Below are 72,089 nucleotides of genomic sequence, written 5' to 3'. Positions count from 1 at the left end.
TGGGAGCTTGGCAGTGGCGTCGGACACTGCCGGCCTATAGAGTCGGAGGTGGAGATTGTGGTGTTTGTCGAAAGCACAGTCTTTCCAGATGACGGAGCCATCGTCGTGGACAGGAATGTTGAAGGGTAGGGTAGCGGACCGGAGAGTGGAGCCATCACTGTAGACTTGGAGGACACCTTGGAAGTCTTCTACTACATAGGGAATGGACCCCATTTCAAACATACACTCCCTCCTGGTGAATTATGTGTATGATGGATTGGAAAGCCGGACGAAATGAGGTGTATATATAGAGGGAAAAAGAGAAAAGCATTTGAGATGTTACAGGTAGTTTTGTAATCTTGTGAAGGTGTTATGGAATTTTTTCTTTTTTCTTTTTATCAAATGTGTGGGTTACTGTTTGTTTTGAGTCATCGTACTAATCTAAATCAAGGTTCAAAATAAAATAAATTATACAAGAAACCTTTTTCAAGGTATAAATTAAATTTAAAAGTCAATACAAGTCAATCCCCAAATAGGCCACTGATGAAAAGTATAAACAAATTTGAAATTGATTTAGAGTATGTTTGACAATAATTTTAAAAAATATTTCTAATCCTTTTAATATTTAAAATTTTTTGTCTTAATATAAAATATTAAAAATATTATGAACATTTTTTAGAATTACCGACAAATGCATTCTTATAAACAAATAGAAAAATATCATCTTTCATTGGGTTTGTGATGCCATAGAATAAAAGGAATTGGAATGTAATAATATCAATTCATACAAATATAGAAAAAAAGTGCAGACTCCATGGCAGTAATGCAATTTTAGTCAAAACCAACTCAAGACCAAGCTCCCTTTTTTTTTTTCTTTAAAACATAAATGGCTCATTCTTCTTCCATGGAAAATGGAGAGGGGCTTACTAGAGATGCCTAGAGTTTTGTTGCATTGTGGTTGTGGCAGCTGGGTGACTAAAAAGATATTAATCAATAGGAAGTGACTGCAGTGGGAGAAAGGAGAAGTGAATGTGATATCAAAAAGATCCTTTGTCCTTATCCTCATAGGCCTCTCGAGTGAACTCGAATTATGCTCCTGTCACCTAAGTGCGGTATCAGTGCGCATGATATATTTTTAGTGAAAGTATTTTCTCTGAAAGTATTTTTAAGAGAATCATCTATATTTTTTCATAAAATATTATAATTGATATTTTAATATTTCAAATAAATTTTTAATATTATAAGTAATTTTTTTATTTTTAAAAAATATTTTCTAAATTTAATTAAATACCTAATTTTCTTTTAGGTTAAAACCCCTTATTGCTTATTGTCAACCCTCTTAATTAAAGATCCACATTTTCGGAGGGAAAGTGGGAATTTCTTAAAAGTTCCATCTCCAACATTGACTTCTATTTTGTCCTCCTTTACCTTCTTCTCTTGCTTGTTGACATGTCTATATGTGTATACACATCCTGATTTCACATCCTGATTTCTTGGTGAGAGGGTGGGTTACTTGCAAGTGGTAGGAGTGGCCCTTCCCACCCAATTGTTTGTGGGTTAGCTTGGATTTTGGTTGGATGAACATGCATGCACACAAATGCACCCACATGCACACACATTGTATGTTTCCTCTTTTATCTTTACATGTTGATTAGATGTGACAATGAATGATGACGTTAGAAGCTTTTCAATGATCGAACCAGAATCTCTTATGTTAAGCATGAAGAATAATGCAACCTTAATGATTATAGGTTGAAATTTTCAATTATCTTCATCAATATGATCCTTATCAAGATCTCTAACCACAAGCTATACGCTATATATCAATTAACCTATCTCACAACTTAATTTTTAATCCATTTTTAGCCTCACAATTTTCAATCATACCATTGTTAATGCAAGCTTATGGGTTGATATTCAGAATCACTTCGAAATTCACCACAATATGAAGAACATGGATTATCTGAGATGATGTCCTCCCAACCAAACACAATGCGCATGGATTGATCTGTTACATCAAATTTTCACTTAATCTTAAGATTGGATTTTCAAGAACCTCAAAAACAAAGAAGAGAATGTACGTACATGTTTTTTGCCCGGTAATTAGTAGCTCAAAGTTCATGGTCTGGAAGAACACCTTATGTTGCCTATTGGGCTGGGAGTGCATTTAAGCCAGCACTAGTAGCACAAGGCTAGTCAAAACCCTTCTCCTTTGTCTACCAATGCATGGGTAGTACACCTAATACTTGGCTAGTAGCCCAGGTCCTACAAGAGACTAAAGTATTTTTTCAACACTTTTGACTTGATCAAACATCAACCCAAACATGATCTCCCATGCTTAAGCTGTTAGAACATAGTGGTTGAAAATTATCCTTGAACTAAGGTACCCTACTAAACACGCAGACAAGAAGACAAGAATAAGAATGTAGGAAACGAAGAAGTAAACTTATTGGGTTCAGGCTGATGCGTTAATCATTGCCTTAGAGAAGATCCCAGCCCCACTAAGATATCATCTTAGTGTAACAGGATCCATCATAAAGCTTTGCCTCCAGGGTACTACAGTCTACTACCTGTGATGATGCACTTCAACTACAAGCAACTACTACAGTCTTCTAGTACGTTTTCAACGATACCCGCTCTAGTTTTTTTTTCTTTTTTTCTTTTTTTTTTTTCTTTTTTTGGGAGAGGGCTTTTCTTTCTCTTTTTTTTATTTCCTATGAAAATGAGTTCTCCTTTGGTTCTAAGAGTTTAAAAAATATTTATTTCATTTTATTTTTTAATATGAAGGAACATTTCCACTTTATGTAGAAACAAATATTGATGCTTGGAATTGTATCCGTGACAAACGAGAGCTCGAAATTTCCTTCTACCTTTTTTTCTTATCGCACTTCCAATATGGGGTACCGACTCAAGTAATTTTACTTCAATCTCCCGTGGATTGCATGAATTAACTAATGCAAAAAAGAAGCATAACAAAAAGAAGAATGCGAAAATTCAATGCATCAAGTTCCTTTGGGCTATGAACAAGTCATAGGATAAGTTGTGAATGTGAAAATGATATTTTTATGAACCAAATATATTTATTGTTGATTAGGAAACCACTTTTCAGACTATTTTCTCTACTCATAGCTATGTAATCAAAACGGTGTGAATAGGATATGCTCAAAGCCTTGACTTACTCTATTCTCCGATCTTGGATCTCGTAAGATGCATGCATACCATTTTTAAGGCAATTTAGATCTAATGCACAACAAAAAGGTATCATTCAAAAACCATAATAGAAGTAGGTCAAGAGATTTTGAGTTATATATATATATATGATGTAAATGTTCTCAAATCAAATCCAATTTGAAGAAGAGAGTCTGTAAGCGTTGTAGATCTTGTAGATCCAATGATCTGTCACCCACTATCACTCCTTCCATGAATCTTGAGACAATATAATGGTGGTCTTCTCTCTCTCTAAACAGTTGGCTAAGGTTTCCTTTCTAGAGATTGGAAAACAATGGCAAAACTTGAAGCCCTAAACCCCGAAAAAAGTTTATATAAGTTTTCCTATAAGCTTAAGTGACTTGAGCCCAATTTGGGCTTAAGTTAGTTCATACAACTCACTTGGATCCTAATTAATTAATTAGCCCTTTTGGGATCCAATTAATTAATTAACTTAATCTAGAAAGATCATTCACAAAATCTAGCATAACCTTGCATTTTAACCAAAATGCCCTTATGCACACCTATAAATTATAAACCTAAACTACCCTTAAATAAATGTGTCATAATGAATTAGGAGCTTGAACAAGGATCATTGAGGCTTATAAGAAATATTGACTCCAATCCAATCCTGAATTTGACTCAATACTCAACTAAAAAGAGTCAACTACACTTTATATCTTATGATATAACAACAAGGCAAAGCTCAAGTTCGTGACCTCCTATCCACTATATGTAGACTAACTATGAATTGACGTTTGTAATCTAATGAGACATATACTATTAACCTCTCAAGATTACCTCTCAAATTATTGAGTTATATATCTTCCTATTATGTGATCAATTGACATACTCTAATTCACAAAGAGTATATGTCAAATTTCAATTAAGGAATGACTATATATGATGACCATAGTTTTCTTAATTACATGCCCTTAGGATTACTTAAGGTAACACACTATCTCATTCTTATAAGATATCATAGTACCTCTATTGAGAATACGTATTGCCACTAACCTCCATCAATAGTGACCAAATTCATAAGGAATATATGATTACCTTATAATCTCACTCATAGGTTAAAACTTCCTATTAACTTTAGCACAAACTCAATATCCTCTTAATATTGAAAGTCAATGAAGTATAGTAGTTTGATGAATCATGACTATCTAATAACTAATGTCATGATTCATCGTAGGTAATTATATAGACTATTGCACTCACAATGAGAAAATCATCTTGATGGCCAAGACAAGTCATCCCTCCAATTAATAGGTAGTGTATTACAATCTCTACTAGATTGCCTTAATCAATGAATTGATTGTGAACAATTGATCATTTTGCAAGGAACTCATGATTTATATATTTCATATAACTTTTAATGTACCTAATTCATGTGCAATGCAAGTGATAGGAACCATAATCAAAAGTAAATAAATTTATTAATGAACTTAAATTTGTTACATCATGTGATATGTTCCAAATCTCTATCCTAACAGGATATTCATGAGAGCTTAGAGAACCTATGAAATTTCTCATGGGAACTTTCACTTTAATATAGGTGAATCCGTTAAGCGTATCTTCGATTCTAGGTATAAAAAGATAAGATAATTGAACTAGTATTTTTTATCTATTTATATTTCATCTCAAATGCTAAAGAAAAGCATCCTACTTGAAAATATCCTATGTAATAATATTTAAGGGTCACTATGGTAAGACATGAACCACATTAAATTATAAAAATAACATAAGGGATTTAAAAAAAAAAATCAAAGGATTTCGAAAAGTTAAAAACAAAATAAATAAATAAATAAAAAAATGAGGCATCAATGCCTTCCTTTTTCAACCTAAGTTACACATTACCCCTAATGTGTATAACAAGTAAAAAGGATAAGGTGAAAGTGTTACCTCACCATCATTGATTCAAACTTGTAAATCAAAGAATCAGTTCTTCCACAAAAAATTACATTAGTAGCAAAAATATGCATATACATAGTTGTCAAAATGTGTATCATAACGTGTACCATTTTGTTAAAAAAGTTTATCTTGTATCATGACATATCGTGTGTCGTATGATACATTGCAAATTATAATATATATATCTATATATATATATTACACGTGTATATGCAATGTTCCAAAAAAAAAATACTATATTTCTTTCTTTATTATTATATAAATATATAAGATAACCAAAAGAAAGACACATTCTTTGAATCGTTCCATAGAGCCCCATTTTGATCTCATAATCCACATTAAATTTAGGAGAATAATGAAATCTACATTTTAAATAAAAATTTATTTATTAAAGGTCAAAGCCTAAAACAACTATAGAAGAGACAAATAATTGAGAATGCAAATAATATTTAATGTTTACCTTAGATTAAGATAATATGCAATTGCATGTAAAGGCCTGTGCAATTGCATACCCCATCTTCTATCAACAATATCCCAAAGAGATTGATCATATTTTTTTCACTCCATGAAATTTTTATTATATTTGTTCATTTGCCTTATCCATTGCTCCATAGATATATATATCCCATATCAAGTTTCACATCCCCATCCACAAGTCTTAACACTTTCACCGATGGTAGTACACACTTCAAGTAATATTTAGTGGATGGCCAAAATGTTTAATCAGTTAGAATAATATTCCTAACTTTTATGTCATTTACCTTCCTATAATATTGACTCATTTGCCACTCTTTAAAAGCAAACATTACCCTTAGCACAATTTTAGTCTCATAAAAGTGCCTCAAAGTCAAATATGATGTTGCAAATCTTGTGACACCTTGTAGACCCTCAATTTTATCCTTCAACACTTGCATTTATCTTATGGGTGTCACATGCACCCAATATCTTCGTATGGCATTGCCATGACCCCTCTTTTGGGCTTGATCAATTTTTGAGCCTTGTGTAGGTTCATCTGCGGTCCAATGTAGTACGAGTGTGTAGTTCATTTTGGAGTGCTATCATGACCAACTCCTTAGTTGTTCACATCATGCTAAAGGAAGAAAGTGAGGTCTCTCCCAAAACTTCAGTTCAGTTGGAGTTCGTAGGAGCATGTTCGAATACGAAGCACCTGGGCTTGTTTTGATCATATCTCCCTTATTCAAACTCAGAATCGCACACCGTTTTTTTTGTTGGATTCCTTATTCTTCAACGAAGATTTTATCAAAATTTCAGAATTTTTCTCAACCGTTCATCCGGATGGTGGACCAGTTCGGAAAATTTTTTTTGAGGTGGTCGACTGGTTCATCGGGGCTGTTGGTAAATGGCACTATTTTTTGCTCTTTTGATGCCCTATTTCTGGTTGGTTTGAGCCCGAGTGCTCCAGATAGGCTTGGGGAATAGTTTTAGGTCCAATTTGGGCCATTTTGTGGAGAGATTATAACCCATGTTGAACCCATATGGATTCTTGGTGAGTAAGGCATGTTAAAGTTATGAGGGGCAACTGCCCACCTTGGAAAAAAGAGAACTAAATGTGTTGGGGGGGTTCCAAAGATGAAGTGGTGGATTTTCAGAGCTGAAGGGGGAGGAAAATGTGGTGGTGCAGAGGTTGAAAAAGGAAGTTTGAGAGGTTTTTTACCTGGAGAAAAAAAAAAGGGGGTGGGAAAAAAAAGAAGGATCCTAAGAAGAGAGACTATAGAAGGGGAACTAAGAAAAACGTGGGAGGGAAAATTCATAAGAGTTTATGAGGGTCTAGGTGACCTGGAGGAAAAGAGGAAGAAGGGAAAAAGAGAGGTGTGAGAGAAAAATTGGAAAGGTTTTTTAAAGAAACACATAGATAACGAGAAATGAAAGAAAGAAAGATCTTGAGAAAAAAGAGAAGAGAGGAATTTTTGTCTGCTTTAGAAATGAGGAAAGGAAATCACGATCATCGGTCTTGAGCGGATTATGCAGAAGAAGAATCAATCTCACTTGGAGTTAAAGGAGCACTTCTCAAAGGCTGGTTCTTCAGGTACGTTTCTGGTTCCTCATAGAATTCTTGCTTGCATTCGGTTCCTCTTTCTGGTCGTTCCAGAATGCTTAGTGCTTTATTGATTGGTGTGGACAAAAAGGGCCACAAATTGTTATGTTGAAATTGGTTCTTTGTGTGTTTGCCATGATCTTCATTCAGTTGATGCCATTGATCCCATTTGATTTTGTTCATGTTAAAAATCTATTTTGAATCATTCTCCCATTTTATAAATACGTTGCGTTTTTTCGGCCGGTTCTCCCTCATCCAGGCTCGGAATTAAGTGCCGTTTATTTTGTTGGATTCCTTATTCTTTGAGAAATCTTTTGCTAAAATTTAAGAATTTTTCTCAACCGGTTGGACCAGTTGGGAACCGGTTCAACCGGTCTTGCATGACCAGCCCCGTTTTATAAACATGTTGCCTTGTTTTGGCCGGTTTTCCCTCATACGGCCTCAGAATTGAGTGTCGTTTCTTTTTTTGGATTCCTTATTCTTTAAGGAATTTTTTGTTAAAATTTCAGAATTTTTCTCAACCAGTTGAATTGATTGGGAATCGATTCAACAGGTCCTGCATGTCCAGCCTTGTTTTATAAACATGTTGCCTTATTTCGGTCGGTTCTCCCTCATCCAGGCTCGGAATTGAGCATCGTTTCTTTTTTTGGGTTATTTATTCTCTGGGGAATCTTTTTTTAAAATTTTAGAATTTTTATCAACCAGTTGTATCAGTTGGGAACCATTTCAACCGGTTCTGCATGACCAGCCCTGTTTTATAAACACATTGCATTGTTTCAGCCGGTTCTCCCTCATCTGAGCTCGGAATTGGGTGCCATTTTTTTTTTTTTGGATTCTTTATTCTTTGGGCAATCTGATGTTAAAATTTCATAATTTTTCTCAACCAGTTGAACTAGTTGGGAACCAGTTTAACAGCCCCTGCATGACTAGTCCCGTTTTAGCATGTTTTGACCCCTATTTTTGTTATGGCTTGAGCCCTTAAGCTCCAAGGCACTTGTGGGACTCCTTTAGAGTTTTAAATGGGCTTTGAACTGAATTAGAATAGACCCACTTCAGAGCTAAAGGCATTGGGGGTCAGGTAAGTTTGGTTTGATTTGATGTTGGAGATTGGTGAATTGTTGTTTGAGGGAATGTGTAAGGAATAAAATAATTGGGTGCCGTCATTTCCATTCACTTCCTCTTTAAGCGTGAACTTTGATGCTTGATCATGAATGACTACTACATGCTTGTGTTTGTTGCCTCATCTTTTCCTTGCAACGCATGGCTGGGGACCACAAGTATGCACTCTGATTTTGGCTTGTTGAGTGTATATGCATGCCTAATACTAGCTAGGATTGTATGATTAATGTCAGTTGTTTAGCCCAAGGTTTGTTTGCTTTGACCCATATGCTCCCATATACCCAGTTCATTAGTAGAGATCGAGTTCCGGGCCTAGAGGGGTGCTACCTCGCATAAGGTACCTTCCCGATAGGTAACCTGATCCCCGAACCCAAAATCTAGTTTTCGCAGACCGCTTTTTCCTTATTGAAGTCATGTTGGGGTTTTTGTTCTTACTTAAGTTTTCCCCATTTAAAAATAAAAATAAAAATTAAGTGGCGACTCCAAACAAAAACCGTTCCTTTCTGGGATGAATTTTTTTAAAACTCGAAAATCAGTTTTCCTTTTTACTTTTTTAAAATAGTGAGTCGCGCCGGTCGGTGGATTGGGTGAGGGTCCACACACCTGTTCTCACTAATTCCTCTTTCTTTGTGTGCTTCCTCATAAGATTTAGTACCCAAGAATGATTATAGATATAGATTGTAATTTTTCTTGCCTTAGACATTATATCATTATCAATGGGAAGATCTCCGATATCTGTTAAAATAAGGTCCAAGCAATGGGTAGCACATGGAGTCCAAAACAATTGTTTTCTCTTTGTCATTAATATCTCTCCGACTTTCACATATGCTGAAGCACTATCAGTTACTACTTGGACAACATTTTCTTCACCAATCTTATTTACCATTATGTCTAAGAGTTCAAATAAATTGTTAGCATTTTCTTAGATATTTGAAATATCAACACCTTTAAGAAAAATAGTCATTCTTTGACTATTTACCAAAAAGATGGTAATAGATCGATTCTTCCTATTAGTCCATCCATCAAACATTAGAGTGCAACCAATTTTTTTCTATTCTATCTTGTAACTTTCTAACAAATCCCTATTTATTATTTCTCTTTTTTTTATAAAAAAAATGTGACTCTTACCTCATGATATGAAGGGGGTTGTAATGCCTTGCCAAATGAAGCAATAGATTCCAACATTACTTTAAAATATGAATCCTTCACCAAATTGAAAAGGAGAACATTTGCATGAAGACATCTACAAATATCTAGATATAGATCTTCCTGGTCTTTTTTCTTTAACATGTCATTAATGGTATTATGAGATGCTACAATTTGTCCCTTCTAGTTCCAACAACTTGTATGTCATTATTGTCATCTACATGAACATCTATTTTAGTCTCCCTATCACTTAGTAAATTTTTGAAAAATTTATTGACCTCCTTGCTACACTAAGTAAAATGAGCAACATCTTTATAATTTCTTGCCAAATAATTTTTCATCTTAGAAATACCAACCCAATAAGAGTTTAAACAATGTAAACATTTCAATTTTAAGCTCCTATTTTTTCCTTCATCCATTCCAAGTTGGATCATTAGCTTTTACTTTAGAATTGTCTTCCATATCAAGCTTCAATAAATAGAAAAAAAAAAGAATTAAAAAAAGTATTAGTGTAATTAAAAGTAATATTAATAGAAAGGAAAAATCGAAAAAAGACCTAAGAATCTAAGATAATTAAATAATTTTAAAAACATGTTTTAATAGCCCACATTTAATTCTAACTTGAAAGAAAAACATAAAATAATGAATTTAATAATGTACATGAGATTTGGAAGTAGTGGGTTTGGTAATAAAAGCTAATAAAAATAGTATTGTGGTGTAAACCTCTTAAAAATAACTTTTTAAAGTGTAAACCTTCTTAGCACATTGCACCAAAATCAAATAATAAAGTAATAAAATAACTATTTTTAAGATTGATAACACTATACTATAGTCTCAATTTAATTTATACTAGTAGAACAACAACACTAACACACTTTCCCATGGCTCAACCTCTTCAAAAACCCATATTGCTATGAGTATAATAAAAATTAGATTTAAAAAAAAATTAAAAGCAGTTGTTGCAGCATTAAGACTGCACTTACACACTTCCCATGACCCACTATCTTCAAAGACCAACATTGTATATGAGTTTCCCTAATAAAAATAATTTTTTTAAAACCTAAAAGCAAATAAAAATAATTTTTTTAAAGGAAGATAGTAGCAGCTACAATACTAAGGTTGATAACTACAATTGTGAGATCTATACTCTTAATTGTGAGGTCCATACTCCTATAGTTTAACCTAATAGAGACTTAACACAGCTACCCAAAAACCCTTCCCTCTAAAACAATTGATTCTTTTGTGGGAAAACTATAAACCCTTTTTTTAAGTAAAACAAAGTCTCTCTCATAGAAAAAATAAGAGAAAATCATAGGTGCGAAAATGAACCGAAAATGAGGATAAAAAGGGAACTAGATGATGAAAGAGAAAGGAAAAGGAAAATGAGAAAAAAAAAAACCAAAGAATGGAGCACTTGGAGAACTTATCTCACGATAATGTCGTCAATGTTTTTCTCTTTCCATTCTATTCTTCCCTTGCTTTCACCTTATGTCGAGAGTTGAAGAATCGTGATGCATGTGCCGAATGTAGAAACCAAAAAAACCTAAAATATTCTTCTCTTGAAATTTGAAAGAATTCTGTTTCAAAACGTTATTCTGTTTTTAGATTAAATAATGTCGTTTTTTGGCTTATATATTTTAATGTAGTGTATTAGGATGACATAGTTGGTGTCTCAAACAATACAGTATATTTTTTGATACACTATATGATACATATTAATTCCACTCCAAGACAAAATGTAATGCACAATAAGCATCATGCATCGTACGATACTAACAAGCATGTACAAATATATGAGATTAAAAAAACCAAGAAAACAAAATCCAAAAGGAAATAATGCTAGAGGGTATAAGTAAGCATTACCTTTATCAGAAGCTATCAGAAAAATTACAAAAGAAAACAAATTCACAAAGACCATAAAGCATAGAAAATAAAAAAAATTAATAAATAAAAACTAAATTAATGGGAAAAATATCTCCTATCCCGTTAGAGCTTGTGACAAGGTTTAAATGTTAGCTTAGAAACTCGAACCTGTAAGTTTCAAAACCAACCATGCACCACTAGGCAAACATGCCTTTAGCTAATAATATGACCTATATTTTATATATTTTATGTTCATATTTAAATTTTATATATATTTTTAAAAAATAAAATACTAAAATAAAGTTTTAATAAATATATTAATTTCAATTGTTTATTTTTAAATTTCATTTAATTTATAATTGAAAGCACAAAAATCATGGATTAAATACAAATATAATGATTATACATATATTATGAAGTAGACAAATTATCATTTTAGTATCATTTTAGTATTTTCTATATATATATATCTGGGTTAATTTTATTTACCTCCCATGAGGTTTCCGCTAAATATATCTAATTCCCATAGGTTCTCCCTTATCTTTTTCATTTTTTATTTTCACTCACCTTCCCTCTTACTTAAAATAAGGGAAGTGCATGATCAAATTTCAAACCTATGGAGGCTAGATGTACTCAAAACCTTAAGGGAGGTGAATGAAATTAACCATATATTATTATTATTATTATTATTATTATTATTATTATTATTTCTTATATCATTTTTAGAAGTTTTCCAACATTTTCATCAATTTAGATAAATTTTTGCTTCATTGATATTTTGTGTTAAAATATTCATCGATATTTCTTGATATATTTACAAAATCAAGTTACCAATATATCTGTTAAATCGATATTTTCATCCTTAGTGTGTAGGAGGATGCAGGTTACCTTAAAAATGTGGTTCATCTCATGCAAGAAGCATCATACCACAACAATGATCAAAGATTGGGATGTATGGAAAATCAAGCCATCAAAGGATAGGTAAAACATAATTCTAGCCCCTAAGCATGAATATCATGTAAGGATATGTTCAAATGAAAATTTAAGGCTATAAGGCATGTTAGAGCACGTCATTAAGTAAAACAAAGAATCTAAGTTTTCCTATAGCATGTGAAATTGATAATAAGCAATGTTGAGGCACAACTCTTTGAAAAAACATGGTTCTTTGAATACCATCGTGTATCAACAAACCCAAGAATTAATTTTAAGAAAACATCGATTTTCAAAAATCCTACTTTTCAAATGAATCTCAAAATAACAAATAGTGAAAAACGAAGACAAATTAAACCATGGAAATCCTCTAAATGTGCTAAACAAACCCAAAGTGATTAATTGCATTTATGTGGCTTAAGGAGGCCAATTTTCAATGATATATAATGATTTCAAAATTTTTGAAATGGGCGTATATTTATTTCAAAAATTTACAAATGGTGTATATTGATTTAAAAAATGTAGAAATGTGTAAGATAATTTTGAAAATTTAGAAATGGTTTGATTTCAAAAGTGATTTTATATTCAAAATTAGTAACTGTCAGCAACTACCTATTTCTAATTTACCACTTATCATTTCAAAATTCTCCAAAATTTCATAATCAAAATCCTCCAAAATTTCAAAATCAAAATCTATCAATTGTGTTTGTCATTTCAAAATCAAAATTCAATCCAAATTTTAACTTATTATTTCAAATCTTTTTGAAATTAGTCACTTTATATAGAATTTCCATTTTCAAATAGAACTTACTACTTCAATTTTTTACCCGAATTCAAAGTTAGGATTTGCTAATGCATAAGCCATTTGGAATTTCATCTTGCCATTCAAATTTAAGTGAATTTTTGAATTCAACTTTTGTACTTCAAATTTTCATTTCAAAGTTTTATTTTCCATTTAAAAATTAGGTTGGAGTTAAAAATCAAATACTAAACCTTCATTTTCCATTTCAGTTTGTCTAACTTTGGATTCCAAAATCATGCCAAATTTTGAATTCACCTACTAGAAAGACACTTCAATTTTTAAAACTCAAATTTACCATTTCAAAACTTTTCCAATTTTCAAAAATGACCCTCATGGCTTCTAAAATTCAAAGTGATGCATGATCCTTCAAGATTTTAAAACTTAATGGTGTTGAAGAGTAAAAAACAATTCAATACATTTTACTTTGAAAATTTTCAGGTCAAGTACTTTTATTCTACCATGAAATAATATACTTTTAGGAGCTTTATCGTATCTTAAAAATGTGAGAGTTATATCAAGGGTAATCTATATGCAGGAAATCCTTGATTACTCCATTCCTAACCATGGATCTCAAAGGTGCATGCAAGATCTATCTAAGGGACTCTTTATCTATACATATCGAAAGCATAATACATATTAAAATAATTTGCTCATGTTGAGTTCCTTGAGCCCATCTTGGGCTTATATAACTTAAACTAGCTCATTGGGTCCTAATTAATTAATTAGTTCAATCCAGAAAGACCATTTATATGATCTTTTATAATATTACATATTTACTAGAATGTCCTTATGCACACATATGAATAAAAAAACCGAAATATCTATCAAAAAATAATGTGTCATTGAGGAGTATGAGCTCAAGCATAAACCAAATAGAACTAATAAAAAAAGGTTCCCTTGGAATCTACTTCTAAAGTTGATTCAACATCATATTACAAAGAGTCAATTGTACTCCAATATCTAATTTTCCTTCTAAAGAAAAAAAATCAAATTATGGAAGAGGATACATGTCAACTTTGGCATGTTCTAAGGAATTTCAATTATCTTAGTTACCTCACTATCCAACGCTCCATATTCAGTCCAGTGGTCAACATCCATAACTACTATGTAAGTTTCTCTTACTTACCCCCTTCTCCTAAAAAAGGAACTGACAATGTTGTTAAAAGTCAATGAGAGCCTTAACCAACTTGCCACTTGGTTGTTTCCTTTCAAACACTAACTAAGGCCTTACATTAGTTATAGAAACCTAATGGTTGAACACTAACCACAGATGAAGCTAGCTAAGTTGGCTAATGTGGGGCCTTGTTTCTTTTATGTTGACATGTGAGCATGCAAGAGAAAAATACATGGCAAAATGCTATTAGCAAAAAACTGAGAAGATGAATGTAGAGAACATTAGAATTAGGAAAATGTCAACTAATTTGAAAATCATCGGAGATTTGGTTTTGGATACTTGGAAAAAATTTTGATTTATAGTTTGTTTTACAACTAATAATTGACTCTTTATCCATTGTGTTAAGAAAAGCCTTTAAAAGAAAGACATGATGTAACAAAATTAAAGTTGAGCTTCCACTTATTTATCAATTGTACGAATTGATATTGATTTGAGCATTTAAGCCTATTTCCGTGATTCAGGTGCCTTAGGACTTGCATAAAGATACAAGTCATATGTTCCTTGGAAAATGATAAGTAGTTCACAATCGACTCATGGATTTAGGTAATCCAACATAGACTGTAGTGCACTACCTTCTAATTGAAGGGATGATTTGTCTTGGCCATCAAGATGAGTTTTCCATGGTGAGTGCACTAGTATGTATAGTCACACATTGAACAAAACCTATGGTGAATAATGAAATAAGGCTATTAGATTATCATAATTCACCAACTAATATATTTTGTGGACTCTCAATATGAAGAGGATATTGAGCATGTATTGAAATCAACAAAAGGCTTTGACTTCCTAAAGTGGTCATATATTCCCTACAAATTAGGTCACTAATGATACAAGTTGATGGCAATAAGTATTCTTAATAGAGGTATTATGATATCTCAAATGATTGAGATAGAGTGTTCCCTTGGGAAATCCAAAGGACATGTGATCATGAAAGTTATGGCTATAGTAATTCCTTAAGTAAAATTTTACCTATGCTCTTCATGAGTTAGATTATGCAGTTAATCACATAACAAGAAGATCTGCAACTTAAGGATTAGAAAGATAATCTTGATAGGTTGATAGATTGCTTTGTTAGATTACAGACACTAGTTCATAGGAAGTTTGCATGCAATAAATAGTAAGTCATAGACCTAAGCTTTGTCTCATTGTAATTTTATGAAATACCAAAGTGTAATTAACTCTCTTTAGTGGAATGTTGAGTCAACTTTAGAATTAGATTATAAGGGATTCAATACTAGTCCTCTCTTAAGCTCCTAGTTTATGGTGGCACATTATGTTTGAGGGATTTATGTTTATAGTTTGTGAGTATGCATAAGGATGTTTTGGTAAAAAGGTAAGGTTACACTAGATCTTATGAACGGTCTTTCAAGATTGGTGGCTTGGGCTAGTTAATTAATTAGAGTCCATTAAGGGCTACTTAATTAATCAAGACCCAAGTGGGTTCGATTAGATGATTCAAGCCTAATTTGGGTTTAAGTCACTTAAGCCCATAAGGAACCCTATATAAACTACCTTAGAGGTTTAGTTCAAGCTTTTTGCATTTTGTCCATCATCTTCCAAAGAAAGATTGAGAGAAATCCTAGCTACCCTCAAGAAAGAAAGAGAAACCCTATATAAATCAAAATTGTTGTATTTTTTTTTTTTTTTAAATCACACCATTGAACCCCACTAATGCAATATTGACGTTGAAGATACAGCATGCAGTCATTGTTTGTGGGGATTTGGTTCCAACCTCCATTATGTAGGACAATGCATGCTTGAAACAGGTGGAGTTTGTGCGTGGGACCACCACACTACTCGGCATATCTATATATGTAAAGCTAAGAACAAATTTCATAATTATTCATCTAATATGCAAAATATTCCCAAGTTATTATTATTATCATTATATCCTTTGTCCTTTCACATTTAAAACTCAATACAGTGTTCCTTAAGAACGATCTTTTACCCGAAACCCTTTATAAGATTTTTTTTTTTTTTTTTTTTTTTTTTTTTTTTTTACTCTGATTCAAATGCTACTTCAAATTGAGGTAAAATTAACTTTGAACTTATAACCTTGAAGTGAAATTTTTTAAATATGACAGTTGTTAGTCTTGATTTTTTATTTTAAAAAAACTTTCGTATAATTATTCATAATTTTTACATATAACTGTGAAATATGACAACTTCGAATTTGGTTTTTTCTAATGTATTATTATCTAATTAACAAATTTAAAAAGTAAAGTATTGGTTTTAAATATAAGAAGACAAAGTGTCAACGAAAGGCATAAAGTAGATTTAATTTCTATTATCATTATCATGGAAGAAGTCTATTTTTTCACCATCATCACTTTTCTGGCCTCTTATCAGTAACAATGTGATGTAAAGTGTAAAGTGTAAAGTTTTTGAACGCAAATCGAAGCATTGTTGGCAAATACATAGGAGGGAGGGAAGAGAGATACTGCCAAGAGTTTTGTTGTGTCGGGATATCTTGCAAATGGAAATGACTGCACTAAGAGAAGGATTAAACCTCAACATCCACTTTTTGTCCTACTATCTCTCTTTTTATCCTCATTTATTAGTGATTTGTAAGTGCTTGAGTGGCACTTCTCACATCATTATTTTCTACATATGCTCCCATTTTACTAGTCATCTTTTATTTCTATATGTGACAATGAAAGGTATCTTATAATGTGATGATGTGGTATTAATTTTTTATTTGGAGATATTCATATATGGGAAAAAGTTTGATTGAGACCTCATATTATATATATAAAAAATTTAAATATGAAAATATTGAAAATTAATGAAATACTAATGAGCCAATTTTATGAAAATTTAACAAAATATCATAAATATTGAATAAAAGTTTAAAAAAAATACATTAATGGTATGCTTGTGTCGTGTTTATGTCGACACGTACACCCATTTACTAAGGGTTATATATATAAGCAATATTTTTCATATAGCTTCTAACTTTTAACATTTATTTTACGTAGTTTCAGACAATGAATAATTAAAATTTAGGTAATAAAATAATGCAAGACAATGCATAATTATAATGATGAGATATATAAAACTTTGTGTTACGATATACATTCTCGTAATATTTGATGTAAAAGTCTTTAAAAAAAATAAAAATTGAATGATGTTTCAAATTGTTGGTTAAAGTTTTAAGCTGATGCCTTGTAAAATAAAAGAATTAGAAAAATGAACGAGAAAAGAATAAATGATAATGCTCAGAGAAAATTATCATTTCATTTCATTAACAAATCTTCTGCTTTTATATAAAGTCAAGAAGAAATCTATATCAATATGGATGATCATCTACAAGTATTTAAAATTCAATATATTCTCATATTATAAAAATAAATAAATGATAATGTTAAGAAAAAAAATAGAATATTATTTCATTAGTTGGTCTCCTTTTATAAAAAATAAAAGAAGAAATTGACCTCAATATAGATGATAATCACAAGTTCTTACAATTTGATAAATTCTCATATTTTATAATAAATCGAACATTTTATAAAATTTATTTAATATTCATATTATACATATTTTTATTTTTAAATTTCATCTAATCTTTTTTTTTTCTTTTTTTTTTTGCCTAAAGCCATGGGCAATTTTTTACCCAACTTATAAATATTATTCCAAAATGATATAAAATTAAGGGATTGGGTTTGAGGCTCATGCTTGTGTCATGTTTATGTCAATTTGTATACCCATTTACTAAATGACCCAAAAAAAATTACTAGATGATAATGTTTATATCTATGAACGCAATGGTATCCCACCAATGCAATTGATATTGAAGAGACACCGTGCATTCATAGTTTTGTGGGGATTTTGATTTCAAGCCTCACATTGAAAACGGTGGAGCTTGTGTGTGGGACCACCACACTACTACATCTATATATGTAACGCTAAAATTAAATTTGATTAGTCATCAAATCAAAATTTTTCTTAGATACTATTATTATTGTACGATATTGGCCTTAAAGTCATCTTTTTCCACCATCACTTGTCAGACTTAGACTCATCCCTTGGTTTCAAATTTAAGAAGGTTTCACTTGAAACTCGATATTTTTAGCATCTTACAGATGAATACCATTACATAATCAATGTATGAATTGCTCTTTATGTGAGGTTGGATTATGCAAATGATGATCTTATTTCTAAGCAATGGTCGTATTCTATGAGCAATGATCGTCTGCTAAACATGACCTATCATTTTTTTTCTGATGTGTGATGATTGTAGCAATTTTACCATATTTGTGTGGCGGTTGATATATGAAGATGGTGTACCACTTCTTTTTTTTTTTCTTTTTTTCTTTTTTTATCACGTGACAAAAAGTATCAAATATTTTCTTAGATACTATTATTATCTTGGAAGATTGGCTTTAAGGTAATCTTTTTGCACCATCCCTTGTCACACCTTGTTATTGGTAAGAATGTGGTGTAAAGTGTAAAGCTATTGAAGGGAACTAGAAGCAGCCATAAATAAAGACGGATATTCGTTTCCCCCTCAAGAGAGATATTGCCTAGAGCTTTTGTTGTGAGTGTGGTAGGGTCATAAAAAACGGCTGTGACACAAATGGCAATGACTGCATCCACTAAGAAGGAATCTTGGGTCGACTTGTCCTCATCCTCACAAATGGAATCAAACTTAGATACCTTAACTCGCCCTCGTACTAAACAATGTCAATATGCATATCATATCATCTATTTTCGATATATCCCCATCTGATATTCTCGAGATATATCATAACATGCATGGCCCCGTCGGATATGAAATCCGATGCCATTTTTTTTGTAGACATCATGTATCGCCGTCGACCCATATGAGTCACGAGTCATGACATGGGATGGAGCTATACTGGCTAACCGATTTTTCACAAATTTTCGTGATTTTTTTACCCATTTTATCGTCTTAATCGCGTCAACTTAAGAGTTTTCTGAATAATCATTTTCGAGATATTTCGGGAAATATTTCGAATATCGGGCATATCTCAATCTTTCCAGATTTCGGATTTGACTCTTTTTTTCGCCAATAAATCGGGGATTATTTTGCTGCCACATCATAGAAACTTTCCTAACCTACACTATCAAAATCCCCCTCATCCTCTTCTTAATTACAAAAATATATAAGTATAATATTTTCTAATTACATTCTTTCATAGATCCTTATATTGAAATTAAATCAAAAACCAGTTCTTCCCGTAGATATATTCTTAATTTTTAACAAATAAACCGAAAGCAAGTTTCACAAAATTGATTGAAAAAAAAAAAAAAAACAAGGAAAAGCCTTTTTTGGTAAAATCGAAAAATTCATTCCTTTACATTATATTTAGTTCTCGAAAAATCTGAGAGAAAATGTAAGAGAAATAAAATACAAACAAAAAGTAGAAGTAAATAAAAAATGAAAAAAAAATTAAAAATCATAAATTATTTATATTTGTTACTTCAAAACTCATTTTATTTATTTTAACTCATTGATATAAAGATTAAATAATTTAAACATACATCAAATTTTAATTATATTTGATTTTTTTTTTATATTTTTTAATGAAAACTAAAGATGAAAAAATAATTTTCCTTTATATTTTTTTTCTTTCCTTAGTATTTTTAAGAACCAAACACAGCCACAGACAAGCCGCATATGGGCCCATACAGTGCACCTAATTTATACAACTTATAAGCTCTGTGATGTTCCGATGTGGGATGTGGTTATAAAGAAAAGGAAATTCTGCCTGGTGCATGGAGAGGATTTGAAAACAATTGTCACGACGTCATTTTTGTCACTGTTTTTTGTTTTTGGCTTCTGTTTTATAGCTCTGTTTGATAATTGTTTTCTCAAACAATTTTTAAAAACAAAATTTCATTTTTGTTTAATCTCAATGCTTATTCATATGAAGCTGCATTCTTACAGTCAATAATATGCAGAAATATCCCACAATATTATTACTTCAGTAAATACTAAAGAATTCTCAGTTATCAACCATGAACGCAACTAAACTCCTCAAAATCAATATCCTTATCAGAGATTGCCAAATTAGAGAAAGTCCAGGCCTCTGTTACTTCATGCATTTGGGAATGAAATTGAAACTACCAGTCTTGCTCATCTCTCAACTCGGCACAGTCCAGATTTTCGATTATTCTGCAACTACATTTCGAAACCGCATTGGGTGTGCAGAGAGCTCTTAAAAGCAAACATGAGGAGGGATGAGCTTTCCTGGGTTCATGATATTGTTGGGATCCAAAACTGTTTTTATTCTTTTCATCGTCTGCAAAGCCTCAATTCCAAGTTCTTCTTCAAGGTACTGAAAAGATAAAAGTGCATATTCAATCAGACTGATCATTATTTTCTGAACCAAGGGCTAGAAACAAAAAACCAAGACATTAGAACCCGAGAAGTAAATCAGATAAGCTAAGCTTGCGTGAAAAAACAGCCTAGGGCAGAAGTTCTTCAACTATAGTTAGTTTCTACACCTCAAGATGTGATTTTATCCCTAGAAAACGATGGGCCAATGCGCATTGCATCTATACTAAAACTTTACTTCCTAGTCTAAGCATTTCCCGATAGGACTTGTTGGATGATTTTTACACTTTAATCTGTGCTTTCCAAGCAAACACCTCAATAGGCCAGACTCAAAGCATGGAAAAAAAATGGTGTTCAATAGAATCAATACTAGATTATGGGTGGTGATAATGAACTTTTTTGGGCAACACATCAAGGAACGGTCTTCTGGATAAGAAACAGAAAAAGGGTACCAATGCACAATATAAGAAATATAAGAGTGGCCTACCTTCATTTTCCCTGTGCCAACACCATGTTCTCCAGTACATGTCCCTGCTTGGTCAAAATTACAAAAATCAAAATTACATTGTAGTAGACAAATAAAATCCTCACAAAAGGAAAGCTTTCAACCGTCTTCAAGAATTCTACACTATAATACTATATACCCATGTTTTGCAGAATCTTCCATTCAGAAAACAATTTATGATAAACCAATCAAGAATACAACATTTTTTTAATCACCAATGTCCTGAACTTATGCTGCGAACTAATAAATCAGTTGATTTCTTAAATTTTATTCCTGGTTGGGTGCATGAGATAGGCACTTTGGTATTGCAAAGCACGGTTTTGTGTGTTTGTTGGCTTCAATTTCCAATAAATAAATAATACTAGTAGCAAAATTTGAAAAACCATCAAAAGTCTAGTTGCTTATTTATACTTTTAGAGACAAACATCATAGGAATCCTTGTGAAAATTATGATGATGATGATGATGATGATGAGGAGGAAGAAGAAGAAGAAAAGGAAGAAAAGATGCTTGTGATAACTTTAAGTTCAGGCTGGCCTTGATCTATTCACAACACAGTTTAAGACTTTAAAGGATCCCAGACTTCCCCACAAACTATCTTTTAATGCTTTTAGGGCTAATTTTATCAAATGGAACAAACTTTACCAAAGTGCTGCAATATTTCCTAAATTGCAGAGCAGCCAGTCATATATGTCCAATGGAAGTTGTAATAAAAACATTAAGAAAAAAAGGGGGGGCCTCTGATGACTAATCTGACCTGAAAGTGCACACCGAGATCTAATGCTATATTACAACAAAATATCAGCCACTATATCATCAGATAAGTAATGGAAAATGACATTTTCCACTATAAATCCAATTAATTCTTTTAAATTTTTCATTGCCATTTAGCTTGGTCCTTGCTTAGTTTATGCTAGAATGTTCTAGTCCATTTCCGAGTAATTCTGATTCCAACTCTAGTTAACTAGTTTCTTTCTTGCATTTATCGTAGGTTTTCCTTGCAAATGTAAATCTTAAATAATAAGATTTACAAACTGATTGTCCATACACAAAGAATTGATATGATCTATAAAATCAGATTAGAAGGTTCATATTCAGATTCTCTAACTCCTAGTTCCATAATCCAATTCCAAGTTCATATTTGGAGAAAAAAAATTGATATTGTGATCTATAAACTGACTAGCAATTACATTAGCAAATAAGTCATATTCAGCAAATAAAAATAAGCAATATTTTGACAAATAAATATTACCTAGTAAAGTAGACTGATTTTAGAAGTAGAGTAGGAATTATGACTGAACTGGTAAATACAATCTCCCAACAATAGAGTTTACTGCAAACTATTTCTTCTTCATGACACAGTATTAATATCATTTTATTAGCTTTACTTGAAAAATCATGTCTTTTGATCCATCTCGACAATATCAAAAAGAAAAATCATACGATAAAAACCTGATTCATTCATTATCCAAATAAACAGAAATTCTTGTATGTGCTTCAAAACAGTGTGTATACCTTCCATCTTCAAGGCAGTACGGACCATGAAATGATTTAGTCTCTCTGCTTCCCGCCGATGTTCGTCATTGATGGGATCAAATAGAATTATTGTGTGGAAGTTCCCATCACCAGCATGAGCAACTACGGGGCTGTCATCATGAAACACAAAAAATAAATAGGCATTGGCATTACGATTTGGTAAGATTCAGCTTTCCGCTTACTAGGGAAGACGTGACAATAAACATACCAAATCAAGGAGGATGCATCCAACTGTTGCTTGGACTTCGAAATCAATTCCGCAAGGTGGGATAGAGGAACACAAACATCCTGCAAGAAAAACAAAATGGGTGAATAATGCCTCACATACAGAAAGGGAGCAAGAATGGCTCTGATTTAAAGTCATATTTCTTAGTTGGAGAAATTCAAGCTCAGTCAAATACATTAAAGATAAAGCATTTAGTGAAAAGTGAAAAACAGTAGAATTTTCTAAAAATCATGAACACTGACAAAATAAAAGATCACATTTAAACTGAATAGAGATGAATGTTTTAAAACCTGTTTGTTCCATGAATAGAACAAGAAAATATGAAAAAAGCTAACTTTTTTAAGCAACTAAGCATTTTCTGTTCTTCTCCTGGGAATTACATTTGGTGTGGTTCTTAGAGTATGTGAGAAAAGGAAAAGGAAAAAATAAAGAAGATCCTAGTTGTGCTTCAAAAGAGCAATAAAATTTTAGAATCAATAAGAAAAGAAGATAACATTTCGAGACAAAGAACAAAAACAAAATCCAATATGATAAACTAACCGAAATCATTGCTTCAAAACTAGGTTCCATTGCAAAGCATGCCCAGAGTGCCTCCTTCCTAATCTGAACATAAAAGAACCAATCTCACTTAAAACAAAATTTATTAGTGAACAAAAGGAAGGGCACAACCATCAAGTGTAACTTAGAAGATGCCCAAAATAGTAACTATTTGGATCAAGTCTATGGTTAAGGACCAAGAGAAGACATCAACCAACAAAACCTTCCTAATAGAATTATTTGGAGAAAAGTTACTGTAACTTTGGCTGATGTAAACTGAGTAACATACTGAAGCAGCAAGAGTGGACTTCACCACCATAAAGAATACCACACCCCTTCTGCAACTACCCTGGTATTCATTATAATGAGGTTTCAAGTCCGCAAGTGTAAATAGAAATTCAACCCTACAATCTTCTAATTACCACCATTGTCTAGCATTCTAGCTCACCCTCACCCCATTAATTGCTTAACAACAGTATCTTTTTTTCAAAGTCCATAGATATAAAATGCCTTTCAGATGAAAATTTGGGATTAGAACCAGAGGCCTCTGAAACGGTACAGCCTCAACTGAATAGCCATGATAAAGAACAATGAATCCTTAAAATAACATCCAGATGTATGCAACTCAAGAGTACAAAAACGTAACATGAATTCTTTAGCTGATGGGTTTCAATTATTCAGGGACTCTAGGATAATAGTTGCTTCAAGAGATGTTTAATGGTTAAATAAAGAAGTCCAGAAATAAAGTCCAGAAATAAACACTGAGTTACTGACCTTTTTCTAAATTTTTGAGGGATTAAAAGAGTAAATCATTGAGCAATACAAGTAAAAAATAGTTTTTATTTCATTTTCATCTCATAATATTTGTTTCTCGAAATTATCCTAATGGGTCAAATATTGTCTTTAGTCTTGACATCAACTAGATCCAGTATGACTACCTACCCAGAATAATACACAACATCATAAATAATGGGGAAGTATTCATTGAACCTCCACAATAAGTAAAACAAAATACCAACTGCATCTAGGATGATCTAATGGCCATAATAGACATTATTGTGGTGGTCCACCAAAAATTCATGAAACCATATTTTCTTCCAGAACAAAAACAGAATGTGATTTCTAATGAAAATGCACATCCAACCATAGCCTTGCTTCCAAATTCATACTGTGTCCAGTTCAACTCTAATTAATTAAAATACAAATAAAATTTGAGATAGAACAAAATGACACAAACCAGTACTTTTCATATCCGTCTTCAACCATGTTCATTTCATATTTTCTTACATTTTATGTATTAGAAAGTTATAAATAAATAAATAAACTTAACTTGCATTTCATTGATAATCAGTCAGAACATGGTTAGAAATAAAGAGATATATTCTCTTTGTAAAACACACACACACACATTCATCTGCTTAATCTAATCAATCACAACTGCAAATAAAAAGTGAGAATAAAATAAATGTATCTCATTTCTCGAAAATTGAAAAGGAAAAAAAGAAGAAAGAAAGAAAGACCTTTATCTTTTTAAAATACAAGCATTTGAGCTCAAATCTTGCAAATGAATCCACGGGATAGTTTGGAACTTGCTCTAAATATTTTGTGCTAAAAAAATTGAGACAAAGAATTGACTAAAATTCCACCACTGTTGACACAGTATGGTAGAGTATCAATTATATGCATCAGTGTAACCTCTTATGTATTGATGATAAGACATTTAATACTAAAGATTCTGAGTGATACCAGACTTGTTGCCAAATTTTGGATCATAAGCCCCCACAATTTTATTAACAAAGAGAGAGAAACAAAAATAAGGATGAGAAACCATTTGAAAAGCTAATGATAAAAAAAGTTAATAAAAAATTAATTTAAAAATACACAGAGTAAAGAAGGATAGCTAGTGTGATCAAGAAACCATTAGAAGACCCAAAAGGCTCCCAAGTTAGGTTGGGCAAATTGCCCCTCAAAGTAATCCCGCCAGATGCTCCCTTCTTGGCTAAAGTTTAATAGGTTAGTTGTTCTTTAAATCCACCTTGTTTCCTCTTCTAGACTCAAAACTCTAGCTACCAAATCCTTAGTTATATAATTATATCCTGAATCTCTCCATTAGTTGCATCTCCTCTCCCTCAACCATGAAAGTAACAAATTACAGGACAAACATGAAACCATAAGAAAGGTCTGGAGGTAGAGTTTGTTTTCTTACATCTCTCTGGGTCTCAATGATCAAGGTGTCTACAGATATACCTCTGAGTTCTATAGACAGCGAAAGGGAGTTGCAAGGCCCTATTGTCAAACAATGGACCCTGTGCTTAGGTGTACTACCAAGTTGAAGTTTAGGTCTTGGAAAACAAGGAGTTTACAAATATCCCTCTGAGATTCATGTACAGGGGCAGGGAGTCAACAAGATCCTATTGTCAAACAGTGGACCATCCTTCTAAGATCTACTACAAAATTGAAATTGATGATAGCACTTCCGACACTTCAGGCCAGATGGGTATTATTAGATCACTGAAGTACATTCAAATGTGGGCCAAACAAGCCTCATAGAAGGTGATCCTACCTCTTGATCATCATGCTAATATAAAGGTAATTCATACAGTTGATTGTCAGAATAGACAATACTCACTCTTTAGCCCCATTTTATAAAATGCTATCCATAAGTTCACATTCTGTAAATTGGAGATAAGAAAGAAAAAAAACAGGGGAAGGGAGCCTCTGAACTAAATTCCAATCATTTCCATGCTTTTTCCAGTGATGTTTTGGTATGGCATCCCTCAAGTGCCTGTTGCTGAAGTGCAAATATATTCATTAAGGTGGTCTTTATCCCTAACCTGTCATTCTAATAAAATTCTGTCATAAAAGGAAAAATGAAAAATGAAAAAAGAAAAAAGAAAAGAAAGAGACGGAACCTTCATTTCATTGACCAAGTTTTAATAATGACCAGAGAAAGCAGCTCATCATTTTCTCTTCATCATCAACAATATCAATAATGAACAATATAAAAAATAAATAAATGTAATTTAAAGTAAAGTGAATTAAAAAGGTGGCTCATGAAGATTCTACTCATCAGACAAAGATTTAGTATTATTAGATCAAAGTAGAAATTCCAAGGAATGAGTGACTTTTTTTTGGGATAACTTAAATTGTAAGTAAAAGAGGATGAGAAGCACCAAAAAAAAGGAAGTGAAAATACATGAAAAGATATATAAGAGGATAACTATAAGCCATAAACTTACTACCAGTAAAACAAAACTAAGAGAAGAAAAACCAGTGAACAACAATCAATAACCTTATACCTTCCAAAGTTCCTTTTTAGCTTGAGGATCTTCCGTAAAAACAAAATCTGAGCTATTGTGCTCAGAAGCAATTCTCTGAACGATTAGTGCTTGCTCGCGTGAATATGCTTCTAATAAAAAGAAAACAAGAAATGAAAGAACAGCAGTTACAACAGGAGAAAAACCAACAAAAAGTAAGCAATAGTTGTCTATTGGAGGATGTAATGCATCTGTAAGAAAAAGGACGGATGAGTAAGGTACAATGCATCTGTAAGAAAAAGGACAGATGAGTAAGGTACAAGGCATGGTATGCATTTTTTTTTTTTTGGTCTTAGCTGTAATTGTGGTGAGTGTTATAATGAGTGCACTAGTTACAATGTCAAGTGAATCCTTCTTCTTGGGGTTGCATAAAGTGGTCACATCTCAACCTAAATGTGCACTGGACTTAGAGAATGCAATTACAATAAACTGGACTTTGGTAAGTAACATTTCCAAAAGGAGATTTTTGTGGCATATTCCATTGGTATAGATTCTCTTAAATTCCTTCAGTAAAATGTTATGATAATACATATGATTACATTTCATCGAGGATATGCAAAAAAGGAGAGAAAGTGAAGAAAGGAAAGAGAATTGAAGTTGAGGAGAATATCTCCAACAAGCCCATATGCTCAAATGAATTGCATTGATTAAGTAGAAATAACAAGGTTAACCTCGCATTAGAGAATTACTACTATAGGCAGGTGAAATAAAATTAACAGTTAAATATGCTCTACCCTTGGTAGAAGTTTCCCAGTCCTCTCCTGTTCCATGAAACAATACCTTTGAAATAAAAAGAGAGCAGTAAAAAACCTTCTTTTTTTTAATCAACAAAACATCTTTTAATCAGATTAAGAGAAAGCCAGACCCTTGTGGAAGAGAACAAGAGAGAGTACCATCTAACTTAATAGTCTAAGATATTACGGCAGTAGGGTTGAGAATCCAAGGGGAAAGAAAAAGACAAAATGAAGTAAAACACTAAATCTTCAAATACCATGGGCCAATACATAAACTATTCCAAACTGACCCAATTTGACAACGTATTTTGCTGAAGCAAACGAACAAAACATGAGAAACAAAAAGAAAAAGGAATCATGTTTCACCTGTGCCTATAAATTCAAACATCAATGTGGGAGCTTCAGGCAAGCTCTTCCCATTAGCAATATTGATAGCTTTCACTTGAACTTCATCCAGTAACTCTACCCTTGAGACCTGATTGAGTATGAGAGACAGTATGAAAGTCAAGATGTATTCCCAATGCTATCCCATTTACATATCAACTTCACTAAATCTCAATTAAGCATCCAATTTATTGAAATCCATTTTGATCCTCATTTTCAATTTAGATCAAAACCAGGTGATGGATAATGCAAAATAAGCATATAAGAAAATGCATATCAACATGCTATTTTAGACTTTAATTCAAATTAAAATCAAGATCTATATATATGTGTACCAGCATTACAACTTCAAGCAAAATTTTAAAATGTTATTTAATTTTGACAGGTCAAAACATGTCAGTTAACAATTAGAAGCAGAAGACCCCACACCACATAGATGAGGAAGAAATGTATAGATTTGGGCTTAGGGCTAATATGATTGGAAAAAGAAGCAACTATTGTTTGATGCCTCACAAACTAATGATCCTTCTTGCCATTTATTACCATCACATCTTGAATAGAATCCAACAAGATAGCAGCCATTTCCTGCTTCTAATCATGGTTTTTTCTTTTTCCTATCATTTCTTATTTTTCATTATTTTTTTTAAACTGCGTCATTATTTACAGTCAGTCACAACATAGCATCCTATACCAAGTTGTATCGGAGCCAGGAGATACTAATACTTGAAAACCATGATTCAGAATCATAATGTAGTGGCAATGGAACTATAAGAACCCTCATTGTCACAATATGATCGATATTTTCACCCCAAAAAAGAAATAGATACATCCAAACAAAACTAAGACCCATAAAACAATTAGCACAAATGGTATCTAGGAAAAGACTACGCCATTTTTCATAAGAATTAGAATGGTTATATGATGAGAAGAAACCCATTCCCAAGTTATAAAAATGAGACAGGAACGAAAAAAAAAAAAGGGGGAAAACAAAACAAAACAAAATTATATATAAATTTGTAAGGGGAGGAAAAGGCAAGAAATAATTATAATAATAATAACTAAAAAATTAAAAATAAAATAATACTTCCAGATGAACTCCAACCTGAATTCCAGATAACATAGTGGCAATAGCAACATCTGCTGCATCCTTAATCGTAGGGAAATTACACATTGCAACCTGTAATTTTAGCCAACTTCATCAGATTTACATTTCTCCTGTGGGCTTAACATAATTGCAATTAAGTATTAATGAAAATACAAGAGTTAATCAATTGAGAGAAAAAAAAATGCCCCTTCAAGTGAGAGATAATTGTGAGGAAAATAAATGGTGCATGAGTTAGTTTGATTTACATTATTGATCAATTCCCTAATAGCTAAAGCTTTTGAGGCAAGTGGCAATTGAACATGTTATTAGAGAGTTGTACTTAGAGATCTTGTTCTTGGGTTCAAGCCTCTCTAAAAGCATTTGTTTATTCACGAGTGTTCTTATCAGTTTGTTTCTCTCCACTCGTAAAATGGTTCCACAGGTGAGGGGATAGTGGTTTGATATATATTGTTAGCCTATTCCCTGATGGCTTCAGGGGGAATATTATGTCACTACAAATTTGTATCAGTATTGGGGCCAAGAGTACTTTCAGGAAATAAAATAAGGAAAATAAGATTATTAACCAGATTTAGTGGTAAGATTCCTCTCTCCTTTTTCTCACTGTCTCCTCAATTCACTTACAAACTATACATGGCAAGTGTCAGACATTGAGCAAGTGATCCATGCAATGGGAGAACTAAGAGGTCTATATTACCATGACCGTATGAGAAAAACATTTGTAGACTAAGGTGCTATTTTTTTTTCAACGAATTGCTAAAAGCAATTTGCTTTAAGACTTCATATCAATTTTTTTACAAGTTTTATTAGATTTATCACTTATTTTCTAATATTTTTAACCAAATAGGAAAAGCCAAAATAGTTGGCTTTTCTCTTAATGAAAAACATTTACCTTTTTGAGGATTTTTAGAACCCTTCTCTACTCATCAATAGCGCCTTCTCTCATCTTCAAGCTCCAGTCCTTTGACTTTACCCACATCCACCACCAAATCCCTTCTCACCTTTACCCATGTCCCCATTCCTTAATTCCAAACCCACCATCTGCACCACTACAAACCTAATCACTCTTCATCCCATTCATAAATTCTGGACTGCTTGGAGTGTGTCTTTTCGCAATTGGACTGCAAGTTTTACTCCATTTATATCTAATGATGAGGAAGGTCCGCTACTTTGTCCCTCAAGGGACGTGGAGCGAGGTTGTGGACGAGAGTTTTTCCATTTTCCAAAGCCTTCCACCCGAATTGGAGGGGTGGTATTTACATGTTTGGTTGTGGATATTGTGTTGTCGGTTGTGAAGTGTGTTTCTATGAGTCAAGGTAAAGGTGGGCAGGAGGGTACTAGATTTGGTGGAGTAGTTCAAGGTTTGGGGAAGGGTGCTTGATCTTGTGTCTCTAAATTGTGTACAAATTTGTTTGGTTGTTGAGAAAATATAGGAAGAGGAGAACTCTCTTGCCTCCTCCAAGGATGCTTGGGTAGCTCAGTTATGGGATCAGTCCGGGAATTTGGGTCATTGGAACCCTGTATTCACAAGACTTAACAATGATTGAGAGATGGAAGAGGTGGAAACTTTTTTCAGTAGATTACATGGTCATGTGCTTAGAAGGGGTGATGAGGATGTCATGTTTTGGAGGGTTTCAAAGAAAGGTTTCTTTACAGTTAAGTCTTTCTTCTCATCCATAGTTCCATGCATCGGTAGAGAGTTCCCTTCAAGCTTAGTTTGGAATCCTTGGGTTCCAAAGAGAGTCAGCTTTTTTGCTTGGGAGTCTATTTGGGGAAGAATTCTAACTATGGATCAACTAAAAAGGAGGGGTTGGGTCTTACCAAGTAGGTGCTATTTGTGTAAGATGAAGAATCAGCAAATCATGTGCTTATTCATTATCCCAAGGCAGCTATGATTTGGCACCTTATTTTTGCTCTTTTTGGTGTTCATTGGGTTTTGCCCAATTCTATCAAGGAAACCATTCTTTGTTGGAACGGCACCTTTGTTGGAAAGAAAAGAAAAAGGCGTGGAATGCAACCCCTTTATGTTTATTTTGGACTTTGTTGAATCTAATGAATTTATAGTGTACAATCTTTCCTTTTTAATATAGGTCACATGTATGGTAGTTAGGACTCCTAGTCTTGTATATATATATTTTCTTAATTGTAAGTAGACACAATGAATGAGAATCAAGGTTTTCTTCTCTCTCTCTCTTAACATGGTATCAGAGCCAAGGGAGAAAACCTAATTCTTTCCAGTTTCCTCGTGTCATCAATTCCGGTCACCTTCCTGTGACCGTGTTTCATTCCGGTCACCTTCCCCAGACCCCAAAGCTTTCCGGTCGGTCGAATCGTCGTCAGAAAACATTCACCGCCGGCGACTTTTCCTGCGAACTTTTCCGGCGATGTCTTTTTCCCACACCGCAAGGAGCGCCTAGAGGAGATCCCCAATTTTTCCCAAAGCACCGGAGCCAGAAAACCACCCACGCGCCGGCCACGCGCGTTTTTCCGGCCAGCGACTACATCTCACGCACCGGCGCGTGAGGGCGCATGAGCCACTTTCCGGCGACGCGCTTCCTCCTCCAGCCTCGCCTGACGCCGACTAGCCACCCTTCATACCTGTTTCTGCCATACGAGCCCTGCACGTGCCTCTTTTGGGGTTTTTTTGCCTCCGCCGGCCCTCCGAACAGTTTTTCCAACGTCCTCCGGCTATTTTTTTCTCAACCCCAATCCCTGCACGTGCCTTAGGAAGTGTTCTTCTACCTTTCCGGTGGTACCACGGTTGTTTTTCTTTTCCATTTGGTCTCTCACACGGGCGATTCTTCGGTTTTTCCTTCTTCAGCCGCATCTGAAGCCGTATTAGGGCTCTCTTCAATCCAAATATACTTCATTCTCCAGATAAGTGGATATGGCTACTAAAACTTCCATTTTTTTCCTCTGTCATATCTGGATCTCCTATGATTACTTCGGAGAAATTGGTTGGCAGTGAAAATTATCTTTCTTGATCTGCCTCTGTTGAACTTTGGTTTATGGGACAAGGATATGAGGATCACTTGGTTACACAGGAGGCAGATATCCCTGAGGTTGAGCGCGTACAGTGGAGAAAGATAGATGCCCAGTTATGTAGTGTATTATGTCAATCCGTTGATCCCAAGATCCTTCTTCATCTTCGGGCCTACAAAACTTGTTTTAAATTTTGGACTCAGGCCAAAGGATTATACACGAATGATATCCAGCGTCTTTATAAGGTGGCTTCTGCTATTGTCCATATCAGCCAACAGGACTTGGATCTATCTACTTATATTGGCCAGATTGCCTCTCTTAAGGAGGAGTTCTTGACTGTGATGCCTCTTACTCCTGATGTTGGGGCTCAACAAACACAGCTTGATAAGTTATTCATGGTCCTTACTCTTATTGGCCTCCGTCCGGATCTTGAGCCTGTCCGCGATCAAATTCTTGGTAGTTCATCAGTTCCGTCCTTGGATGATGTGTTTGCTCGCCTCCTTCGTATCTCGTCCACTCAGACTTTGCCATCTGATAGCATTTCAGATTCTTCTGTGTTAGTTTCTCACACTACCTCTCGAGGAGGACGCAGTGGTAACCGAGGTAGAGGCCAACGTCCTCATTGCACCTATTGCAATAAAGTTGGCCACACTCGCGATCGTTGCTATCAGTTACATGGACGGCCTCCTCGCACTGCCCATGTGGCCCAGTCCTCTGATTCTCAGCTGCCTCAACCTCCGAGCTCCTCCGCATCTCAGACATCTCAGGCTTCTGTTGCCTCTGTTGCCCAGCCTGGTAATGCTTCTGCCTACCTTACCCACACATCTTCTCTTAGACCCTGGATTCTAGATTCTGGAGTTTCTGATCACCTATCTGGTAATAAGGATCTTTTCTCCTCTATTACTACTACCTCTGATTTACCTACTGTTACCTTAGCTAATGGTTCTCAAACTGTAGCTAAAGGTATTGGTTTGGCCCTTCCTCTGCCTTCTCTACCTCTCACTTCTGTCCTTTATACTCCTGAATGTCCTTTTAATCTTATTTCCATCAGCAAAATCACTCGTACTCTTAATTGCTCTATTACCTTTTCTGATAAATTTGTGACCTTGCAGGACCGGAGTACGGGGAAGAACGGGAGGTACCTGGTGGAGCGAGAGGGCTCGTAGTAAGGTATGGATACAAGGAGTGGGGAAACATGGGATGTTTCGGGAACCCAAAAGTTGTATCTGGTTTTATCCTCTGTAATATTCTCTATTGTATAGTGGAATTATTCTCTCTCATCCGTGGACGTAGGCATGGTTGGCCGAACCACGTTAAAATCTCGTGTACCGTATGTGTGATTGTTTTATCTTTGTGTTCTTGAACTAACATTGTTGGCATCAAAGCTTTCGCTGGCACTACAATTGGTATCAGAGCTTGGGTTGAAGATTTCTGGAAGAGTAAAAAATCACAAAGCACACAAGATGAAAACAAAAGGAATTTTCACTGAAGGTGGAGTCAATTGCTCTTTCGTGGTGATATGATACAAAAAGGTTTGTGTCATGGAGAGATTGAAGATTAACTTCATGTAATTTGGTCCAAGGTGGAGATTGTTGGGAATTGTCCCAAATTCCTAATTAGTAAATATTCCTTTTTGTAAAGAATATTGTATAGAATATTTCTAGGTTGATATATTATTGTAATATTAGACTTCCTTATAGAATAAGGAAGGTTGTTGGAAATATCTCTATAAATATTCTAGGTCATGAGGGGAAAAAGTTATGAGATGAAGATGGGCCTATAGAGACTGTACGAGGTGGATAGAGATGTGAGGAAGAACGGGAGGTACCTGGTGGAGCGAGAGGGCTCGTAGTAAGGTATGGATACAAGGAGTGGGGAAACATGGGATGTTTCGGGAACCCAATAGTTGTATCTGGTTCTATCCTCTGTAATATTCTCTATTGTATAGTGGAATTATTCTCTCTCATCCGTGGATGTAGGCATGGTTAGCCGAACCACGTTAAAACCTCATGTACCGTATGTGTGATTGTTTTATCTTTGTGTTGAACTAACATTGTTGGCATCAAAGCTTTCGCTGGCACTACAAGATAGACGTTCCACTTCAGGGTAATGTGTTTTTATTGGAGGTAATCTAATATCTTGGAAGAGTAAGAAACAAGATGTAGTGGCCAGATCTAGTGCTGAAGCTGAGTATCGAGCTATGGCTTTGGCAACATGTGAACTCATATGGTTGAGACATCTTCTTCGAGAGTTGAGATTTGGAAAGGATGAACAAATGAAACTCATCTGTGATAACCAGGCCGCATTACATATTGCATCCAATCCAGTCTTTCATGAAAGGACCAAACATATTGAAGTTGACTGTCACTTCATTAGAGAGAAGATCGCATCAGGATGTGTTGCTACAAGTTTTGTTAATTCAAATGATCAACTAGCAGGCATCTTCACTAAATCTCTCAGAGGTCCTAGGATTAAATACATTTGTAACAAGCTTGGTGCATATGACGTATATGCTCCAGCTTGAGGGGGAGTGTTGAATATAATGAATTTATAGTGTGCAATCTTTCCTTTTTAATATAGGTCACATGTATGGTAGTTAGGACTCCTAGCCTTGTATATATATATTTTCTTAATTGTAAGTAGACACAATGAATGAGAATCAAGGTTTTCTTCTCTCTCTCTCTTAACAGACTTTATGGAAGGAAAGAAATAGAAGAATCTTTGAAGATACTGAATTAGCGGATCAAGCTATTTTAAGGTCTATATTGTACACGTTTTCGGATTGGGTTAGGGTGCATGTAGATTGTACTTCATGGTCCATTTTTTATTTCATTGATTGGTTGGGTTGTAAGTAAGGGGTTTTTTTTCTTTTTTCTTCTTCCTTTGGCCTTGTTGCCTTGTATACTTCGTGTATACTTTCAGGTGTACTTCGGGCTTTTTTAATACAATTGCTTTTACTTATCAAAAAAATATATATAGGAAGAGGAGAGAAACCAATACTTTGTTGTTTGGAAGCTAATGTTTGAGTTAAAATTATTTTTTTTAAGGTGGATCATAATAAATTACTTATTCATACTTTAAGTATTAAAAATTAATAAAATATTTTTTATGATTTTGAGATTTTTTTGAAATATGTTAAATTACCTTTTAGTCAAATAAGAATTAATATAAAAATTATTTTTCTTAATGCATTAAGGCATTTATTTTAAGCATGTAAAAAATAAACAACTTAATACTTAACAAAATAAAATATTTAAAAAAAAAACACCTTGATACTTAAGACTATTAAGTAAGAAAAAACAAAAAAACAAACAAACAAACAAACACTACTTAAGTTTAATACCGTTAACATAAGAAACAAACACATCAGATAGTGGATTGAAGTTGAATTCAATATAACGCCAAAAAACAGTAAAGTTACCACTGAATACTGTGGAATTTTCTGAAGCCTTAGGGTTACTTCAGTTATTACACCCAAGGTTCCTTCGCTTCCAATCACCAAGCGGGTCAAATCATACCTGAGATATGCATGTTATTTAATAAGGTCAAAAGTGTAATCTGGTTAAAACAACTAGTTCCCCATTTATATACCATTTAACAAAACATGTGTAAAACAGCACATCACAGCAAATTCTATTCGAGTGAATATTCATGCCTTGAACATGTCTACCATGGCTAGCCTTTATTAGCTCATTGCCAAACATAGAAAATCTTAGTAACCCAAAAAATTCAAAAAACATAAAAATTTTGATGCAAGCAAAATATGAGATAAACTGGAAAACTGGAAAACTGGAAAACTGAAAAACAAAGTAAGGAGAGCCATACATATTAAAGGTAAAGACAACAAACTTAAATACCATAAGAGAAAACAATAACATCAAAAAAATACAATTTGGACCAACTCATACTTAATGCATTTCTCTCATTAAACTCCCTGTGGAGATCAGAGATCTTATTGATAGTTTTCTAATAATACAAATGACCTTCACAAGGAATAACTAACAATGATTTAAGTATTGAGATCATATAGAAATTCCCAACCTAAGCCAAATCCAGTAAAATATTACCTAAAAAGAAACAAGTGTAATGCAAGAGAGTTGTAAGGACCACCACCATTCCACAAGCAATTTTGCTCAGCAAATAATTAATTAAATATAATAACTTTAATTATTAATCAGTGTGAAAATGTATTAACAAATAGGAAAGATCACTGGGTGGAGACTACATCCTGTATACTTTAATTATCTCTGCCACTCCCCTCAAACTCACACAAAATCAAGGTGCTGCCTCCATCAATCACATCACCCCCTCTCCCATATACATTAAAGGATAAAGCTCAGTGTTGACATGTCACTTAGCTATTAAAAGCATGCATGATTTCCAAGTGAAATGTTGAAATGCTAATAAATTAAGCACCTCAAATCTTGCTTCACTTGTCTTTGAGAATTTCTAGATGATTAAACAAAAGGAGAAAACACCAAAACCCGGTGCCCTCAAAGTATACAGGGAGTATACACACCATCTTCCCTAACTAGGAGCCTATCCAATCTACAAAACTTACAAGAGAAGAATGACTCTCTACTAAGGAACCCCTGACCCAAGACCAAAGATTATATACAAAAGAATTTTTCAACCTTTGAAGCGAGAGATCCTCATTCCCAAACGCTAGCCTATTTTTCTCCTTCCAAACTGACCAAAATATACATAAAGGGGCCATTTGCCAAGCCCTCTTGCGCCTTTTCCCCACAAACCTTCCATTCCATCCAAGAAGGGTTGCCTTCACCGTACACAAAAGAGTCCAATATACACCAAAAAGGGAGAAGAGAAGGTTCCACAAGACCCGCATCTTGACACAATGAAGTAAGAGATGATTAAGACACCAAGGCTCTCCTATAGCTGATATTGTTCAAAAAACACAAGACTCACTCCCCTAAAATCTTAATTGCTAATAGATATTAATGACAGTGAATACCTCTACACTCTTATCCCAAATGATGTTTACCTTTCTCAAATCTAAAATAATGAATTATTCATTTCTGAATCAATTTATTAAGTCTGAATAAAATTAATTATCTTTTTACCCTGGAAAAAACACAGAAAAATTCATTCCACTTCCAGTCAGCTCCTTCTTTAATGTTATCTCTGCGTCTACCAATTTGGTTCTTTTTATTCCTGAAATTTTCATTGGGAAATCCAAAACCCCAGCAATGACTTGCTTCAACCAAGAAGACTATACAAAGCTCTTGGCCCGAAATGGTGTTGTCATGGACAGGGTAAGTGGGGCGCCTATAGATCATGTTTTTTACATTGCCCCTCAGCCTTGGCATTATGGTGTATTTTGTTCAAATTTGTGGAGATTGATTGAATACCATCTGGAAGGGTGAAGAAGATGTTGATTATATCCTTGAGAAGTTTTGAGGGACATCCTTGAGGTAGGACTCTTTGGCACATTGCTAGCCTCACTTTAATTTGGACTATTTAGCGAGAAAGGAATGCAAGAACTGTTTAAGATAGATGGTCCTTAGAAGGAGTTTGGGACTGGTTTTACTTCTCTTCTTCCTTGTGGACTTCCACTAATGAAGCTTGTGCAGGCATTCCTGTGAACCTCATTCTATTAGACTGAAACAAAGTTTGTAGAATCACAAGATGGACCAAGGAAAAAAAAATTTGTGTGGCTATCACCTTCAATGGGTTTTGTTAGACTAAATTTTGATGGGCATTTTCTAGGCAACTTTGGCCAACTAGAGATTGAAGCATTGCTTAGAGACCACTTTGGCATAGTGGTGAGAGCATTCTCTAAGCCTGCAAGCCAAGGTTCAGTCATTGAGGCAGAGATTCTAGCTGCTTTGGAGGGTTATTGTTGGTGAAAGCTTTGAGCCTCTCCAATATCCTAGTAGAAGGAGATTATGCTATTGGAGGTTGTGCAAGTTTGATGAGTGGTTGCACCAAGTTATTTATATCTCTTTAGAGTAGGACTGTTCCTTCTCTTGGGCTCCTCAATTACTCAATCATATTGTTAAATATAATGTATTTATAGTATATTATCTTTCCTTGTTAATATAGGTCACATGTATGGTAGTTAGGACTCCTAGCCTTGTATATATATATCTCTCAATTGTAAGTAGAAATTACATGAATGAGAAATAAGTTTTTTTTCCTTTCTCTCTCTCAACATGGTATCAGAGCCAAGGAAGAAAACCTAATTCTTTCCTATTTCCCGTGTCATCAACTCCGGGAAACCTTCCGGTGACCGTGTTTCATTCCGGTCTTTTCTGATAAATTTGTGACCTTGCAGGACCGGAGTACGGGGAAGACGATTGGCATAGGACGTGAGTCTCAAGGCCTCTATCACCTCACCTCAGATTCATCTCCTGCAGTTTGCATTCCCACCTGATGCTATGCCCTCTCGACCCCTTCAGGTTTATCATCGTCGCCCTCGTGTCGTTGCTCCTCTCCCTATTCCTGAGGCACCTGCTGACTCACTTCCTATCCCTTCGGCTTCACCTGCCTCGGCTCTGCCTTCTCCTAATGACTTACCCATTACTGTTCGGAAAGGTACTCGCTCTACTCGTAATCCTCATCCTATTTACAATTTTTTGAGTTATCATCGATTATCTTCACCCTATTCTGCTTTTGTTTCTGCTATATCCTCTGTTTCTCTTCCAAAGAGCACCCATGAAGCTCTTTCCCATCCAGGCTGGCGACAGGCAATGGTGGATGAAATGACTGCTCTGCACTCTAATGGCACTTGGGATCTTGTTGTTTTACCCTCTGGTAAATCTACAGTTGGTTGTCGTTGGGTCTATGCAGTTAAGGTTGGTCCTGATGGTCAGGTTGATCGCCTTAAGGCCCGCTTAGTTGCTAAAGGCTATACTCAAGTTTATGGTTCTGATTATGGTGACACATTCTCCCCTGTTGCCAAGATTGCTTCTGTCCGCTTGCTTCTCTCCATGGCTGCTATGTGTTCTTGGCCTCTTTATCAGTTGGATATTAAAAATGCCTTCCTCCATGGTGATCTTGCCGAGGAAGTTTATATGGAGCAACCTCCTGGTTTTGTTGCTCAGGGGGAGTCTGGTTTAGTGTGCAGGTTACGCCGTTCTCTATATGGCTTGAAACAATCTCTTCGAGCATGGTTTAGCCGTTTTAGTTCTGTTGTTCAAGAGTTTGGCATGCTTCGCAGTACAGCAGACCATTCAGTTTTTTATCATCATAACTCCTTGGGGCAATGTATTTATCTGGTTGTTTATGTGGACGACATCGTCATTACAGGCAGTGATCAGGATGGTATTCAGAAACTAAAGCAACATCTTTTTACCCACTTTCAGACCAAAGACTTGGGGAAACTCAAGTATTTCTTGGGAATTGAGATAGCTCAATCCAGTTCTGGTGTGGTCCTTTCCCAAAGGAAGTATGCTTTAGACATCCTGGAAGAAACCGGTATGTTAGACTGTAAACCGGTAGACACACCTATGGACCCGAATGTCAAACTTGTACTAGGACAGGGGGAGCCTTTAGGAGACCCCGGGAGATATCGACGGCTCGTAGGTAAATTGAACTATCTCACCATTACTCGTCCAGACATTTCTTTTCCTGTGAGTGTTGTTAGTCAATTCCTACAGTCACCATGTGATAGCCATTGGGATGCCGTGATCCGTATTCTTCGATATATCAAAAGTACACCAGGCCAAGGTGTATTGTACGAGAACAGAGGTCATACTCAAGTTGTTGGTTACACAGATGCAGATTGGGCTGGCTCACCCACAGATAAACGTTCCACTTCAGGGTACTGTGTTTTTATTGGAGGTAATCTAATATCTTGGAAGAGTAAGAAACAAGATGTAGTGGTCAGATCTAGCGCTGAAGCCGAGTATCGAGCTATGGCTTTGGCAACATGTGAACTCATATGGTTGAGACATCTTCTTCAAGAGTTGAGATTTGGAAAGGATGAACAGATGAAACTCATCTGTGATAACCAGGCCGCATTACATATTGCATCCAATCCAGTCTTTCATGAAAGGACCAAGCATATTGAAGTTGGCTGTCATTTCATTAGAGAGAAGATCGCATCAGGATGTGTTGCTACAAGTTTTGTCAATTCAAATGATCAACTAGCAGACATCTTCACTAAATCTCTCAGAGGTCCTAGGATTAAATATATTTGTAACAAGCTTGGTGCATATGACGTATATGTTCCAGCTTGAGGGGGAGTGTTAAATATAATGTATTTATAGTATATTATCTTTCCTTGTTAATATAGGTCTATATATATATCTCTCAATTGTAAGTAGAAATTACATGAATGAGAAATAAGTTTTTTTTCCTTTCTCTCTCTCTCAACACATATGATGAATACATTAGCAAAGTGTGCAACTAGACATTTGGTTTCTTTTATAAGAAATTGTGTATCTCTGTGAATTGCAGCTAGTGTTACCCTAATCATTTTGATATGTGCAAATAGATTTGCCTTTTTGAACTATTATACAATTACACACCTTTTTCATTAGATTTTATAGAGGATTTTGGACTTCTTAGAAGGATTTTTCATCCTTCTTTGCACTTACTATTTCAATGCAATAAAATTTGTGTTTCCTATAAAAATAAATAAATAAATAAAGGAAAGAAAACAACACACACAAAGGGAAAAAAAAAAAAGAAAGAAAGAAAGAAAGAAAACAAAAGAAGCAAATTATCAATATTCTTCATCCCAGAAACCCACCAAAGTCATATGCCCAATTAGCAGTTTCATTTCCAATAGAAGCTCTGAGAAAAGGGATCACCTATTCTTGCACTATCCTGTTTTCACTTCAGTTTTCGGAAACTGTTATACTTAGCAGGTCTGATTGAATTACTCTATCCTGGGTTGCTTTTTATTTTTATGAAGATCATCAGTTGGAAAGTGAGAGGTTTAGGAGCTAGGAAAAGGGAGAGTAATCTGAGACACCACAGGAAGCACTCCCCAAACATGATGGTTCAAGAAACAAAATGGAACAAACTGATCAGAAATTATAAAGAGTGGATTTTTTTGCCATCTTGTGACAGCTATTAACCACCAACGAACTGTTCCTGAATCCCCCTCCTCCAGATTGGAGTCACCCAACTCTCTTATCATTTTCTACCACTCTTGCAATATAAAAATCTCTACATCGATAATAGCACAAATCCAGCTACCTTCAGAATCCCAACCAATGAGCATACATCAAAATCAAGTTTCGAACTACGTGCAGGTGAAAGAGCCTATTTAACCTGAATCTTCATCACTCTCCAATTGGAGAGGCAAATCAATCTTCAATCCAGCTCATAATATTGAAGGGAACTCAAAAACTCTTTAGTGACTGACATGTGAAAACACATATTCTTCCACAAATCAACCAAGGATCTCCTCCTATCCTAAAAATATTGACATCCTTCTCATTTTAAATAACCCACAAGATAGCCACAGTAGCCCCACAAAGCCCTCCCCTTGGAACTGCTACCAAACCCTAAAACAAGATGACCAACATTTCAAAAAACACCTTTGGCAATACCTAAGCTATCACCACTATAAAAACAGTCTCTTCCACAACTTTGATGCAAAAGGTCTTGCAGGATAAGATGGCTTACAAATCTCCATTCCCCAATGCACATAAAATAGGAAACAGCGCTAATACATTTTATAAAGCCTCTTAAACTAAAGCAAGTCATTTAAATTAACCATCCTATTTGTCACCAACAAAGTGAAGTTTAGAAATTTTGGGGGAGTTCTATAATTTTCATGTCAGCTAGCCTAGATGAATATAGAAGAAGGAGAATCCACTTTTAATAGGGTATAAAAGTGGAATTTTAAGGAAAAGCGACCACTGGACTCAAAAGTCAAACACCTTTAGTTGGAGATGGAAAGAAAGAGAACTTTTTTTTTTTGATAATTGAGGAGAAACCTTCCATGGCCAAGACCTTAGGACTCTCCATAGGGACCCAAACCTTGGGGTACTAACCGGCCCGCAACAACTAGCACCGGGTAAATTCAGGGTATCATCAGTGGCAGGATTCGAACCCAGTACCATGTGCCACTTATTGGGACCACACTTTCCATTTTCATCCTAACCAACTAGGCTACCCTAACGGGTAAGAAAGAGAAAACATTCGAACCCAGTACCATATGCCACTTATTGGGATCACACTTTCCAGTGTTCGTCCTGACCAACTAGGCTACCCTAGCGGGTAAGAAAGAGAAAACATTTTGCTAATGGATCCTCAATTTCTCAATGTATAAGGTTCCTCCATAAATTGAAGTTTCAAGTTGTGATAAAAAGAATAAAATACAAAAAAAAAAATCAAAATATAAAATATTCAAACATGTCCCAATCCTACATGCCAAGCTAAGCAAAAGGAGCCTTTTTTAAATTTTTTTATTTTTATCCCACCTCTAAGAAGATGGTTTATAAAATTAGGGGGGATGAGAGCCTATTAAAATCAACTAGAGAGGAGGCTCCTCACATTTTTTTTTTTTTTTTTTATAAGCAAACAAGAAATGCATTAGAAAAGGCTAAACGCCACAAAGCATAAAGGGAGTATACAAGACGGCTACAACCTCAAAAAGAGAAAAAGGCCAAAAAGAACTACCTCCCCTCAAGTGGAAGCTATCCACTCCAAGAAACCTATAAGGGAGAAAGACTCCTCACCTAAATACACTTTGGCCCAATTCCATAAATTACAAACAAAAGAACTCTTTAATCTCTGAATATTCACCACACCCCCCCTAAAGGCTAACATATTCCTCTCCTTCCAGACCGTCCAAAAAATACACAACGGAATGGATTTCCAAATCTTTTTCCTTTTCTTCCCTACAAATGAACCCCTCCAGGAGATTAAAGCCTCCTTTACAGTTTCTGGGAGGACCCACTTAATATCTATCAACCCAAAAATAATATCTCATAGGGCTCTAGTCACTATACAGTGTAAAAGAATATGATTTACATTCTCTTCTTCACAACCACACAAAAAACAACAATTTGGGAGTTGCACCCCTCTTTTCTGGAGCCTATCCAGAGTGAGCACCTTCCCCCAAGTAGCCTCCCAAGCAAAAAAACAGACTTTAGTTGGCACCCTATCCACCCATATTCTCCTTGCGGGGAACACTGTGGCATTAGGCTTGTCCAACAGCCTGTAAGCTTCTTTAACCCTGAACATACCATTTCTTCCTTGCCTCCATTTAACTGAATCATCCTCCATGGAGGGCCTATGACCCCTCAAAGTATGGAGCAAATCACCAACCATATCCATTTCCCAATCATTGAAGTCCCTCACAAAAACAAGATTCCAAACTCCTTGGCCCGAATGTTGGTCCCACATCTCCTCAATCGTGGCGTCTCTATGCACGGCAAGGACAAAAAGGTGGTTGAAACATTGGGACAACGGAGTGTCAGTGCACCAACTATCTTTCCAAAATTTAATTTTGGACCCCTTCCCAACTAGAAAAGCCAAATTTTCCCAGCACCATTCAGATTCTTTCATAATCTCCTTCCAGACCCCTACTCCAGCCGCCCCACTAGCCTTCTTCGCCCTCCAACCATATTCCTCTTGCCCATATTTCATAGAAATCACTTGTTTCCAAAGGTTATCCTTTTCACAAGCAAACCTCCAAATCCACTTGCCCAGCAAGGCTCTATTCAGAGTGGCTATTCTCCTCAATCCTAGCCCTCCATTGAATTTTTCTGTACAGACCACATCCCAATTAACTAGGTGAACTTTGCCCTCCAAATTTCCACCCCCCCACAGGAAATCTCTTTGGGTTTTCTCCACTCTTTTGGCAACGGACTTGGGCATACGGAAGATAGACATTTGGTAAATTGGCATACTAGCCAAGGTACTTTTTATAAGAGTGATCCTCCCTCCTTTAGAGATGTACTGTCTTTTCCAAAGTGCAAGTCTCCTCCGGACCTTCTCTTCCATCCCATCCCACATAGAAGAGGCCCTATTGGGGACCCCTAAAGGGAGACCCAAATATTGCGAGGGCAAAGACCCCACCCTGCACCCTAGCTCAACTGCCATCTCAAGAATCTCCTCCACTTCTCCAACTGGAATGATTTCGCTTTTGGCTAGATTTATACGAAGACCCGAAGCCGCTTCAAACCAAAAGAGGATCCAGCTTAGATGAGAAACTTGATCTTTGTTCGCCTCACAAAACACAATTGTATCATCAGCAAAAAATAGGTGGGAGATATTCAATGAGGATCTACTACCACCCCGAATGTTGCACCCTGTAAGATATCCCCCCTCCACCGCTCTCCTGATAAGAACGTCCAGGATCTCCATTCCCATAACAAATAGATAAGGGGATAGAGGATCCCCTTGACGAAGCCCTCTATTACTAGGGAAAAAACCAGCTGGCACTCCATTAACAAGAATAGAGAATTTAGCAGAAGACACACAGCTCCACATCCATCCCACCCACTTGGTCCCAAAGCCCATTTTTTGAAGAACCTTCATTAAGAAATTCCACTTGATGCAGTCATAAGCTTTTTCTATGTCCAATTTGCAAATAAGGCCCTTTTCTTTTCTCTTCTGCCACGAATCTATCACCTCATTAGCAATTAAGGACGCATCCAGAATTTGTCTTCCCATTACAAAGGCATTCTGAGCAATAGAGACCACCTTACCAATCACTTTTTTGAGCCTATTAGCTAAGACTTTAGCCAAAAGTTTATAGAGACCCCCCAACAGACTGATAGGTCTAAAGTCTCCCAAATCCTCCGCCCCGCTTTTCTTAGGTATCAACACCAAAAAGGTATTTTTGAGACTCCTAACAAAGGAATTATGCTCATGAAATTCTTTAAACATCTCCATGATCTCCTCTTTGGAAAAATCCCAAGTGTTTTGCCAGAAGGCTACAGTAAAACCGTCCGGGCCAAGGGCTTTATCCCCATTCATCTCCATCAACGCCGCATGAATCTCAATCTCTGCAAATGGAATTTCTAGACTCTCTGCTTCTTGCTGGCTGATACAACCCACCTGAATATTACCAATATCCGCCTGCCAAACCATATCTTCAGAAAGCATCTGCTGGAACGAATTCACAACTCCTTCTCTCACCTCCTGCTCCTCTACCAGCCACTCCCCATTAACCTTAATTCTTCCCATAACATTGTTTCTTCTGTGAGCACTTGCCATTCTGTGGAAGAACCCCGTATTTCTATCCCCCTCCCTTAACCAAATCTCCCTTGAGTGCTACCTCCAATGGGCTTCCTCCAACAAGACCCATTTCTTAAAGGAGTCTTTAGCATCCTTTTTTAAATCAGCTTCCTCCATAGTCAAATTTCTCTCACTTTCCACCTGATCCCAAAAGTCTACTTGTTCTAAGGCTAAAGCTTTGTTGGTTTCCAGCCTCCCAAAAACCTCTTTGTTCCAAACCTTCAGCTTCTTTTTAATTTCCTTCATTTTAAAAGCCAATCTGTAGCTAGCACTGCCCCTGATATCAATCTCCTGCCACCATGTTCTCACCATGTCTTGAAACCCCTCAACCTTCAGCCACATATGTTTGAATCTAAATGGAGTTGGGCCTCTTCTAATTCCACCCCCCTCTAACACGATTGGGAAATGATCAGAAATTGGCCGAGACAACCTGATCTGAGTGACTCCACTAAACAGATCTAACCAACTAAGGGAAACTAAAAATCTGTCTAGTCTCGCCCACGCCTGATTGTTAAGCCTCCCATTCCAAGTGAACTCTCCCCCCTGAAGAGGCAGGTCCACCAACTCTAGATCATCCACAGTCTCTGCAAATCTCCTTATGGCTGAACTGATTCTTCTTTGGCTGCTCCTTTCTTGTTGGAACAGAATGATATTGAAATCCCCACCAAGACACCAGAGATCATCCCAAAGGCCTCTTATCGCCCCAAATTCCTCCCACATACCCTCCCTTTCCACTTTAGTAAAAGGACCATACACTCCCGTAAAAACCCAAGTAGCCCCATTTTCTATAGTCTTGAATCTGCAAGACAAAGTGAAATGACCCTCCTCCCAATCCAAAATATCCAAAACCCTCTTATCCCAGCATATCAAAATACCACCAGCAGCCCCCTCCGCATTTAAGGCTCTCCAATCTATAAATCTCCCCGTGCCCAAGCTTCTCACAATACCCTCCAACATCTCCTGAATCTTGGTTTCCTAAATACATAAAAGATCCACCCTCTGACTCCTTATATAGTTCTTTATAATTTTCCTCTTAGAGCTGTCATTAGCTCCCCTCACATTCCAACTTATAATCTTCAACTTCATTGGGCAACTATCAATTGATTCCCTTTGCCCTGTGAGAGGTCTTTCTGCTTATTCCCCCCCTCATAATTGACAGAGCACTCCAGCCTCTTTAGTTCCCTTTCAAATTTAGACTTCTCCAAGAGATCTTTACTGTGAATCTTTTCCTTCCTCTTTCTGATTTTAGTCAGAAAATTCAAAATCTCCCTTTCTAGCCCCTCCGTAGAGAATCCCAGAAATTGGCTAAATTTTGCTAAGCTACACTCCTCCCATAGTTCCTCTTTTTCATTTCCAGTGTCTTGAGATCCTGAGGCACCCGCCTTCCCCTCCTTGCACCTAGCCTTGTCTCGGTTCTTGTTGGCCTCTCCCAACTTCCAAGATCCATTCTCATTCTCACCATTCCCCTCATAGATTGTTAACCAAGTTGACTTGTCCCCCCATAATTCCTCCTCTATTCCCCCTGGGCGATCGAAAGACTCCCCCTCTGGAGCCCGATCAGAAATAGAAAAGGAAGAGAGAAATGTCCCCATAACCCGAGTTCCTTTAGGATGGGACTGCAGGACATACCTCTTAGCTTCATCTTCAAGGGCGCGGTCAGTCATGGAGAAACCATCCTCCCTCTGTTCCCTTTTAATCTCCTCTAGCACCCAGCACTTCAATGGATCCTCTGGAATGGGTCTTTTTCTGGAGATAAAACGGCCCAAGAAACCAGCATTCTCTTGGGTAGCATTTGGGCCATCCCTTACCAAGCCTTCCATCTCAACTAAAGACTGGCAGCCCAGATCAGCAACCCAATTACTAGACGATGGGCCTGCCTCTGGCCCACTAGCCACCTCTTTATCTTTTAACTTTCGGCCCAAAGGCCCATCTATCTTACCCAGCCCACCCTCCTTCTCCTGCTCTTTAAGATTCATAGTTGGGCCATATGAAGACAACCCAGCCATCTTTCCATCCGCATAGACCCGGTCCCCGAACATTGGGCTATGGATCTGGTTCCCGGGTTCTAAGCCCGACCCATTTTTCTGCAGCAACCTCCCATCATCTGGCAAGTGCAGACCCTCGATTCCTGCTCCTATCACTTCCTTCCCCACGCGCTTCTCCGCGCGTGAGAACGAATCACCCCTGATCTCAGTTCTCCTACTGGTTTCCGCCGCAGAGAAGCTCCGTCTCACCACCGGCCTAATCTCCCACCACAGCGCCAAAGTGTAAACCTCCTCCTCTACCTCAATTTCTAGCGTGCTCGGTCTAAATTCGCCTCTTATTTTAACCAGTATCCTAGCCCATTGAATCTCCCCCATCGACCTTGTCCGTTCGTCAATTTCAACAAATCCCCCACATTCCTCCCCTATTTTCTTCAAAATCACCGGGCTCCATAGTGAAATTGGCAGTCCGTAAACTTTAACCCATGCTTCCTGTACCATTTCCTTCTCTACCCAACAACCCGTCTTTGGGTTTCACAGGTCCAACCCTAAGTGGACTCCTCCCATCACCCTGCTCCCCGATGAGGCCACATGGTGAGTCTCTCTTATATCTTCAAACTCCAGCAATGCCCTACCTCGTTCCAGCTTGGCCAGCCCTAGTTTACCTTTTAGACCCCAAGAACTCGCACAAAGACTTCCCAGCCTCTCCAAATCTTCTTCTTCCTTCTTGTTGGATTTCCAGCTCGCGACGAGACAGTGTTTCAACTTCTGTAAGTTTCCGGCCATCTCCTCCCTCGAGACCTTCATCTTGATTACAATTGCGCTTTTCTGATTTGAGCTCATAACTGCTTCTGCATATGACTTCGCTGGAGAAGTTTTTCCGCCGGCCCTTACTTCCTACAGCTCCATTCTTCTACCAGCCAACTCTTCCATTTGGCAAATCATCTCCACCATAGCCGTCCATCCTCTTTTGTCCCTCCTACCTCTTGGTAAGAAGATGCTAAAGCTTTTCCGTTCCAGATCCACAACCCCCAACCTTAAAAAGCCACCCGCTCTGTTGAAACCCCGAACCAGAGTGAACCGCTTGCCTCTTTCTCTCCACTCCTTTTCCCATCTCCCTTCTTCATCATCTCGTATACAATGGATTAGCCCCTCCTTGAAAAGCCCTAAGCTTTCCAGCCCTAATCGAACCCATGTCGAGACCCCCCGCTTCTTCTCCACGATGAGGATCTGACGTCTTCCTTTCCTTCCATCCAGAGCAAGCTCGAAGGTCTTGGATTCAACCGTGAAGCTTCGCTTTCGACTCGCCTCACCGGTCTCCTCGTCGTCGCCGTCGCACGCGCTTTCACTCTCCCTCACGCCTCCTCTCTCTCTCGCGCCCTCTCTCTCTCTCTCTCTCCCATAGCAGATAGATAAACAGAGGAGGCTCCTCACATAACCTGCCTATTGGCTTCTTGACTAACTAATCTAGGTTTCCACGAAAAGGAACAATACACACCCTTATCCAAGAAAATTAAGGGAGCAATGTAGGAAAAGATCGTCCATGGATTTCCCACTCCTAAAGCATAAAACACAAGCCCTAGGCTAATAGCTTTATGAGGTCTCCTAAGCTATAGCATATCTTTAGTACTTATATTCTACTAGCCACTAATTAAGCAAAAGCCCTGATATTTATAGGAGTTTTAGATTTCTAAATGAAATTGCATTGAGGAAAAGAAGAAAGAGGATCACTTTTAGAAAGAGCTTGGATAAAAGACACTTAAAGGAGAATGAACTGCTGATCCCCAAGAACCAACACCTTTCATGAAGATCTAAAGAACAGAAGACATATTTCAAAGATAATAAAAGGGCGGACAGATCTTCAATTTCTCTATCTAAAATATTTTTCAGAAAATTAAAATTCCAGGATGGGGAATCATGCACATAGGAGTAAAGCCTGAATGAAAATAAGAATTTGTTCACCCTAGAAAGAGAACAAACAGCACAGATCTTTTCAGAAAAGAAGATGGGAATCAACACCAACAAGAAAGCAAACTTAGCAAAAAAAGTTAGGGTAAGTTTGGGCAATAGCTTTTCAAGGGCATCAATATGAGTTCCTGACAAAAATGTTGGCATCCCACTCACTACTGTGCAAACAATAAATACTCTTAATCACCGTGTGCCATAAGCACTACTCTCACTAAGGATTAAGGAATTGCCACAACTATTTCCCAGCAACAGCTCTACTCCTTAAAGCAACCCCCCCTAAATGTAAACCACCCTGGGATGCCTACAGACAAAATCCCATCCAAGAAGGTAGTCACTCCAAGCTTCATCTGACCCTGCCCACAAGAAATCTCTTAAAATTTTTCAAAAAAACCAAACCTTTTTATAAAGTTACTGCACTAACATTGCCAGAAAGCAATATGAGGAGATGTACTTGGAGAAAAGGTGATCTTTACAAGAAGTTGTACTGGACCAGGGCAAGTCATGGATTAGGTTTGGTTGGCTAATCTTCAGTTCCAGCACATCTTTAGATATGGCCAACTGCCATGGTTAAACACAAGTATAAATGAGATAACTAGGATATTGATCATCTTGGTACAAATTTTGCCACTGAATATTACTTGTGAATTGATTATGGATGATATTCGACTTCAGGCATATTCAATTATATAAATCAAATGAGACACAAATAACTACAAAGAAAATGATAACAACAAGATATGAAAGACGAAAGAACACACCCCGCAGCACTCTTTCGAGCACGAGATCCTGTCTTGACTACATCTCCATTGGCTAGAACTACCTGAAATACAAACAACATATGAAAACATGGCATAACATAACTGAATCATACACCAAAGGAGGAAATAACAAACCTTGAGGTTGATGACATTATCACGCATAGTTCCATACCTACACGCTAAAAATAAGAATCCTCAAATCCAATTAACAAAACATCAAATAAATTTTTGAAAAGCTAACTCTTACTTATGTAAAGCTTATATGAAGAAATGTAGAAAGAGAAGTAAACGATCAACTAAAATAGGTGTAAATCTAAATTAAGTGATTAGTTAACATATAGTGACAAAAACCGATCTAGGAAAATGGGGAAAAAATAGCCACAAGAGTTTAGTCACTAAGAAGGATGTGATCAGTGCCAAACCTAATAAAGGACCAATGTCAAGGATATATCTCATTTAGCTCAAAACTTTCACATAAAATGAAGCAATAAAATGAAGAGTTAAGTAGTGGACACCAATACAAGAGTAAGCACTAGTGGCCATGCTTAACCAATTTATATGCAAGAAGCTTTATAAGGATAGATGATCCTTTTTTCTCATATCAAATTCCACTTTATGATATGACAGGTGCTATAGTTTCTACTCCTACACTATTTAGGAGTTCCATCAAGAAAAATGGTGTTTATAATGTCTAATGGCATCATGGACTACCTATCATAGTCCACAACTGCACAAGGATTTGCCACCAATTACCAAAGCATGACCACCCATAGAGAGGAAAGAAATTACACTTCCTTTTTATAGGCAAAAAAAGAATATTTTTTTTGATAAGTAGGCAAAAAAAGCTCACCAATGAAAGCGCACCAAAGCACCTAGGGAATCTATAAAGGTGCCAAAAGTAATGAGATGGAGAGCTTAACAAAAAACAACTCTCTTACATCAAAAAGAGTCCAACCAATCAATATAATCTAAAATGACATTAAGGCACCATCAAAAGAGGCCAAAGCTTGAGAGCATGGTTCAAAGTCATGTATCGGTTCGAAGGGTCATTCAATATTATAAAATAAAAAATTACATATTTTAATGAATTAAAAATGTATTTTCTATATAATATAAAAACATACCATATAAATATATTTAATACAATCCATAATATTAACATTAATTCTCATCCATATAAATGCATTTTTCTTTACGAAATTAGGTACTCGATTCCCATTACCAATAAATGCATTTTATAATTTATTCCACAAATAATATAACCATGTAATCATATCTCAAAAAATCATACCAACCACCCACATAACCATAAAATATAAATATATAGGCATTTGACATTAATTTTTTACTTTACCAATTTCTCCTCCCACCCACAGTCCACAATACCCACAACTACAAAATTCTAACTCCGCACCCCACAACTAGAGGGAGAGGCGAAGATGAATCTGATTGTGAGTGAGGGTTACCTCACTGGTGAAGGACTGAAGGTTTCAATCCACTTGACAAGCACCACTGTGGTACCGCCAACATCGCACCAAAGCTCCTACACTCTAGCAATGGTTGATTTTCAAAAAATCAGGTAAGTAAATCCTAAATTGTTTGTGTCCTCATCCTTTGGTGGATTCTCTCCTAGTCTTTAGAAAGGGTCACAGGTTAGATTAAATTTGTTTTTTCTTCTTCTTTGATCTTCTCATTGATGGGTTGAAATATTCAATTTCAGAATCATAGGTGTTTGCTTTGGGGGAATCTTTGATTTCTGATTTTTTGTTGTGATTCAAAAGAAAAGAGAATCTCCATATTACATAAGAAAATTTTGTGTAACCTAACCGAGTCGACCAAGTTAAGTCGAAAATCCAGCCAACTAAACCGAGTCTCACCAGTTCAGTGTCGAGTTCATGCATTATATTGTATCTAGTATTGGACTTGTCGCAACAACCATCAAGGCAGATACGACTCGGCCGAGTCACACCGAACTCGGTCGATACATTGAAATCTGCCATAGAGAGCACAAAAAAGAGTTTTTAAGGGCTTCACCAAATAAAGTTTTCTCTCATGGTTCCCCATCCCAAAGAAAACATTTTGGAATCTTCTTAAGGCTCAAGCACATCTTTCTTTGAATGAAAAACATGGACATAAAATATATTAGAAAATTAGGAAGAGTACTTTTAATCAACATTAAACTTCCACCCTTTGAAAAATAGTCTCTTCCAAATAACAAACATTCAAATGAATTTTCTTCCACTACCTCCCAAATGGCTCACGACTTAAAAGAAGCACCCAACGGAGGACCCAAATAAGTGGGTAGCTTCCCCATTTTGCATCCTAATAAAGAAGTCAAATCCTCCCCATTAGGGACCCACCTCCTAGAACTCACTTTTCCCTAGATTAATTTTTTGCCTTGAGATCGTCTTAAACCACATGAGGATCCAACTTAAATACATCATTTGCTCTTTACAAGCATCATAAAAAATGAGGGCATCATCCACAAACAAAATGTGTGTCACCTCTAACCCATCACTACCCCTCCCTCATACCTTTAAACTTGATAAGGAAGTTTCCCCTCCCTAACCCTCTTTAGAAAATTACTAAGTGCCTCCATCACTAAAATAATAAGTTGGGAGAAAGAGGATCTCCTTACCTCAACCCCTTGAACTTTGAAAAAAAGCAATCCAGTTTTAATTCACCAACACAAAAAATCTAGCTATTGAGATGCATCATTGAATCCAACCAATCCATTTTTACCCAAAACCCATCTTGTTAAGAACTTGTAAGAAGAATTCCCAATTGACATGACCATATGCCTTCTTTAATCTAGCTTGCAGAGTACACCTTCCTTAAATCTCTTCAATCCTGAATATAATGCTTCATTTGAAATGATCATCACATCCAAAATTGGTCTTCCCTCCATGAAGACATTCTAAACATTGGATTCCATTGTCCCCATAACCTTTTTGATCCTATTAGCCAAAACTTTTGCTAGGAGTTCATCCACAACACCTACCAAGCTAATGAGTTTAAAGTCTTTTAAATCATCTGCTCCTTTCTTAGGAGTGAAGACCAAGAATGCATTGTTGGTCACAAAGTCCCTGAAAAACGCTAAGCTCATGGAACTCCCTGAAAAAACCCTTTGCTTAGTTCTTCACAAAGTCCCAGATAAGCAGCCACAAACCCATGGAGAAGCCATTTGGGCCAAGGGCCTTATCCCCACATAACCTTGTTAAAGCCTCAAAGACCTCCTTCTCTGAAAATACTCTCCCCAAAACCCTTTCCCCCTCCTCCATTTGAATAGAATTGAAACACATATAATTGATACTAGGTCTTTGCTCCCCCAATTCTAATAAAAGATTCTTAAAAATAGTTGTCACTCCCTCCCTCAATTTAGAATCTTTTCATACAAGAGAGAATTAATATTAGGCAAGATGCAAGTTTATTATAAGAAAATTTTAAATAGTTATAATACAATAGCACCAACCATGGCACACAAACCCAATACATAGGATATATAACAGGTGCACCAAGGTAAAAACAAAAGAAAACAAATGAAAGAAAAGCTAATGAGGCCAATTCACCTTAGCCAACTCTAAAATTGAGTTAATTTTGAAAAGGAAAAATTGACATTACTCAAAAACAATTTAGCCCATGAGACATAGATTCAAGAAATTTATTTTTACAACCAAGTCCAACCATTCTACATCTTCAATTACTTAAGGTTCCATTCATATGAAGGAGATAATAGTTCTTCCAAATGATTCAAGTGGCAAGCATCTAAATAAAAAAATTATTTAATTCTATTTAGAATTTAAATAAAAATAAAATAAAATAAAAAAAAGAGGCAGCCTCTTGGTCATCTCTGACTAGAGGATTAGTCGTGGCAACTTAGAATTGGTGGAGTGATTATAGATTATCCGTGTACAATAATAAAAGCTTACTCTAACCTTGTACGTGAGAGTTTCACCGTTGAGGCTAAGATTTTACCTTTGCAATAGGGACCATGCCCAAGCTAAAGCTTTGGATTGGTCCAATCTTGTGGTGGAGATTTTGTTGTTGTCATTTCATGGGTGGCTAAGAAGAAAAGAGGATCATGTTTTGCTCTTAGAATTTTGTAACCTTATTTGGTTATTCAACTTGTAATGTGTTCCTTCTCATTTGATTAGAGTTGTATATTGTGGAAGGATGTCTCATCCTTCTTGATCTTTTAATTTGACAGAAAAAATATATTGAATTTATGATATAAAAAATATGTCTCTTTTTCATAGTCAATCATAATTAGGTTCACAAGAAAAGGGAAAGAAGAATAATGACCAGAAATAACACAAAAAGACCAATCATATGGTGTGCCATACACAAAACTAAGTATCTAATAAATTATCTTATACTGGCTTTAGAGACCCTTGAAATACCCCCTTTGACTTCAAATTTCAACATTCCCTCAAATTAATTGCGATAGGTATCAACTTGACACAAAATAACCCTTGTCATGTTGCTAGCTTCTCACTTAATTACTTTCAAGTATTTTTCCTTTAATGAATAGCATTTTTTTTTAATTAAAAAAAAAAGGACTCAAAGACCAATGCGATGCTCGAATAGAATCTATATAGGCCTTTTTAAGAACCTTGCTAAATGTCAAAATATACATACAAGAATAAGTGAGAAATAATTACAATCAACACATCCCAAGACATGGAACCATGAAGAGCCAAGGTTAGGCCTTTTTAAGAACTTCATTAAATGTCAAAATAGACATACAAGAATAAGCGAGAAATAATTATAATCCACACTCCAAGGCATTGAACCACGAAGAACCAAGGTCGGGTGCTCATTATAAGAATGATTCCATGCTATAACTACCAAAATTCAGGCTTAAAAGCCAAACCATTGCATTAAATTTAAAATATTACCTTTGAAATGACAAAATATTTTAGGTTTTGAAGAAACAAAATGAATCTTGAGGCAATTTCGAAACTTAAATAGTTTTAAGGAAAACACTAAGCTCACCAAAACTCATTGAAATGAAACTTCAAACCATGACCACATTGATAGGTCACCAAGCGCATCAACAATACAAATTTTAAACTTGCCAAAGCTTTATGTCTTAGTCTCTTGGATGGTGACAATCCAAACCTTCTCACTAGGGAAAGATAAATTGAAGCATTTAACCCTTTGGTTATTCATGTCAATTGAAGCCTTGAACATTCCTAACATGCATCATGAGGAACCAAGTGATGTTAACATTGATTGCAAGTCCAGTCTCAAGGCTAGCAGGGAAAAGAATACCAAGAACAAAATGAGATGAAAGATCTATTATAATATAAAGATTTCCCTATTCCAATGTGGGTAGATAAATGAGCTTGAAGCATTGATTCCACTGTTATGGAACTTGCAATGTTGGTTAAGAGTACTAAGTCAAAAATTCAATTATTAGGATTAGGACAAGTAACCAAAAATAATAATAATAAATCTAGTATAAATCTAGTACACACTTAGGCAAGTTTAAAATTGGGCCACTATTTTACCTTCTTTTTTCTTTCTTTTTTTTCATTTTTTTGGCAGCAAACTCACTGAGTCACTGGTAATAATGTCAACAGTAAACAGAAAATCAGATTCCCATGTAAGTTACAGCTAATGAAGCAAAGGCATTACCTCACGGCTAAAGAACCAGAGCAACGTGTAGCACACATACCCCCAATGGTTGCACCTGGCCCTGCTTGTCAGCATGTTTGGACGAACATAAAAAGCTCAAGCACAGCTCATAAAAAGTGTCAGCCAGTGACAGTAATGAGCTATTATGGAAATAGTCAAATAAAATGACATGGAAAACTAAATGCAGTAAATTATAATCTTGTCATGTTAAACACAAAAATATGCAAACCCCGCTTTGGTGTCACAAGCCAACTTTGTCCAGTGCTCAGTCTTGCAAATCAATGCTTTGTCTCATGCCACATATTTTAAGTTTATTTAGCTATTTGGTTTCATTAATATACTGTTGGTGTAGTAGAAGCACTATACATTTTTCCTCAATTGAGAGTGACCAATATTTAGTAATGAAGTTGAATGGTTGGTCAGATAGCTTTGGTAGAAAATAAAAATAGAAATAAAAATAAATTGCTGGAGGTTGGTGCCAATACAAGGAGATGGGTGTAAACTTCCCATCAGGCCCAAACACTAGTCAATCAAAGCATATGAGTGTGACCCTTCATTCAAATTTCACAAGTAGGGTTTACTAAGGTTTATATATCATGTCAAGCATAGGTGGATGTCCACAAGCATTATTTTTGTAAAAATTTTAAAGGCGTTTTAGTGGAGGGTAGGGAAGGTGAGATCAATCTCCTATTATGAGTGTCCTGAAGTTTTGCTAATTTGCTATCACCTCTTCAAGATATTATAGTATGCAACTACATATCAGTTGAAGGGCCTTTTCTTTATTGTTCCTTACGCAGGAGTCTGACCATTGTTACAAAGTAAAAATGGACAAGCTTGCTTGGTGGCAATCTCAATCAAGTTCCAATAATCCAATACTGAAGATAAAGTCTTTCTCCATGAGATTTGGGCATTAAAAGCAGTCAAAGTTACTTTGTTAAGGTTGTCTAGTGACAGAATGCCATGTCAACATCCTTCAACAGGTTCCCATTTTTGGTGCTTAATGCAAAAAACTTACATAAACTCACTCAAGATAGAATTTCCCAGAAGTGTGTTTTTTAAGCTTGCGTTAATGTAGGTATTTTACAATTTTTAACTCTTGTAGAATCAGAGGAAGTGATTAACATGTAAGGGAAGAATCACATCTCAGGAATACTTCTCAGTGAAAAGATTTTGAAGAAACATTCCATGGAAAATAGATTCTAATGTTGTTTCACTTTTTGTAATTTCTCCTGTTTGTTCAGCTATATGGGTGCATGTAAAGGTACCCATTCCTTGTCTTGATCTAAATTTGTACACTGTGGAAGGATGTCTCATCTTTCTTGATCTTTTTAATTAGTAGAAAAGATCTATTAGGTTTCTGATCCAAAAAAAAACAAAAAAAAGAGGGATTCCAGCTAACCAGGATCAAGTGGGAAAAATAGACCATAAGGCTCCAGGTATTCATTAAGCTCCAGCCACCCAATTCCAGGCTCAACAACCACATCCATGTCCTCAACATGTAATGCTTTAACACTCTGCAATTCAAAAAGTTAAAAAATACAATCATAAGCTATCATAGTAATAGTTAGGAAAACATGTGTGTTCACTAAGGACAGAAATTTCTACCAACAGATACTCAATTGTTGCTACAACACATCCAGCTAGAATACATTTATATTCAATTAAGTTGTGTGTTGACAAGACATCTAGTGAAGCCCATGTTATAGCAGAAAGAATGAAACAGCTTGAAATTGAAGCTTTCCATTGAAAAATGAGTTTAATAGTATTGCACATAAAAATTGGATCAATAGCAGATTAAAAAAGAAATAATGCCCAACAATTATTCAGTAGGCCCACACAGGCCCAATACAGAAAATAAGATCTCAACAAACCCTACAATATTAAGCTGGGCCTACACAAGCTTCACCACTTAAATAGGACCATAATAAGGTTCATAAAGTTGGTCAAACTAGACAAATATTGCCCTCAGTGGGACTGAAAAATATGCAACACAGCACAATCAAAAGAAGAGTTTACAAAGGAAATGTATTATCTTTTGTTAAGAGGGATATAAGGCATAAGTCATTTTAACAGCTAGTTAAGTTCTACAAAATATAAACTATATAACCAAGGGAAATTATCCCTTCCCTTGAGTTGCCGTCTTCCACTTTTTGTAGGGGACATTATCCCACCTTGAGTTGCTGTACTTCTTAGCTTCTGTTTTTGAGCATTTGGTTACTGTCTTGTGCACTCTTTTTTTTTTATTTAAGTAAATTTTGCACTATAAAAAGAATACCTCAACCTTTACTCAAGAGTACTCCACATTCAAAGCTTCTTCAAACTGAAGTAAGATTAAGGCTCCTCCAACTTTGGATGGCCTACCTTCTCAACTATGATAACACCAAAGCTTGACCAGCAAAAGGACCCCTATCTAAACACCACAGATACTCCTTCTATCTCACCTCCCTTTCACCAAGCTAGATCCACACTGCATCTCCCACCTCAAACTTAGCCTTCCTCTCAATGACTGCTAAAGCAAGATAACTCACCCGATTAGGGTAGTTTACCCCATTGCTACAAAGCTTCTTTGCAAGAGTAGGCCCTCCTTTCAAAAAACCCCTACCTTTTGGAAACACTAATAAAAACTTTTTTTGATTCGCTAGTACATATAAAGCCCTAAAGGAAATGTCCCCCACCATTACTAGCAACTCAAGCAAGAAACCCCTCCCCCCCACCCCGCTCCCAATTCCTTCCAATACTTGCAGAAAGGATTCTCAACTTTCCTTTTGCAGCAAGCTTCCACTCCTTCTAACAGCCAAGATCAACACTTCTCCCTGAACTTTATCCAGCTGGAGAAGCCTCTGCCTCTCTCCAAAACTCTACATCCTAATCTCCCTCTAAACTTTTCAATAAAGATTTCAAGAGACTCTGATTCCACCTCAAACCAAACCTTAGCACCTATGGATACATTCACATATCTTCTTACTAAAAGAAATAGAAACTTTTCTAATATAATAAGAAGACTAAAACAAATAGAAAACTTGACAAAAAAATCAACCACTAACTAAAATACAAACTTAATGAAAATTATGGCAAGTCCCAAGATGAATTTAAATCATTGTTAGTGTCACAAATTAAAGCTTGGGCATTGGAACTAAGCTTTCTCCTTTTCTTGTAAGTCTTTAAAGAATATTTCCAACATTAATTCCCATTACTATGTAAGTCGGTCTGAGTATAAATTATAAATGCTAGCTTTTTTCTATTTGTAAGTGGAGGTAGGCAATTTGCATTGGCAACTTCTACTGAGGTTAACATTTCATGTTTGTAATTGACTTACAGTGAGTGAGATATACGCATTGTAAGTCTTGAGTGGGTGCTTTGGAGGTTGTATGGACAAAAGCACCCCTCCCTCCATGCACAAATTCAAACAAGAGGCATTTTAAGAATAACAATTTCCCTTTCCAAAGCAAATTTTTGAGATGCAGTGTCTAAATTTTGTGAACAACAGCTAACAAGACATTGTTTATAATAAGAGATAGGTGAATACATACTTTCATCAATGTCATGTCAATGCAAACACCTCCATGAGGAGATAAGGTGTGACCCTCAATTGATGTAGCTCCACCATATGGTACAATAGGAACCTACTTTTCAAAAAAAATAAAATAAAAAAATTTCAGTACTTGATTAGATAGCCCAAGTTCATTTACAATATGTTGTTGTATATATATATGATCATCAAATCTGGTTTCTTGCAAAAGTCAAATTTAGTGATAATAATCATTACCTCATATTATACATGATTCCACTCAAATGTAAATGGAGGTTATTATTCAATAAAGAGCAAAACCCAACATTTGTGTTATGTTTGTTTCCAAGAAAGTACAGAGAAATTTCTCATATTTGGTTTTACTATGAAAATTATGAAACAAAATTAACTATAATTAAAATCAATAAGAAATTTATGCATTTTCAAATTATTTAGTCTTTATGTAGAAGAGTTAAAATTAATGAAATAGGTTCGAAGTAGCATATAAAAATAATTTATGGACTTTAAATTTTTTTTTTCTTTACTTCCACTTTTCCCCTCTATTTTTTTTTCTCTCGTTTTCTCTCAAATTTTTCAAGAACCAAAGAAAACCTTAAAGGTTAAAGACAGAAAAAGAATTGAAATAATAAGAATAAACAAATTTAAAAAAGAAAATAATAGAGTGTGGCCACCACTGACAAATTTAGAGAGGACTCCCAGACCTTATGCATGTCACAAGATTTGACTATCTTGGAAACTTCCTCTTCAGACCTGCATGTACCAATTATGGGTCACTCAACATATTTTGGATTAAATTATGAATCATAATATTTCTATCATTGCTAGACCTCAAAAGAGAAGTGCAGCATAAACAGCTTCATGCGCAATTCATTAAACTTCCCACTTCTCTAGTATCTTTTGTATACACACACAGAGAGAAGGATCGTACATATGACAATTTTTGGTGGTACATTTTTTTAGAATCAAGAAACGGAGACCAACTAAAAGCAAAAGGCAAAAAGCTATAACACCAAAACAAGCCTACTCTCTGGAGGGGCCTAGCATACAACCTCACTCCAACCAAAGCTAAGACAAACTCCAGCACACTCACTGTATATGGAAACCCAAGGAAAAACTGTGCACTATTCCTCAACTCACAGGAGATCTTTTCCATCCTCAAAAATCTTAGCATCCCTTTGAATCCAAGTGACCCAAAATGTAGCAACAAAAAATGGAGACTCTTAGCACAATGAAGAGTCTTAAATATTAAGAATAAGTTCACAAATCAATCATGAACATTTTCAAGAATAGATCATTTTTATCAGTTAAAGATCATGTAGACAACTCTCAGTTATGGATCATGAACATTTTCAAGAAGAAGCTATATAAGCTATAATTAAAGAAGAAAAGTGCTGTCATAACTTAATCAAACTATTACTAATCATCAATTAATCAATTAATAGACTCAACCAAACTACTAATAATCATTAATTAACAGACAAAAACAAAGAGAAAAAACTTTACAAATATGGTAGCAGAGACAGTGCTGTAACATTTTGCAACTATAAAGAAAAAGAAGAAGAAGAAGAAAAACACCACTGTCTTAGTTCAATCAAACTATTAATAATAATCAATTGATAGACTCATCAACTATAGACAAAAATTAAGGGGAAAAACAGACACCGTCACAACAAGTGAATGGTAACAATTACTACAACCACATGAGCAAGAACTTGCAACAGTACTCACACCAGTAACTTGAATTTTACCAGATGTAAACATAAGAGTTGTAAATAATTAAACTCCAACAAGTAGAGGAGTCAAAGCAACTAAAAGACACAAAATACCATGGACACTATTTTAGAACCAAAAGAGAACTCATAGTTGGCCAAGAGCCCAGAAGCACAGATTCAGGCTTTAAGAGAAGGCAATTCTTCTATAACCGATCTATGGCTACAGCATTATTTCCCCCTTAAAGAGAAACTCAAACCTGCCAAGTTTGGAAGCAGGACAAGAGTATACCACCAGAAATAGAATCAATGTGCTTCAAAAGTAATGACCCAACTATTCTATTTAACTTCATAACTGGAAGATCTTGTGCTACACTTACGTACTGAACTTACATGGAAAATTTAAAAGAAGGAAGCAAATTTCCACCACCACTGCATTGCCACCTCAAATACAATCACTCCTACCACTTCCTCTTCTCACTCTAAAAAGGATCACAAGGTTAGTCTAAAAGGTATCTTCTTTTCCCATAATTAATGAGCATGACTGAAATATTAACAGCAGCTTCTTTTTTTTTCATCAGAACAACAGTTTATCCATATTCCTTATGCTCACTAAGCTTTCTTTTTCTGTAATAACCTTCATCACCCTCCAGCAATGCACTAATGCTCTCCCATTGTCAATCCAGTAACACATACAGCCCCTTTTCTGCCATCCTCTACCATCATCACAACTGTCACCACCACCATCTTTACCACCACTAGCGTTGAACCATGACCTCGAATACTTCACCGATGCAATCACACCTCCACCCCATCACTCCTACACTATCATTGTTATTCATTCCACAACTAACAACATTGCCACCCTCCATCACCACCAGAATCAACATTGCACAGGTAATAGCACAACAAAACCACATTGGGTGCCCCTAGCCTGCTATTAAGTGTATGTATTTATATTTCATCAGGCAAAGAACCATTTCTTTCCATTAGATACTCATGTCCAGTACATCTAAAATAATTAACAGAACCATTATACAACTTTGTACCAATTAAATTGGCAAAGAAAAAGGGTACTGAAGAGATTCAAACCCAAGACACTAGGAGAAAGACAAGTGCTTTTACCACCTAAGATAGACATTGTCATCAAAAATCATTGAAGAGATAGAGCATTCCAAAAATCTTGTGTTAATAATAAATCAAGGACTTTACCACCTAAGCTAGATATCAACACGATTAAAATCCTTATAAGTAAGAAGATATGGCACCAATCTTAAGGAGAAATAGAATCACCAAAAACTCAAACTATCCAACTATTTTATAAGTGGCCAAACAAACAAATAATAGAATATTTAGAAGTACAAAAAACATAGGATCAAAAATCTACTCCACCTTGGAAAAACAACAACATCAGGGATATTTACTGCTTTGTGAAAGCTGTTCTGTGGTTTTCCATGAATATACCTCTCTTCATAATCCATCGTCATGTCATCCTGTACAACTAATAGTATCATAACCCATCTGATAAGGAAAAAAAATTAATGACTTGCAACAACATCCTACTTTCAACTTCAAAATCCAAAGCTAAAGATTTTTTCAAAGTTCTCCAGTTTTAAACTAACCAATTAATTGGTTACTAAGAAAAAGGCAGAAATGACAGAAAACAAATTCAAATAGTATGTTTTTCTATTGTTTTACTTGGAAATCAAAACCTCTAGCGAATCAAATACTTGTGCTAGATTCAGATGAGTGACGAATTTTCTTTTCTTGTTTCCAAAATAAAAGGTATTAGGGCCATATTTTATTTGTTTTACCATTTCTCTGCAACCAAACAAGCATTTAAAATATAACCACATTAAAGTTATGATTCAAAGATACAGTACTTGACAGATAGCCTTCAATTCATCAAGAAGCTCCCTTGGTATATCCTTGTGAGAGCCCTTCACCACAAACTCAGTGCTACCTTTGCCCCCAACACTGACACCTCTGAAACCCAACAATATCATTTACACCACAAACTCAGTATTATTGAAACAAGAATTCATTTGCCCCAATCATAGAGAGAGAAGAACACTGAAAACGCTCTATTTATTGCTTTGATTCAAAATATTTACAACAGAGAAACTCAACTCTTCTAGGCCAAATATACATATAAGACACAGCTAAATGCCCAGAAAGAAACTTCCTGCATTTTCACTGCTAAATAACCAGCAAAGAACTTCCATTGTTATTAGCAGCAAAACCATTTTTGGCCGCTAACAATGGAATAAAAAGAAACCAGTAAAAAATCCAAAATTTTCTTAATATTTCCTCCATTTTCTAGGAAATCCAGAAGGACCCAGATGTGAAATCCTCACCGAGCATCGACATCAAAAGAATCACAGAGAGATGGGTTGGTTTGGACGTGAATGGCAAGTGAGCCAGCAGAGACAGCAAGGGCCAGGGGAAGCAGGGAGCTTGACCATGATAAAATTGGCTTAGTTGAGGTGACAACATCGGTGGTGTTGATCGGGTTGGTGTGATTGGTTTTGAAGCGTGGGTTTCTGAAATTAGCGTAAATGGTTCTTGAGGAAGAACGGAGACGCGAAAACCATGAAGAGTAGGCCATTGCAGCCGATTTTCGCTTCCACAAGGGGCCACGCTAGTGGGTATTTACTATAGGCTATATATCTATCTATTGACTATATGATCGTTTGTGTTTACTTATATGATCATTTGTATTCTCTTATATATTTCTACTATTCCTTGAGATGGTGCGACGGTTATCTTGTTCTTGTTCATTAGGAATTTCAAAATTGTAGGTAACCATTCCATACATATATTCAATGTGTTCAGAATCGGATCGGTAGGAATCGAAAAAGTTACAGGTTCACGGTTTAGTGGTCGGACCGATGATTGAACCACGATCGAATCGGTGAACGTCATAAATATATAATTTATATTTTATTAAAATTAAAAATAATTTTTAAAAAATATAAATATAAATAAAATTTAAAATCAATAATATTTATTTTTTCATCTTTTATATAAATATATAAATATTTTAAAGTTTATTAAATAAAATATATGTAATATTACATATGGAAAATGGAAAATGGAAGTGGCTAGAAAAATATTAGATATTTGAGATGATTTTATTATATTTTTTACAACCCTTGGCGCAAACCAACTAGTAGCAAGTTGGTGCAACCATGCTAACCTTGAACCCTTGGTCCAAGGTTCAAGTCTAGGGCCGTAAACTGTGTTGTTGGCCATGATGGGTTGGGTTGTGAAAGGGGGTGTAGCCCATTGGTTATTAAGGCCTGTTTTGGCCTAAAAACCCATTGAACCGAACCGTCTGCATCAAGTCAATCTAGGTTTGTTATCCATCAATCTAGGGTTGTTATCCAATGGATAACGGGCACGCGAATAAATATGAAATCAAAGTACAAAACAATAACAACATATGTATCGATTTGATACTATAATGGGAACCTTTCAAAATATATTCAAAAATAATAAATAAATAAATATTTATTTCAAAATTTTCCTTATTTTGTAAGAAGGAATTTTGAGAAAATTTTCTTTTTGGGTATGAAGGAATTTTATTTCTACCATCGTTCTAGTCTTCTTAGAAGTGGTGTTTAATGGACTTTGATTTGAAAAAGCAAGTTTTGACTCACTAATTTAAAAGAATTTAGCACAAAAAACTTAATTTTTATAAATTAGATATAAATATCATCCATTTACAAATATTTTAAAATACATGCATTATTATATAAATCAAATAATTATTTTCTAAAGTGACATTTTTACTTACCAGGTTAATAATACTTATTGACAATTTTTTTTACTATGAGAATTGATTTGAGATCAATAAAATAAGAAATTTTAAAAATTAAAACTAAAAAAAAATTAAAGCTAAAAATATAAAAATAAAATATTAACTTTTATTTCGTTAGTAGAAAATATGGATATCGAGAAAAAGTTTGAAATATAATGAAAGTCAATATTTTATTTTTAAAATTTTTAAGTTTTTTTGTTTTAATTGTATTTAATTTTTAAGTATTTTAATTTTAATTATATTTTTAATTTTTAAAATTTCTTATTTTATTGTTGATGTCAACTAACAAAATTCTTATTCAATTTTATTAAAAAAAGATGAGAAGTTGAGTGGATTAATATAATATAGGATATGAAACCATTATTAATTAGTGCATTAGAAATGTTTTATTTATCACTTGAAGATCCTAGATAAATTTTTCACAATGATTTGTATATTATATTATATGATAAAAAATTCATAATATATTAATTTGTAAGATACTTTTATCAAATTAAACTGATAGATTAATTTTTTGATAACTTTATTTAATATTATAAAGTAACATAGTATTTTAGGAAATAATTATCTAATTTATGAAAAAAAAAAATATGTATTTTAAAATATTTTTAAATTAATGAAAATAAAGTTAATCTATAAAATTTCAGTTTTTTTTTTTTTTCAAATTAGTGACTCAAAAACCTACTTTTTCATTTTGGTTGTTTGCAATTTCCTTTTCTTAAAAATAATTTAAATGATAAAATGTTTGTTTAACAATCTTTTAATAGAAAATGCTTATTTCTTTTGTACTATTTTGCAAGTTGTGATGTAATAATTAAATGTTAATAATTTTTAATATTTAATAAATAAACATTAATTATCATATCAATAAATGATAAAAATAATAATAAAAGTAGGGAGTCTGTCATGGCATTATTTTTTATTTTAGTCTTTGGAGGGGTAAAATTGACAAATGCATTGATGGTCGTATTCATAGAAAACCAAACCTGAATTGAGACATGCATCACTTGACCAAATGAAAATTCACATCATAAAACTTAGACCACAAGATACTTATCATAAATAAAAATATTTTATGTGGTATAATAACATGTGAACACATGACCAAATGATAACAAAACGTTTATAGCATATTAAATTTGGTCAACTGCCTTTCATATATTCAAGCAAGATAATAAAATTTGTGACATGAGCCCCAAGCACAAGAATAATTATCTTCTCATAAAGCAAGAATGAAAATTTGATAAATATATATATAATTATTGTAACAATTTTTTGTAATTATAGTGAAAATAGTTCACAATAATAATAATAATAATCTCTAAAAATTTACGAAAATAATACAAAAAGTGATAATTAAATCTTGAAGAGAAATCCAAAGAGTAATATCTAACACTAAGTTGAGAGAGCTTGCCTTCTAGTAATCATATTCACTATTGATTCCTACTCCTTGCTCTAAGCCTTATAATTAACCTCTTTTTGTTGTTGGATTTGCTCATGAGCAATGATAAGTGAATAGGATCTTACTTGGTGGAGGATTGATTGTTAACATCTTAGTTATCCACATAATGAAAAAATTTAGGATTTCTATATATGAACTTCTTTATACCTCCTCAATAATCTAACGCTTCAATTAAGAAAGTCGAAAGGCTTTTGGCGTGACTAAACCGAACCCCATGGTGAAAGACATGTATTCAAGTTTTTTGCATCATATCATCGAATGTTAGAATATCACAAAACATGTTATCGGGATGACCATTACTTTATGACTATGAGATTGTTTCTTCTACTTTCTTTCAATGCTTTATATATTACCAGGATGGGGTATAAAAGAAGATTATTGCAAATAATGGGCCTTTCATTGAAGTTGAATCTCACTTTAGTAAGACAAAATATACTCTAATTCTAATGCTATAGAAGAAATTCAAAAAAATAAAATAAAATAAAATAACTCTAGAAACAAGTATATTCATGCAAAGCAAAAGCATTACGCAAGGGCTAGACATTGACTATTAGACAACAACAAAAAACATGTGAATGTTTGAAAGAGGGCAAACTCTCAACATCTAAGTAAATTTATGAAGCAAATTCATGGTAAGATTTGTTTGAAAACTGAATTTAATTAGTTATAATCATGTTTTAATTATAATCAAAGTTAATTAGGTTTGAAGTATTTTAATTTAAGTATCTTTTAAAGGAAGAATCAACATGCTTGTTTATTTAGCTTGCTTTAAGTGAAAAATAGATTGATGAATCATATGATTAATTAGGCTTATGAACACACTTAGAGCATACTAATGGATTGAGTTTAAGAAGAATACTAATAATTAGTACATGCTAATTAATTGGGGAACATAAGCATGCATAGAAAATATTGTTTAATTAACCTTAAATTTGATTTGAAAACTTGCAAGCATGTAGATTAGAGAATATGAAAATTAAAGTTATCAATATTAAATTATTAAAACTAGCAATAAGAGAAAAAATGTCATAAACCTTAATTCTGTAATTTTTATAGCTAGGAAACCAAAATTGCATTGTTTTATTTCAATTCCTTGTAATAATTAAAGGTTGTCTATATAGAAGAATTGCAAAGGAGAAGTCAATATAAGATAGAGAATTTTATATCGTTCTATTATATATCTTTATTTTCTTTTCTTAAAGTAACTATTGAAAATCCTTATATTTAATATGATTTTAATAAGTATTTCAATATGTCATGGTGTTCATAGTATATTTGCATTATTGTTTTAAAATGTTCCCGTGATGTTTGGATATGTATTGGTATGAGAAATCATGGCTTCAATATTGTGGACATGGTTCATGGTGTGGTTACATTACAAGAATGGCATGGAATAATGCCAAATAATATCCAAATGATAGATTGATAATGGAAAATATCTATGAGAAGTTGCAATATGATATTCAGATATACTGTTTATGTCAAACCATGGGTTCTTGGGTGAAAACCCCTACCACCCTTAAGGAAGACACTCTGAAGTGGGTGTATGGAGTTGGTCCTACCAATGGGTTGTAGTCCTAAAAGACATGAAGTTGTTCCTGTTGGGATTGAGTCTCTAAAAGCAAGACATTGTATACCAAAGTTAGACTTTACTATCCCCTTGTTATCCCTTTGTGTATTGACATTGATTTGAACATTCAATTCATGTCTCTTACATTGTACATGGCTTAGGTGCATTAGGAGTATCACAGAAGATACAAGTCATGAGTTATTTATAAGTAGATAAGTTGTTCATAGTTGGTTCATGGATTTGGGCAATCAAATGAATACTATAGTGCACCACCTCCTAACAGAAGGGATGACTTATCTTGGTCGTCAAGATGGGTTTCACATGGTTAGTGCACTAGCGTATGTGATACACATTGGACAGGACCTACAATGAATCATGATGCAAGGCTATCACATGTCATGATTCACCAAACTACTATACTTCATGGACTCTCAACTTTGAGAGGATTTTGAGTCTATGTTGAAATCAATAAGAGACTTTGACCTATGAGTGAGACCCTAAAGTGGTCATATATATATATATCTATGGATACTGTTGATAGAAGTTGGTGGCAACAAGTATTCTTAAAACAAACACCATGATATCTCATGGAATCAAGATAGTGTGTCCCCTTAGGTGATCAAAAGGACATGTGATCATGAAATTTGTGGTCACAGTAATTCCTTTAGTGGAATTTAACATATGCTCCTTTGAGCTAGAATATGTCAATTGATCACATAATAAGTAAGATATGTAACTCAAGGATTTGAGATATAATCTTAATAGGTGATAGCATTACCTTATTAGATTATGAACACCGATTCATTGGGAGTCTACATGTAGTAGATAGTAGGTTACAAACCTGAACTTCATCTCATTATTATTTACATAAAGTATTAGAGTGTAGTTGATTCTCTTTAATGGAATGTTGAATCAATTTAAAAATTGGATTATGAGAAAGTCAGTACTCTTATGGGTCCTAGTGGTTCCCGCTTTGAACCCATATACCATGATGACATAGTTTATGAGGATTGGATTGACTTTAGGTTCATTCTTGTGCATAAGGGTATTTTGGTAATTATACAAGATTGCATAAGGAATAGTGAACAAGGTCTCTAGTTTGGGTTAATTGATTAATTAGATGGTTTTATGTGGTTAATTAATCAATTAGGATCCGTTTTACACTAAATTAAGTGACCCAAGCCTTGATAGGCTTAAGTTACTAAAGCCTAATGAGCAACCTTATAAATACCCTTTTATGGGTTAGGATTTCCTAATGACTTTTGGTGAGAGTTGTATTCTACCTCTAGAGAGAGAGACATAGCCTCCTTCATTCCAAAACCGATACTTTTGAGTGTTAAGATCGTAGTTCAAGCCATCAGGCAAAAAATCTTGGGTGTATGAGACCTCCTTAGATGAAGGGCTACAACAATTGGACGTGTAGAAGCCATGTTCATGAAAAGCGCACAAGACGCATGCGTGAGAAGTGCACAAGATGTGCATAGGCTACATGCACAGGAATCACACGGGATACATATATGGGCAACAACATGAGGAGAGAGACTCTCCAGTTTTTCCAAGCATGTTCTTCATCGAATGGATTTTGATCTAAGAACATTTAGATCATAGGTATGAATTTCAAATATCTAGATCAATATTTATTAATGGTTTTTATTATCATTTTATTATGTTACAATAAATTTAGAGATGTCTAGTGATAAATGCATACACCCTACAAGATCTAAGGCATGGGAATAAAGTAATCCAAGGTTCCCAATAACTGGTATCAGAGCCCTATGGTAGGTTCTAGCACCTTAGATATGTTCTAAGGTGTGTTAACTTTGTTTTATAGGGTCTATTAATCTCATAGCCCAAAAGAATGAATGCATGTAATATGATGGTTATTTTTTTATTGATTGTTATTTGTTCAATTGAACGAAATGCTTTTAATGATCTAATTGTCTTTTGGTTCTCCAAATTAGATTGTAAACCCTATGGATTTGAATATTAGGAGTTAGGAATCCAATGCTTCAAATTGATCACAATTCAGAGTTGAAAGGAGGAAGATATGGTCGATTGAAGCAAGGCTACACAAAGTGTATGGTAGCATAGTGGCGTCAACTGAGTCAAAATCAGGATCACTTCCACTAAGTTTCTTGGGCACATCACATATGGTTTTCAAGTTTAGGAATTCTGGAATCCAATGCTTCAAACGGATCATAATTTGGAGTTGAAACAAGGGAGATATGACTAATTGAAGTAATGTTACACAAAGAGCATGCTATTACGGGATTGTATTCGGGTCCAATTACTTTTGGTTGTTTGGGCTTATTTTGTAGGCCTCTTATTATTTTTTGCAACAATTGGGTCTTTTAAGGTTTTCAATTTTTACTAACCCTATTTTTTTTTGTTATAGGGCTATTTTTGTAATTTAAATTATACATTTTTAATTACCAAAATCCCTAAAGGCCATTGAAAATATTCTTTTTAATTATTCTCTTATTTTTAATATATGTTATCTTGACTAATTGCATATGTGGCCTTAAGAAATTTTGGTATTCTTAATTGGAAATAAATTTTCATGCATTTTTCAAAATTGGAAAACTTATTTAAGTTGGAATCTGCATGGTTAGGAAATTTCATTTTAAAAAATAGATAAATTGGAAAAGGGTTAAGAGTTTTCTTATCTTTTTAAAATTAATTCTTTAGATATTTCAATTTTATTTAAAATTTTCTCAAATCTTTGAGATCTTTAAGAATAAAATCTTTCTTTTAAGGAAAAGCTCTTTTTTTTTTTCAAATCTTTGTAAAATAATACTTTTCCTATTTTGCACAAGATTCCAATTTAAAGAAAATAAGTTAATTTTATAAATTCATGATAAATAATTTATAATTAAGAAGGGTTACCAAAATAAGTACTACACCCAAAGAAAAGTTTTTTGGTGTTCTTAATAATTTTCATGAGAAGATATTTTTCGAGATTATTCTTTTAAACTGGTTGTTGATAAAAATAATGTTATTCCTAATGAACTATCCTTTTGTTTTTGGTATAGGTGGTTCTCCAAGCTCTTCCCCTCCTCCCCCCTAAGAGAAGGAGAACTACACCTATTTGGTCATTCAGGCTCTTCCCATAGAGAGAATGAGGAAACCGTTCTATTTTTAGCACATGAGTCCTAGTTTAAAAGGTAAATAACGCATTTTGAAAATATCTTGGTGGATAATTTATGATAAGAAGTAACTTTGGAAAGTTTTAGTAGTTTAATAGAGATAGAAAATATTTTGAAAATACTTTCCAAAATAGATTGTTTAATTCCTTTTTGGAAATAAACATTTTTAGGAGTTTTTCATAGAAAATATTTTATCCATTTAGGAATTACTAAAGGGTTCTATTTTTTGTTGTATTTGATGGAATAAATTATTATGAAATTGCTATGGAAATATTTATTAAGTTGAAAAAGTGTAAGGAATAAACAAAGTAAATCTTATAAGGATTTTTTAATATGAAAAACAAAAGTTTCTTTTTTAGATAAGGTGTTCTCAAGATTGTTCAAAATCTCATAAATTGGTAATTTCCTTATTACACAAGAGTTTCCAATTTGGAAAATAAATATTTTGAAAATTTTCATTATAAATAATTTTTCATTAAAAGATTATTACCAAAAGGTTTAGTAATTTAATGGAAATAAATTTATTTGAAACATTTCCTAGATAAAATATTTATTAATTAGAATTGTTATAAAATAAAAAAAATTTGTGAAAATAAATTTTAAAATTTTGAGAATAGATATTTTATCAAACTTCATTTTGAAAATTACTCTCATGAAAATTTTAAAATTTTCATGTTGGTATTGTCCTATTATACTAGGTTTCCAATTAGGAAATAAATATTTTTGAAAATTCTCAAAGTAAATAATTTATTCATCAAGAAAATTATTAATGGTTTTAAAATGCTCTTATTTATATCAAAAGATTAAGTGGGAAAGGTTCTTAAGCAAGCCTATGGCCTCCATTGTCGAGCCCATGGCCTCCATTGTTGAGCTCATTTTAATTTAGGTTTATCACCACCCCTATAGTGGGTTAGCCCTAAGAATCAGGAGATATAGGCTCTCCACATTGATGAGACTAGATTTGTCCATAGTAAGAGCAACCATCCCCATGGTGGGGTTCTTTACTTGGTGACATTGATAGTTTAAGGACAATGGTTATACACTTGACATTGGATATAAATTGGTAGAATTGCCCCATGCGGTTCCACTTGCATAGTTCATGGGTTAAATACCTTTATAGTTAAGGCAGGGAAATCAATCTAAGAGGGTCTTTAACTAGTAATAAGGTCATAACGTGCCCCACGTAGACTTGATTCTTATTATACTAGGATACCTTCCAAAAAGACATGTAGTTTAAGAGGACTACATTTTTGCTAAATTAATTATCAATTGCCTTGAATGCTCAATTATGTCATGTGTTTGGTTATATTCTTTGTTATAGACATCATGTTAGTTATTTGTAATCACTCTTTTTCTCACTTTGGACCAAGCCCAACTATTCATTCGGACTTAATTTTATTCTGGATGTAGTAACTAATTGCAAAGAAGCTAGTTTAAGAAAAGCTAGCTATTCCTTATGAACTAACCTAGCAAAAGGAAAGAGTGGTATATCAAGGTGGTATTAGACGGATCAAAAGAC

General features: G+C 34.8%; 2 protein-coding genes across 2 annotated transcripts in view; both read right to left on the bottom strand.

The window, feature by feature from the left end:
• The window catches only part of LOC100256389 (probable carboxylesterase 15), a 3,640-nt gene extending 3,388 nt beyond the window's left edge, over window positions 1-252 (bottom strand). The window contains exon 1 of the mRNA XM_002268668.4: window positions 1-252. This exon is cut by the window's left edge and continues 446 nt beyond it. Coding sequence (XP_002268704.1) covers window positions 1-222 — 222 coding nt within the window. The 5' untranslated portion in view covers window positions 223-252.
• Window positions 253-20,113: 19,861 nt separating this feature from the next.
• LOC100242784 (D-lactate dehydrogenase [cytochrome], mitochondrial) lies at window positions 20,114-63,351 on the bottom strand. The gene is made up of 18 exons (XM_002267285.5): window positions 62,927-63,351; window positions 62,453-62,555; window positions 61,962-62,062; window positions 59,562-59,610; window positions 58,862-58,954; window positions 56,731-56,845; window positions 55,332-55,392; window positions 49,827-49,863; window positions 49,692-49,753; window positions 35,238-35,334; window positions 28,835-28,909; window positions 27,715-27,823; window positions 26,597-26,706; window positions 23,301-23,363; window positions 22,743-22,822; window positions 22,514-22,644; window positions 20,982-21,025; window positions 20,114-20,495 (listed from the first exon to the last, which is right to left on the bottom strand). The coding sequence occupies exons 1-18, from the start codon at window positions 63,175-63,177 to the stop codon at window positions 20,376-20,378; spliced, it is 1,701 nt and encodes a 566-aa protein (XP_002267321.1). The 5' UTR covers window positions 63,178-63,351; the 3' UTR covers window positions 20,114-20,375.
• Between the last annotated feature and the right edge of the window lie 8,738 nt (window positions 63,352-72,089).

This window comes from Vitis vinifera, chromosome 8, assembly GCF_030704535.1.
Source record: "Vitis vinifera cultivar Pinot Noir 40024 chromosome 8, ASM3070453v1".
NCBI classification, from domain to species: domain Eukaryota; kingdom Viridiplantae; phylum Streptophyta; class Magnoliopsida; order Vitales; family Vitaceae; genus Vitis; species Vitis vinifera.
This window is presented reverse-complemented; position numbering and strand designations above follow the sequence as displayed.

Excerpts from the sequence above, each read along its gene's own strand:
- LOC100242784 (XM_002267285.5), bottom strand. The coding sequence starts at position 63,177 with ATGGCCTACTCTTCATGGTTTTCGCGTCTCCGTTCTTCCTCAAGAACC. Across the intron at positions 62,063-62,452 it reads AATTGAAGGCTATCTGTCAA|GATGACATGACGATGGATTA; the intron begins GTACTGTATCTT and ends TTAGTTGTACAG. Across the intron at positions 55,393-56,730 it reads ATTTTTCCCACTTGATCCTG|GGCCAGGTGCAACCATTGGG; the intron begins GTTAGCTGGAAT and ends GCTGACAAGCAG.